We start from the raw sequence: 72,089 nt of genomic DNA, 5'->3' as shown, positions 1-72,089 counted from the left end.
ACAGAGCAGATTAGTTTCCCATTCCATAGTTTGTATGTAAAGTGTTCCATGACATTGGTTTCATTCCCCAGAATGTGTTAGCACTCTCCCCATTTCTGTCTTAGTTACCCCCTTTCCTTTTGTTTGAATTTTCTACCCCCTTTTTTTTTCCTGCCTTCTCTGAGGGAGCTCTGGTGGCACAGTGGTTAAAGCAATCGATTGCTAACGGAAAGGTCAGCGGTGAAACCACGAGCGGCTCTCCTAGAGAAAGATGTAGAGAAAGATGTGGCAGTCTGTTTCCATGGAGATTTACAGCTTTGGAAACCCTATGGGGTCACAGAGTCGGGATCAGTTCAGTGGCAGTGGATTTGGTTTTGGTTGTCCTGCCTTATTACCTTTGCTTTTGGGCAAATGTTGCCCTTTTGATCTCCTGTAATTGATTGTTCTAAGGAGAGGGTTCCTCTTTGGGTGGTGGTGTTTATTTTTATGGGCCTTTCTATGGTTTGGCTGAAAGGTGATCTCTGGGAATGGAGTCACTTCCGGGTCAGAAGGGTGTCTGCGGGTTCTTCTCATGGGTTCCTCCAGCGTTAGTCAGACGAGTTAGTCCTGGTCTTTTTTTGTGAATTTGATTATTGTTTTACAATTTTTCTCCCACTCTGTCGGCGTCCCTCTATTGTGATCCCAGCCAAAGTAGTCCGTGGTGGTAGTCGGGCACCATCTAGTTCTTCTGGTCTCGGGCTCAGGTAGGTTGTGGTTCATGCGGTCCATTAGCCCTTTGGACTAATTGCTCCTTTGAGTCTTTGGTTTTCTTCACTCTCCTTTGCACCAGATGGTAAGAGACCAACAGTTGTGTCTTGGATGGCCACTTGCAAGCTTTTAAAACCCTAGATACTACTCACCAAAGTGGGATGCAGAACTTTGTCTTTATAACTGTGTTGTGTCAGTTGACATAAAAGTCCCCTGAGACTATGGTCCTTCACCTTCAAGCCTAGGAACTTCGTCCCATGAGGTGTTTGATCATGTCTAAGAAGTTGCGCTGACTGTGGCCTTTGTGTGCTCTATTGTCTTATGAATATACGAGCAGCACCTACAGTTATGTATGTAGAAATATCTACCACCAAACTCATATCTGCAGGTGCAAGTTGTGGCAGGGGTGCAGGGGTACACCTTCCCACACCTCTTGGTGTCTGTTTGTAAATTAGTGTTTGTTTTAATAGTACTGTTACAGGATTGTCTATGCTGTGGTATTTACCATTGTTGCCCTTTGTTGTTATGTTCCTCCCAGTGTCCTCCCATGCCTTGGTCATGTTTTGCTGACATTCCCGATATTGTGTATTACCTTTCCCTTTACCAATATTAACACATGTCTTCTATCTATTTGGTAATTTTCCCTCCCTAGTCCTCCAGTCCCTGGTAACCATCAAAGATTTTTTTTTTCCTTATGTAAACTTTTTCTTGTTTCTTTGTAATAGTGGTCTCATACAATATTTGTCCTTTTGTGATTGGCTTATTTCACTCAGCATAATGTCCTCCAAATTCACCCATGTTGTAACGTGTTTTGTGGGTTAGACATTGCCTTTGGACGTCAGGTGGAGTTACCTTGGCTTTTGAACTAATTGGCTAGGCCACGAGATGGAGAAACCAAAGAAGCCTTGAGCCTGATTAAATCTAATAAATGTAATTAAATTTAATAAGTGATCACGCCCTCCTAGAAAGCGTGTTGAAAATTAAAACCAAAAAAAACCAAACGGGGGGCGGAGCCAAGATGGCGGACTAGGCAGACGCTACCTCGGATCCCTCTTACAACACAGACACGGAAAAACAAGTGAATCGATCACATACATAACAATCTACGAACCCTGAAAAACAAACACAGATTCAGAGACGGAGAACGAACTAATACGGGGAAGCAGCGATTATTTCCAGAGCCTGGAGCCAGCATACCAGTCAGGTAGGGCACAAGCACAGAGAGCGGCTCCACCCCCGTGAACTAAGCCCGGGAGGGGGATCAGCCGGTTCCATGGGCGGCGTGGGATGCAGCCGGTAGGAGAAGTCCCCGGGAGGCAGTGACTGGTCTTGGAGCAGAAAGAGCAGCGTCCGAGCCGGGGAACCGTCCCGCAGGGATTTGGACTGGACGCAGGTATGGCATAAACACGGAGAGTTGCTCCACCCCCCTGAACTAACCCCGGGAAGGGGACCAGCCGGGTCACGCGGGCGGCGTGGGACGCAGCCGGTAGGAGAAGTCCCTGGGAGGCAGCGACTGGTATTGGAGCGGGGAGAACAGCATCCCAGCCGGGACACTCGGTCACGGCACAAGCACAGGGACCTGCTCCACCCATCTGAACTAACCCCGGGAGGAGGCCCAACTGGTTCTCGGGGGCGGCACGGCTACGCGGCTGGAGGGACGAGAAGTCCCCGGGAGGCAACGACTGATTTTGGAGTCCAGAGTGCACCGTCCCAGTAGGGGAGCCTTGACGCTGGGCGTGGGGCTGGAAGCGGAGGATCTGACCGTGACTCCAGCGGACCAGACCACCTGGGGGCAATCTCCACACAGCCAGCACACATAGGCGACGGGCCCCTCGGGAGTCTCAGATATAATAGTCATTCCAAGCAAGACAAGCAACTCTGGCTATATTCTGAGGTGCTACTCTCCTATCTCTCTGATCCCTCCCGCACCCTCCCCAGGCGGCTTCATTAACATCTGAATAGCCTGAGCCAGAGTGAGAACTCTGATAGGGATCTGACTGCAGTTTTTTTTTTAGCAGATTTTCTGGAAAAACTAGTTTCCCAGTGATGGCTCGGAGACAACAATCCATATCAAACCACTTAAAGAAGCAGACCACGACAGCTTCTCCAACCCCCCAAACAAAAGAATCAAAATCTTTCCCAAATGAAGATACAATCTTGGAATTATCAGATACAGAATATAAAAAACTAATTTACAGAGTGCTTAATGATATCACAAATGAAATTAGGATAACTGCAGAAAAAGCCAAGGAACACACTGATAAAACTGTTGAAGAACTCAAAAAGATTATTCAAGAACATACTGGAAAAATTAATAAGTTGCAAGAATCCATAGAGAGACAACATGTAGAAATCCAAAAGATTAACAATAAAATAACAGAATTAGACAACGCACTAGGAAGTCAGAGGAGCAGACTCGAGCAATTAGAATGCAGACTGGGACATCTGGAGGACCAGGGAATCGACACCAACATAGCTGAAAAAAAATCAGATAAAAGAATTTAAAAAATGAAGAAACCCTAAGAATTATGTGGGACTCTATCAAGAAGGATAACCTGCGGGTGATTGGAGTCCCAGAACAGGGAGGGGGGACAGAAAACACAGAGAAAATAGTTGAAGAACTCCTGACAGAAAACTTCCCTGACATCATGAAAGACGAAAGGATATCTATCCAAGATGCTCATCGAACCCCATTTAAGATTGATACAAAAAGAAAAACACCAAGACATATTATCATCAAACTCACCAAAACCAAAGATAAACAGAAAATTTTAAAAGCAGCCAGGGAGAAAAGAAAGGTTTCCTTCAAGGGAGAATCAGTAAGAATATGTTCTGACTACTCAGCAGAAACCATGCAGGCAAGAAGGGAATGGGACGACATATACAGAACACTGAAGGAGAAAAACTGCCAGCCGAGGATCATATATCCAGCAAAACTCTCTCTGAAATATGAAGGCGAAATTAAGATATTTACAGACAAACACAAGTTTAGAGAATTTGCAAAAACCAAACCAAAGCTACAAGAAATACTAAAGGATATTGTTTGGTCAGAGAACCAATAATATCAGATATCAGCACAACACAAGGTCACAAAACAGAACGTCCTAATATCAACTCAAATAGGGAAATCACAAAAACAAATTAAGATTAATTAAAAAAAAAAATACACGTAACAGGGAATCATGGAAGTCAATAGGTAAAAGATCACAATAATCAAAAAGAGGGACTAAATACAGGAGGCATTGAACTGCCATATGGAGAGTGATACAAGGCAATATAGAACAATACAAGTTAGGTTTTTACTTAGAAAAACAGGGGTAAATAATAAGGTAACCACAAAAAGGTATAACAACTCTATAACTCAAGATAAAAACCAAGAAAAACGTAACGACTCAACTAACATAAAGTCAGGCACTATGAAAATGAGGATCTCACAATTTACTAAGAAAAACGTCTCAGCACAAAAAAGTATGTGGAAAAATGAAATTGTCAACAACACACATAAAAAGGCATCAAAAAGACAGCACTAAAAACTTATTTATCTATAATTACCCTGAATGTAAATGGACTAAATGCACCAATAAAGAGACAGAGAGTCACAGACTGGATAAAGAAACACGATCCATCTATATGCTGCCTACAAGAGACACACCTTAGACTTAGAGACACAAACAAACTAAAACTCAAAGGATGGAAAAAAGTATATCAAGCAAACAATAAGCAAAAAAGAAGAGGAGTAGCAATATTAATTTCTGACAAAATAGACTTTAGACTTAAATCCGCCACAAAGGATAAAGAAGGACACTATATAATGATAAAAGGGACAATTGATCAGGAAGACATAACCATATTAAATATTTATGCACCCAATGACAGGGCTGAAAGATACATAAATCAAATTTTAACAGAATTGAAAAGCGAGATAGATACCTCCACAATTATAGTAGGAGACTTCAACACACCACTTTCGGCGAAGGACAGGACATCCAGTAAGAAGCTCAACAGAGACACGGAAGATCTAATTACAACAATCAACCAACTTGACCTCATTGACTCATACAGAACTCTCCACCCAACTGCTGCAAAATATACTTTTTTTTCTAGCGCACATGGAACATTCTCTAGAATAGACCACATATTAGGTCATAAAACAAACCTTTGCAGAGTCCAAAACATCGAAATATTACAAAGCATCTTCTCAGACCACAAGGCAATAAAACTAGAGATCAATAACAGAAAAACTAGGGAAAAGAAATCAAATACTTGGAAAATGAACAACACCCTTCTGAAAAAAGACTGGATTATAGAAGACATTAAGGAGGGAATAAAGAAATTCATAGAAAGCAACGAGAATGAAAATACTTCCTATCAAAACCTCTGGGACACAGCAAAAGCAGTGCTCAGAGGCCAATTTATATCAATAAATGCACACATACAAAAAGAAGAAAGAGCCAAAATCAGAGAACTGTCCCGACAACTTGAACAAATAGAAAGTGAGCAACAAAAGAATCCATCAGGCACCAGAAGAAAACAAATAATAAAAATTAGAGCTGAACTAAATGAATTAGAGAACAGAAAAATAATTGAAAGCATTAACAAAGCCAAAAGCTGGTTCTTTGAAAAAATTAACAAAATTGATAAACCATTGGCTAGACTGACTAAAGAAATACAGGAAAGGAAACAAATAACCCGAATAAGAAATGAGAAGGACCACATCACAACAGAACCAAATGAAATTAAAAGAATCATTTCAGATTATTATGAAAAATTGTACTCTAACAAATTTGAAAACCTAGAAGAAATGGATGAATTCCTGGAAGAACACTACCTACCTAAACTAACACAATCAGAAGTAGAACAACTAAATAGACCCATAACAAAAAAAGAGATTGAAACGGTAATCAAAAAACTCCCAACAAAAAAAAGCCCTGGCCCGGACGGCTTCACTGCAGAGTTCTACCAAACTTTCAGAGAAGAGTTAACACCACTGCTACTAAAGGTATTCCAAAGCATAGAAAATGACGGAATACTACCCAACTCATTCTATGAAGCCACCATCTCCCTGATACCAAAACCAGGTAAAGACATTACAAAAAAAGAAAATTATAGACCTATATCCCTCATGAACATTGATGCAAAAATCCTCAACAAAATTCTAGCCAATAGAATCCAACAACACATCAAAAAAATAATTCACCCTGATCAAGTGGGATTTATACCAGCTATGCAAGGCTGGTTTAATATCAGAAAAACCATTAATGTAATCCATCACATAAATAAAACAAAAGACAAAAACCACATGATCTTATCAATTGATGCAGAAAAGGCATTTGACAAAGTCCAACACCCATTTATGATAAAAACTCTTACCAAAATAGGAATTGAAGGAAAATTCCTCAACATAATAAAGGGCATCTATGCAAAGCCAACAGCCAATATCACTCTAAATGGAGAGAACCTGAAAGCATTTCCCTTGAGAACGGGAACCAGACAAGGATGCCCTTTATCACCACTCTTATTCAACATCGTGTTGGAAGTCTTAGCCAGGGCAATTAGGCTAGACAAAGAAATAAAAGGTATCCGGATTGGCAAGGAAGAAGTAAAGTTATCACTATTTGCAGATGACATGATTATATACACAGAAAACCCTAAAGAATCCTCCAGAAAACTACTGAAACTAATAGAAGAGTTTGGCAGAGTCTCAGGTTATAAAATAAACATACAAAAATCACTTGGATTCCTCTACATCAACAAAAAGAACACCGAAGAGGAAATAACCAAATCAATACCATTCACAGTAGCCCCCAAGAAGATAAGATACTTAGGAATAAATCTTACCAAGGATGTAAAAGACCTATACAAAGAAAACTACAAAGCTCTACTACAAGAAATTCAAAAGGACATACTTAAGTGGAAAAACATACCCTGCTCATGGATAGGAAGACTTAACATAGTAAAAATGTCTATTCTACCAAAAGCCATCTATACATTTAACGCACTTCCGATCCAAATTCCAATGTCATATTTTAAGGGGATAGAGAAACAAATCACCAATTTCATATGGAAGGGAAAGAAGCCCCGGATAAGCAAAGCACTACTGAAAAAGAAGAAGAAAGTAGGAGGCCTCACCTTACCTGACTTCAGAACCTATTATACAGCCACAGTAGTCAAAACAGCCTGGTATTGGTACAACAACAGACACATAGACCAATGGAACAGAATTGAGAACCCAGACATAGATCCATCCACGTATGAGCAGCTGATATTTGACAAAGGACCAGTGTCAATTAACTGGGGAAAAGATAGCCTTTTTAACAAATGGTGCTGGCATAACTGGATATCCATTTGCAAAAAAATGAAACAGGACCCATACCTCACACCATGCACAAAAACTAACTCCAAGTGGATCAAAGACCTAAACATAAAGACTAAAACGATAAAGATCATGGAAGAAAAAATTGGGACAACCCTAGGAGCCCTAATACAAGGTATAAACAGAATACAAAACATTACCAAAAATGATGAAGAGAAACCCGATAACTGGGAGCTCCTAAAAATCAAACACCTATGCTCATCTAAAGACTTCTCCAAAAGAGTAAAAAGACCACCTACAGACTGGGAAAGAATTTTCAGCTATGACATCTCTGACCAGCGCTTGATCTCTAAAATCTACATGATTCTGTCAAAACTCAACCACAAAAAGACAAACAACCCAATCAAGAAGTGGGCAAAGGATATGAAGTGGGCACATTTCACTAAAGAAGATATTCAGGCAGCCAACAGATACATGAGAAAATGCTCTCGATCATTAGCCATTAGAGAAATGCAAATTAAAACTTCGATGAGATTCCATCTCACACCAGCAAGGCTGGCATTAATCCAAAAAACACAAAATAATAAATGTTGAAGAGGCTGCGGAGAGATTGGAGCTCTTATACACTGCTGATGGGAATGTAAAATGGTACAACCACTTTGGAAATCTATCTGGCGTTATCTTAAACAGTTAGAAATAGAACTACCATACAACCCAGAAATCCCACTCCTAGGAATATACCCTAGAGATACAAGAGCCTTCATACAAACAGATACATGCACACCCATGTTTATTGCAGCTCTGTTTACAATAGCAAAAAGTTGGAAGCAACCACGGTGTCCATCAACGGATGAATGGGTAAATAAATTGTGGTATATTCACACAATGGAATACTACGCATCGATAAAGAACAGTGACGAATCTCTGAAACATTTCATAACATGGAGGAACCTGGAAGGCATTATGCTGAGCGAAATGAGTCAGAGGCAAAAGGACAAATATTGTATAAGACCACTATTATAAGATCTTGAGAAATAATAAACCTGAGAAGAACACATACTTTTGTGGTTACGAGGAGGGGAGGGAGGGAGGGTGGGAGAGGGTTTTTATTGATTAATCAGTAGATAAGAACTGCTTTAGGTGAAGGGAAAGACAACACTCAATACATGGAAGGTCAGCTCAATTGGACTGGACCAAAAGCAAAGAAGTTTCCAGGATAAAATGAATGCTTCAAAGGTCAGCGGAGCAAGTGCGGGGGTCTGGGGAACATGGTTTGCGGGGACTTCTAAGTCAATTGGCAAAATAATTCTATTATGAAATCATTCTGCATCCCACTTTGAAATGTGGCATCTGGGGTCTTAAATGCTAACAAGCGGCCATCTAAGATGCAGCAATTGGTCTCAACCCACCTGGAGCAAAGGAAAATGAAGAACACCAAGATCACACGACAACTAAGAGCCCAAGAGACAGAAAGGGCCACATGAACCAGAGACCTACATCATCCTGAGACCAGAAGAACTAGTTGGTGCCCGGCCACAATCGATGACTGCCCTGACAGGGAGCACAGCAGAGGACCCCTGAGGGAGCAGGAGATCAGTGGGATACAGACCCCAAATTCTCATAAAAAGACCAAACTTAATGGTCTGACTGAGACTGGAGGAATCCCAGCGGCCATGCTCCCCAGACCTTCAGTTGACACAGGACAGGAACCATCCCTGAAGACAACTCATCAGAAATGAAAGGGACTGGTCAGCGGGTGGGAGAGAGACGCTGATGAAGAGTGAGCTAATTATATCAGGTGGACACTTGAGACTGTGTTGGCAACTCTTGTCTGGAGGGGGGATGGGAGGTTAGAGAGAGAGGGAAGCCGGCAAAATTGTCAAGAAAGGAGAGACTGAAAGGGCTGACTCAAGAGGGGGAGAGCAAGTGGGAGTAGGGAGTGAGATGTATGTAAACTTATATGTGACAGACTGATTGGATTTGTAAACGTTCACTTGAAGCTTAATAAAAGTTATTAAAAAAAAAAAAAAACCAAACCCATTGCCATTGAGTCAATTCCGATTCATAGTGACTCTATAAGACAGAGTAGAACTGCCCCATAGGGTTTCCAAGGAATTCCTGCTGGATTCAAACTGCCAGTCTTTTGGTTAGCAGCCAAAGTCTTAACCACTATACCACCAGGGTTTCCTTGAAAACCAAATAGAACCTTAAATTTACATATGCTTGTAAGTGGACTTACCACAACCATCTGTCACTGGCTTTGCCAGTGATTTGTGAATTCATCTGCTAGCTATTGTTGTTAGGTGCTGTCGAGCCCGTTTAACTCATAGTGACCCCATGTACAACAGAACCAAATACTGCCTGATCCCACGCCACATTCATAATCGCTGGTGTTTGAGCCCATCGTTGCAGCCACTGTGCCAATCAATCTCAATGAAGGTCTTCCTCTTTTTCACTGACCCTCTAGTTTGCCAAGCATGATGTCCTTCTCCAGGAACCAGTCCCTCTTGATAATATGTTCTAAGGAACATTCTAGCTATACTTCTTCTGAGACAGATTTGTTCATTTTTCTGGCAGACTGGGGTATATTAAATATTCTTTGCCAGCATAATAACCAAATGCATCAATTCTTCTTTGGTCATCCTTATTCATTGTCCAGCTTTCACGCGCATATGAAAAAAAAATTATGCATATGAGGCTATTGAAAATACCATGGCTTGGGTCCGGCACACCTTAATCCTCAAAATGACATCTTTGCTTTTGAACACTTTAAATAAAGGTCCTTTGTAGCAGATTTGCCCAGTGCAGTACATTGTTTGATTTCTCGACTGTTGCTTCCGTGGGCATTCATTGTGGATCCAAGTAAAATGAAACCATTGACAACTTCAATCTTTTCTCCCTTTATCATGATGTTACTTATTTGTCCAGCTGTAGTCTTTGATCTTCATCGGTAAGTGCTTCAAGTGTTTTCAGCGAGCAAGGTTGTGTCATCTGCATATTGCAAGTTGTTAGTGAGTCTTCCACCAATTCTGATGCTGCGTTCTTTTTCATATAGTCCAGCTTCTTGGATTATTTGTTCAGCATACAGATTGAATAAGTACAGTGAAATGATAAAACCCGGATGCACACTTATCCTGATTTTAAACCACACAGCATCCCCTTGTTCTGTGTGAACAACTGCCTCTTGGTCTATGTACACGTTCCTCATGAGCACAATTAAGTGTTTTGGAATTCCCATTCTTTGCACTGTTATGCATAATTTGTTATGATCCATAGAGTCAGATGCCATTGAATAGGCAGTAAACATCCTTCTGGTATTCTCTGCTTTCAGCCAAGATCTATCTGACATCAGCAATGATATCCCTCATTCCATTGAATCCAGCTTGAGTTTCTTCTAAATCCAGCTTAAATTTCTGGTACTTCCCTGTCAGTGTACTGCTGCAGCCATTTTTGAATTATCCTCAGCAAAATTTTACTTGTGTGTGAGATTAATGGTATTGTTCGATAATTTCCACATTCTGTTGGATCGCCTTTCTTTGGAATGGGCACAGATAGCTGTCCTCCAAATTTCTTGGCATAGATGAATGAGTGCTTCCAGCACTGCACCGATTTGACGAAACATCGTAAATGGTATTCCATCAATCCCGGGAGCCTTGTTTTTCGCCATTCCCTTCAGTGCAGCTTGGACTGCTTTCTTCAGTACCACAGATTCTTGAACATATGCTGCCTCTTGAAATGGCTGAATGTCAACTGGTTATTTTTGGTACAGTGACTGTGTATTCCTTCCATCTTCTTTTGATGCTTCCTGCATTGCTCAATATTTTGCTCATAGAATCCTTCAATATTCAACTAGAGGCTTGAATTTTCTTCAGTTCTTTCAGCTTGAGAAATGCCAGGCATGTTCTTCCTTTTTGGTTTTCTAACTCCACGTCTTTACACGTCTCATTATAATAATTTGCTTTGCCTTCTCGAGCTGCCCTTTGAAATCTTCTGTTCAGCTCTTTTACTTCATTTCTTCTATTTACTTTAGCTACTGTACATTCAAGAGCAAGTTTCAGAGTCTCCTCTGACATCCGTTTTAGTTCTTTTCTTTCTTTCCTGTCTTTTTAACGACCTTTTTCTTTCTTCATGTATGATGTCCTTGATGTCATGCCACAACTCATCTGGTCTTCAGTCCTCAGTGTTCAGTGCGTCAAATCTATTCTTTAGGTGTTCTCTAAATTCAGGTGGAATATACTCAAAGTCATACTTTAGCTTTCATGGACTTGTTTTAATTTTCTTCAGCTTCAGCTTGAACTCGCATGTGAACAATTGTTGGTCTGATCCGCAGTAGGCCCCTGACCTTTTCAGGCTGATAATATCGAGCTTTTCCATCATCTCTTTCCACAGATGTAGTCTATCTAACAAGGTCCATGTGTATAGTTGCCATTTATGTTGTTGAAAAAAGGTTTTTCCAGTGAATAGGTCATTGATCTTGTAAGATTCTATCATGTAATCTCTGGTGTCATTTCTGTCACCAAGGCTATATTTTCCAACTACTGATCCTTTGTCTTTGTTTCCAACTTTTGCATTCCAATCGCCAGTAATTATCAGTGCATCTTGATTGCATGTTTGATCAATTTCAGACTGCAGAAGCTGGTAAAAATCTTCAGTTTCTTCATCTTTTGCCTTACTGGTTAGTGTGTAAATTTGATTAATAGTTGTATTAACTGGTCTTCCTTGTAGGTGTATGGATATTATTCTACTGTAGGTGTAAGGATATTATTCTATCACTGACTGTATTATACTTCAAAATAGATCTTGAAATGTTCTTTTTGACAATGAATGTGACACTGTTCCTCTTCAACTTGTCATCTGCTCTCAGGGCACTAATAATAGTTCCGCCTGATCTTTATGTTGTCATTGTGCCTGGCACTACTCCAGCTAGGCCTCTCCACTGGTTGCGCTACTCTGTGGGAGTTGAGTGGGCGTAGAAGGTGATGGGTGAAACTTCAGTGGTGAAATCCAGCCTGGCTGCTCCTGCCTGTCTGAACACTCTGAATTGAGGCAATGTGCACAGGAGTACCAACCCTTTTTTCTAATTTGTTCAGAAGTTCCATATTGACTAGTAGTGGCCATATAATACTTGTTGATATTAACTCATTTAGCTCCCACAGCCCCCCTAAGAGGTAAGTACTGGTATGTACTAACAGAATCCCCCTTTATGGAGGAGGTAGTCAAAGCACCAAGAAATGAAGTAGTTTTTACCAAGGTTGAAGAGAAGTTACAGGCAGACCCCAGGATTCCAGCCCACGCTTTAATCTCAGGACATCCCCACTCGTGCAGGCGCTGAAGTGCGGGAGACTTCAGGACACCAAGTGCTTGAGAAATGAGTAGGCATCTGCCAAGCTGGGGATAAGATGACAGACTTGTTCTAGGACTTACATCAGGCCAGCATTGAGATTGTGGTACACGGAAGTCTAGGATTAAAAAAAAAAAAAAATTTTTTTTTTTTTTTGGATGTCCTACCCTTAATAGCTTTCATGTCACCCTCATCTATGGAGAAACTAGTGGTCTCCCCCATAGCACTGGAGACCACTAAGGAGAGAAGTAGACCTCTGTCCTTATGGGTGGTCTTACAGAGTGGTGGGCTTGGACTGGGGGCAGGGATGTCTTGGCTGAGTAAGCCTCGGGTAGGTTTTCTGGTGGAAGAAGTATTAGCAGGGCCCAGGCAGCAGCAGGTAGGCAGCTGCCTTGGGGGCCAGAGGGGGAAGGGCATGTGTGTGCCTGGAAATGCCACCTTCTCTCCAAGTCCTGCAGGAAGTTACTCTGTGAAAATAAATCAGAGTAAAGATGGCAGAGTTTGAGGGCTCTTCATCCAAAGCCTGATGAAGCCCAGTGCTCCACAGCACAAAACACCTCTTTGTTTGGCCAGAGTGCCCATGCCTCCAGACCTGCATTTTTATTCCCTGGACAGTCCTGGACACATAGCTAAAACGATCTCTACCGGCTGCCCCTCTCAGGTGACGCAGCCTTTCCTGAGAAGGTGTTCTTAAATTAAGCTGGTCCGGTTATTGTTCCCGTGCACCTGGGAGTTGTTCTGCCTCTCCTGGTATGTGTACAGAATTATTTAATGGGAGGAGACTATCCATATGTCCCCTATGGCCATGGTGTGCACACAGACCTTCCAGTTATTACTTCCCTAGCTGCCTACACTGAGAATGTTGGTCAGCCCTGTGCCAAAGACATTCTATGTTGCTCTTCCCTGCTACACCCTGGCTGTCAGATCCTTCTGTTTGGAGTACAAGGTAGCCATAGGGGACATATGGATAGTCTCCTCCCAATTAAATAATTCAGTACACACACCAGGACCATAGTATGGACAGCACCATTACACAGTGGAAATGATAGTTCTGCACCCACCTTGCATCTTAAATCCCTCTGTTTCTCCCCATCTCTCACCTAGACTAATGCAATAGTCTTCTGGTATGCCACCTGCTCTCTTTCTCCCATGATCTAATCACAGAGGAACCAAAAAACACCTCTCAAAGCCACCAGTTGTATGATGCGGTGCCCTTCATAAGACCCTTCAGTGGCTTTCTGTTTTACTTGGCCCTGCCCTCCTCCCCACGTCTACCTGGCCTCTGGCCCTCTTGCTCACTGCCTTGTGACCACACTGGCTGCCTTTCGCTCTTCTTACCTGCTTCAAGGCCTTCACCTAGTCTGTTTCTCTACCAGGCAAGCTATTCCTCAGCGCCTTTACCAACAACCATTCATCATTGTTATTGCCTAAAATGTCATTTCGCAGCAAATTTTCCGTTATTCCTCCCCTAACTCCAGTCTAAATCAGACCTCCTGTGTGCTCCCTATGGCACCCTGCACTTTTTTCTGTAGCATTTACAACTGTAGCAGATTTGCATCTGTTTAACGTCTGTCTCTTCCACTAGACCCTTAGCTCACCAGAGCACAGATCATGGGAGCAGAAATCCCTAAACCCCAAGCGTCCAGCATTGCACCCAGCACTGCACCCAGCATAAAGTCAGTGCCCAGTAAGCATAATACGTGGACACACCTGGCTCTGCTACTGACGAGCACAGGAACCTGGGATACATCACGTACAGATTCCCTCTGATTCTCAGTCTCACTTGTAGAATGAGCCAAGGAAGGACAGTTTAGCTCGTGTTCAGTTCTGGTATCATCTGTGAGTTGAGCCATGCTACAAGCCCTCTTGTAAATGAACAGTCCATTCATAGCCTTAATGGTGATTGGTCTGACCTGGGCCAAACTGAAGAGTCAGTGAAGACCTGCCATTCTTCACTCCCCTCCCATCTCCTGGCCCCTGTGTCCTTACCTGGCCCAGAGCCTCTCAGCTAATTGTTAGTAAAGCATCTGACAATCCCATTATCACTAAGTGTAAGTACCTGAGAGCAGGATGTCAGCACTGAGGCCTGCATGAGTTGATCAAGAAGAGGCTTTTTGTTCAGTCAGAAAGCCTTTTGAGTGCCTTCTTGGTGAGAAGCACTATGAGTCCAAGAAACACAATGATGGTGTATTAGGTTCCTAGTGTCGTCTTGAGTTAGAATCGACTTGACAACAAATAACAACAAGCCCAACAAGAGGGCTGCTGTCACAGAATACCATACACTAAGCGGCTTGTGGAGCCCTGGTGGCATAGAGGTTAAGAGCTACAGCTGCTAACAAAAAGGTCAGCAGTTTGAATCCACCAACCGCTCCTTGGAAACCCTATGGGGCCATTCTACTCTGTCCTTACAGTGGCTTATAAAGCAGAAATTTATTGTCTCACAGTTCTAGAAGCTGGAAGTCCAAATCAACATGTCGAGCAAGCCAATGTTCTCCAGAATCTCTGCGGCAAGGGCCTTTCCATCTCTCCTAGTTTCTTGTAGCCCCAGGTGTTTACATGGCCTTCTTCCTGTCTGTCTCTCTGTGTCTCTTTTATAACGGTAATACTCAGATTGGATTTGGACCCACCCTACTTCAGTACAACCTCATGTTAACTGCACAGACCCTAAATCCAAACAAGGTCACGTTCAAAGGTACCAGAGATTAGTTGGGACTGAATGTATCTTCTTGGGGAATACAATTCAATCTGTAACACTTAATAACATTTCTAAGACTCCCAGTGTGTGGCAGGCATTGTGGTTAAGCATATAACATGTATTCTCATTTAATCTGCAAAACCACCATTTGCCATATGGCCAATGTTGGAAGGAGACCAAGGCCCAGAAAGGCTCAGTAACCTGCCTAAGATTTTACAGCCCGGCTGAGGCAGAGCAGGGATCCATGTTTATCTCTCACTGATACCAAACAGTCACATGGCAAGGTGGTCATCTCTGTGCAGCGGTCCTGCACAGGACCTCAGGAGCCAAGGGAAGAGAGATCTGGTGCTGATAGCAAACCCATCAGAAAAGGTGTACCATGTTTAATTACTTCTCTTCAAACGCCTTCTGTAAATAGGATTTTAAATTTTCCACTTGCATCAAAGATTTTAAATAGTCACACAAAATTAAAAAGCAGTAGGGCAGATGAGAAGGCACAAACATAAAAGGAGAGAAAACTAAAACCAGAGAGATAGACGTTATGTCATAAACATCATGATGGGGTCAGGACTTTGAGCATAAAGGCAGCCAACCAGACTCGGGATCATTATGAAGAAAGGTAACCATGAAGAAATAATGAACGTATGCCCTGGGGTGAATTTTGGCAGGGTAGTTACAGTTCCTGATTAATGATCATTTCCGTGATGTGACAGCATAGGAGGCATACAAATATGTGCCTAGCTCGGTGCTAGGTACTGAGGATAGGAAGGTGGACAAGCTGTAGTCCCTGAAGTATTCTTCCCCTTTCCGGCTTCAGAGTTTGCTACCAGGAGAGGTGTTTAAATCAAGCTTCTCATTCACTCTAACTCCTTCAGACTGGGAGCTCCACGTAGTAAACAAACTCAGAAGGGTTGGATGGCCAAGTCTTCATACACTTCATTCTTTTTTTTTAGGTGTCAACCAGAATATGGCTCCCGACAGCAAACCGAAAGACAGTGTGGCCTTGTTCTTAGGAAAAATACTCTTTTCTCTTTTGGAGACTATGGTGTTTTCCTTAATCCCAAAGCCAAGGAAGAACGTTGCTGGTGAAATAGTCCTTGTAACAGGTGCTGGGAGTGGACTTGGAAGGCTGTTAGCCTTACAATTTGCCCAGCTTGGATCGGTGCTTGTTCTATGGGACATCAATAAAGAGGGGAATGAGCAGACATGCAGGATGGCTCGGGAAGCTGGGGCCATGAAAGCTTATGCTTATTCCTGTGACTGCAGTCGAAGGGAAGACGTGTACCGAGTGGCCGACCAGGTACATCTTCAGTATTAGCTATTTGGTACTAGTGGCAAGAATGCTAAGAAAATACTTGGACATGCATCAGTTTCTTTGTCCATTTGCCTTTCTTAGTGCCTATTCGCCTATCTCGAATTTCCCTTTAATTTAAAAAATATTGCGGGAAAGGGGGACAAAGTGTTTTGAGTCCTTACCTATGCAAGACACCGTGCTAAGCACCTTATCTATACCATATCATAACCCTGTGAAGTACAGCCCGTTATTATCCCCATTTTACAAGTAAGGAAACTGAGACATGGAGAAGAAGTTAAGTAGCTTACCTAAGAAACATAGCCTGCCCAGTGTCACAGAGCTAGTAAATGACTGAGCCAGGATTTGAACCCAGAGTTAGTCTGGTCTTAAACTCCGGCTATTTCACCACTCTACAGTGAGTTTCATTTCAATCTTTACTTCTTTCAAGTTGTCATGAGAAAATCTGAATTCATCCTAAAGGTGCGTAACAGCATTGGCACCTGAGGCGGTTACACAGACGCACATATAAAGAAACCTTACAGGGAAGCCGATGGCGCAGCTCTCCTGAGCTCCTGGAGGCACAGTCTGTGTGGCAGTTGCCCCCTTTCTCTCAGAAAGAGTTCTCTGTCCTCTACATTGGCATTTTTCCTCCATCCTACACTCTCCTGGGACCTTTATCGTGGCTCCCAGGATCCCCCGGTGAAAAGCCTGGCAAGAACAGACTTACCCACAGTGCACCACTCCTCCATAATCACCTGGCACCCCTTGCCACCTCCTACTCCACTTCCTAGTGGAAAGGTCTAGGAGATACGTTTTCTACCGTTTACTTAAGTTTGTACACCTGGCACCTCTGTTACCACCGTCTTCCAACACAGGCTGCCAGTACAGTCTGCAGAGATCAAAACCTGACAGAGTTGCCCTGGGGCCACCCTCAGAGTGTGGTTCTACCTGTGTTGCAACTGGCTCGGAACTTCAATCATTTCACTTCACGCCCTGATACCTGGTTTGTGGACTTACATGGACAGCAAACAGCTTTTGTGGCTGCTCTTGAGCAATGGCTTGTTGATATCTAAACACTGAAGGCTTTCAGGTATTGTATAAGCTAGCATGAGGTGCTCTATAAATACTTTCCTCCCATTTCTGTGATTTAGTTCTGTATGAGCTGATTTCATTTCAGAAATTGTCAAACAGGGCATAAACCAACCCCAGTACCCTCGAGTCGATTCCGACTCACAGCGACCCTATAGGACAGAGTAGAACTGCCCCATTGAACAGGGCATAGTACTAGTTTATTACCCAGCTTGTATCTCTTTTGGGCTTGGTGAGAAGTAACTGTACATCCTCTTCTGAACTCAGGGAAGGCAAATTACTCTCCACTGTTGTACGCCAACCATTTCCACTTCTCATTTTGGATAGCGGGAAAGTGCCAGAGAATTTTAAGAAGTATTCCATAGAGAAGGGATCAAGGAGACAATTTTCAGAACAGTTACAGCAGTGTTTCACCTCAGCCGACTCCCTTATAACTCTGAATAGTGTCTCTAAAGATCATAGCTTTGCACTAGTTCAGAGTTCCGCTTTGCTGCTCAGCACTGACTGACTAGTCAGCACAGAGAGCAGATTGACTAGAGCTATGTTGTCATTACTTATCCTTAATGTAGAACATGGAAGTATCCTAACTGTGTATTTAATGTCTGTGATCCCTTAGACAAGGCAAATTCAAATCAATTTTGCTTGACCTACCTCTAACTGACTGCATTGTTCCATTCCACAACAATAAAAAGAAGCATTAATGTTTTTGTACCATCTGTGAAAATGCCATATTAGTGATTTCTGATGTCCAAGGTCAAATTTCAAATGTAAACCGAGTGGTCCTTCAAAGTAGCTGACTTGTCACCATTGCCAATAAACAGTGGCAGGGAAATTCAGATCTGCCATCTTGTACAGGTTAGCATTAGACAGGGCCATGCATGAAAGCAAAGGGGTCCTTCTGTGGGTTCCTGTTTTCATAGCATGGATGCTCATAGAGAAATCCCTGCTTAGAGACAGGGGTTATATCCAAGTCTTGTGAGAGTTGTCATACAGGGTTGAATAGACAGTTGCCTTACTCTTACAAAGAGAATAGTGAATGCAAAAAAAAAAAAAAAAGTGAAAAGCTACAGTTTGCACCCTTCTCCTTGAAATATTATCCCTGAACCCTTCATGAAACAACAACAAGCTTATTTAAAGGGTGAGCATTTTATTGTACGATCATATATCAGTTAAACGTATACAGTAGTTAGATCACTTACAATTAAACCCAATCTTTTTTTTCCTTCATGTAGCAGAGATTGAATAGTCTTGGTGCCTTTCCATGGCTTAATTTAAAGGGGAAAAAAATAGACTTTAGCCCCTTCTCCCCCAAAAAGAAAGAAAATAAAAACCAAATACTGTATACACAAAAGAGATAAATCAAGAGGAAGGAAGATTATTCTCATGAAAAATCCCATGGCACACGCTTACTTCAGTGTATTTAAAGTACAGTGCTTAAAAGTATAATTTTTACGTACTACCAAGATAAAAGCCACAGGTAATAACGCCCTAGATGTTTACTTAGATGCCTACTTTGAAACGCTGAGCTTGGTATGAAAGTCTGGCCCTTGTGTTGTCAGATGACAAAGCATATGCTCATGTTTTAGTCACATGAGTAGTGGTGGCGGCTGCGTACAGAGTCCTGTCTACTTCTCTCTGTTGTAACTTCACCCCTGTCTCTCAGCGACAACATCAGCCCTAACGCTTGTACAGTCTTCTGCCAAAGCCCCTTTCTTCCTTTTGATTTTTCCCATAGGCAGGACTCACCTGCTTGGTTATAGCCTTGACGGCTGCTCAATTTGAATTTGACAAATATCTTAACCACTCTTCAAATCAGACTACAGCTTGTTAGATGGTTTCCAGTCTTTGATCTGAAACTGTAAGGAAAATGTGAGGTGCCCTTAAACTCTATTTCTTCTTAAATTTTTCCGGGGCTGCAGACCTCATTGGCTAATGGGCATGCCTAACACATGTACCTCCTGCTGCTGGGAGCCAGGCCTTCCACCGTAGCAGACGAGGAGGGCAGCACACCCTCTTGGCTTCAGTGATACTTCATCCCCTATACCCAATGTGCAGCGACACATCCTGGACCACACGGGCAGGCACGCACACACCTGTGCACACGCAAACGGGCACATGCACACATGTACACAGATGCATGCTTATGTGTACATGCATGCGTACATGGTGTACACACCATACATGCGTACACACAGGTGTGCATGCACACACACACACAACGCACGCAGACATGCATGCACACAAAACTAGAGCTAAAAGTAGTGCTACCGTGAGCCTCCTCTGGCAACAATGAGGCAGCCTCAGCAAGTGGCTCCTTCTGACTTGGGGATCAGCATCCCTGCTGTGTGACACAAATTATAGTAACGAAGTTCACACATGAAGCAGAGCCCAGCCACAGTGCCACCTCCTGTCCTCAGTCCTGGAAAATCCTCTGCCCAAATCCGACCTGAGAGCCAGAATTACACCCTGGAGATTTGGTATAAGGGAAGGGCTCCCGTGTCACACCCAGAATTTTTATTAAGTAAAAGTCACTGGGAGCCTCCTTTGTCCAATGTCACAACATCAAACCAGATTTGCTGATCCTCTCCTAACAGATATGACACCCAATAGTTTGAGGTGGAGAGAAGAAAACCAGCCAGGCTGATGAAACAGGACAGACAGGTTCTAAGATGTGCTGTGCTGTGGGTTTTACGCACATGTGAGAGCGTCATCCTCTGACTCCAGCCACTCCCTTCTCTGCCACTCCCTGGTGTGTGCTAGGTCTTGGTTTATACCACATTCAGGTATAATGAAGCTATTCTTAGGTCCCATCAGGCTGATTAAAATGATATGCTTCAGAGTACAGAACAATGTGGAGTCCCTGGGTGGTACAAACAGCTAAGTACTCAACTGCTAACTGAAGGTTGCCGGTTTGAACCCACCCAGAGGTGTGGCCATCTGCTTCCGAAAGGTCACAGCCTTGAAAATCCTATAGACTGCAGCACATAGGTTGCCATGAGTCAGAATTAACTCAATGGTTACTGGTTTATTTTGTTGTTGTTATTTTACAGAACAATACACAGTGTGTAGAACAAAGTTGTTAATCACTGAGTATATGCTACAGCTCAAATCGTAGAAGGATAACAGTGTGCTAGCATTAGAACCATATTAAGACCAGGGGAAGGAATGAGAAGAAGACATCAGAATTGGGTCTCTGGTGCACTGTAAACTCAACCAAAGAAATAAAACCTGCTTTTTGTGTGTGTGTGTGCTTTAAGTGAAAGTTTACAAATCAAGTCAGTCTCTCATTAAAAAAATTATATACACCTTGCTGTACACTCCTAGTTGTTAACATGCTTTGCTTTTAGAGTGCATCAATTCGGTCTGAGCTAACAAGGATAAAAAAAAGTATAAAGCTATGAGAAAATGGAACTTAGGTCATATAAGGAATTAGTGCCTCTGTGGTGTTGCTGTTGTTGTTCTATTCAGGTTAAAAAAGAAGTTGGTGATGTTTCCATCCTGATCAACAATGCTGGGATTGTAACAGGCAGAAAGTTCCTCGAGTGTCCAGATGAGCTTATGGAAAAGTCTCTTGATGTGAACTTCAAAGCACACTTATGGGTAACTAATTTTTCTTCTCATAATAAATATAAAATTACTCCAGCATTTACGAATACCTTCGTCTTGCTCTCTTAAGATACTAGTATCTCCCTCTAAGTAAAGCCCAGGCTCCTGTAGTTGAGACTTGTCCTGGTGTACCCAGTTGTCCTCTCCTGGTCCAACTTAACCTGTACTTTCTGAGAGCTCTGTTCAGGGACTCCTCCAAAGATGAGGACAGAATGGTGCCCACAGTCACGCAACCCTCTGTTAATTGCTGGGGTTACAGGCAACGATCCTTGGCACCTCATGTGTATGTAATTCTCAAAACAGCTCAGTGAGATAAAAGATCATGTACCTTTTCTCTAATGAGGAAACAGAGGAGTTAAGAGATTTGCTCAAGGGAGAACGAAGAAAACTAAAGATATGAGGGAAAGTTTAGTCCAAAGGACCAATGGACCACAACTACCACGGCCTCCACAATTCTGAATCCAGTACAATTAGATGGTGCCTGGCTACCACCACTGACTGCTGTAACAGGGATCACAGTAGAGGGCCCCAGACAGAGCTGGAGAAAAATGTAGAACAAAATCCTAATTCACAAAAAAAGACCAGACTTACTGGCCTGACAGAGATTGGAGAAACCCCGAGAATATGGCTTCTGGACACTCTTTTAGCTCAGTACTGAAGACACTCCTGAGGTTCACCCTTCATCCAAAGATTAGACAGGCTCATAAGATAAAATGAGACTAAAGGGGCACACCAGCACAGGGGCAAGGACTAGAAGGCAGGAGGGGACAGGAAAGGTGGTAATATGGAACCCAAGGTCAAGAAGGGAGTGTGTTGACATGTTGTGGGGTTGTTAACCAATGTTATAAAACAATATGTGTCCTATAGGGTCTCTATGAGGTGGACTCAAAAAAAAAAAAAAAAACGATTTGCTCATGGCACAAGTGACAGCCAGTAAGTGATAGCACTTACACATGACCTGGTAACCTTATAATTTGCCTCAACTGGCACACTTTTGGAAGTGAAAGCAGGCATTATTAATAAGCAAATATCAATCAGGCTTGTTTGTGCTTATACCCAAACCAAGACATAGGGTCACCTTAGTACCTCACTCGGGAAAAGTGCCACCCACACCAAGGGACCCAGCCTCTGACTTCCAAAGTGATATGCCCACATGTAGAAGTTGCATTTTCCGGGCTCCGCTGAGACAGTCCTGTCTGGCCTCCCTGTGCTGTGCCCGGGCCCTCCATCACCTGCCCCCATTCTGGGGCCCGATTTGTTCTGGCCCTTCTCGGGGCAAGGCACTCCTTCTGGGAGTAAGTGTTTGCTGGGAGTTTCTGAGAACCCACATCCACTTCACTCCTTTCCACAGAGACTTTCTGTCCAGCCCTCCTTTGGTGGCCTTCACATGCAATTTGTGGTTTGTAGAATGTCACCCGGTTTCACTAAAAATGCAGTGCTGACGGTGGGATTCTTGGCAATCTGTATGGTTTCCAGGAGAAAAATGGAAAGATTCAGAACTGTGGCCACATGCTCCAACAGGAACTTCTGTGATTAATTTATGCTCCCTTCTTCCAGACGCCTCTCTCCTTCATGCTTATACCCAATACAGGGTCAGGATAAAGATGAAGAGCACTGTTTCCTTCAAAGTCTCCTGTCCTCTGGTTTTGTGTTCTTTTCCAGCCTCTCTGCTTTTCCTCTTTCTCCTGCATGGTCTCCTCTTTCTCCCTGTCTTCCTTTAGTTCTTCTTGGATCTTGGTGTTTCCGTACCCCTCTCATTGCCTCTAGTCCCCAACTCTATCCATATGTTCTCGGAGCACCTGCTCTTTCCCAAGCTCAGAACTAGGTGCTTAATTGCTGGAGGGCTCAGGGGGCTCCATGATGACCATATTCCCAAGGGGCAGGTAGGTCCTGAAGGGAAGTGAATTGACTCATGACAGATCCAGACCTCACAGCTAGGTCTTCTTGCTCTACATCCAGGGCATTTTTTTATTCTTTAATGTTGTTTTAGTTTCCCACAGCTCTGTTAGTTTCTCTCAGAAACTCACTGTGATGCAGATGAACAAAAGATGTTTGGCCTTTCTAAGAGATCCCTTTTCTAACCTCCTTATCGTCTTCATGGAGTCCCTGGGTGATGCAAATGGTTAAGTACTTGGCTACTAACACCAAAGTTGTTGGTTCAAGTCCACCCACAAGCACCTCAGAAGAAGGGCCTGGCAATCTGCTTCCCAGCAATCAGCCACTGAAAACCCTACAGAGAAGTTCTCTCTGACACCCATGGGATCACCATGAGTCAGAGTTGACTCCATGCCAGCTGGTTTGATTTGGTTTTTAATCCTCTTCTATTTGAATAATTAGTTCTTTTTTGCAGAAGACATTGTCTCCAGAAGCCCATTTCCCTCCCTTTTACATTTTTTCTCCTCAGGAAGATTTTTCTCAGAGGTGAAGATGTTCTACAGAACTGAAAAATAATGTTCTTTTTCTAACAGATTTTCTGTTTTATGAAATGAAATAAAAATAAGAAACAGTTACTCAAAGAAGTAGAAATGAGTTTAAAACAAAGCTACCCTTTTAAATTGAAGCCAGCAGCAAGAAGTCCTCTGTACAGTATTCAGGAAGAATTTGAAATTCAAAAATAAGCAAAGGAGAAGAAAAGGCAATGCAAATCTTAAGAAAAAAATTAGATCCTTGGGCACTCTTGCTTTGTTTTTGATTGTGGCTGTCACAACTAAGATTTTCCTGACTTCAATCATGGTCTTAACATTTTGTTGTTAAAGGTCAAAGATGAGCAAAAAAATAAGACAAACTATTTTTAATATTGGAACTGCCACCAGAGAAATATTGATAAAAAAAAAATATTGATAGAACAGGTTAAATAGGTTAAAATGGTTCCTTTCCAGATGTTTAAATTTCCACATCCCATTGCCTTCAGGTATTTTTATGAGCTTAAGAGAAAATTTTTTTTAGTTATAAAGGTCATATAAACAGATGAAGAGAGTATATATCATGGTACTAAATGTTAAAAGTTTTATTTTGCAGACATACAAAGCCTTTCTACCTGCTATGATTGCTAACGACCATGGACATTTGGTTTGTATTTCAAGTTCAGCTGGGTTATTTGGAATATGTGGGCTGGCAGGTAAGAGAAATATCCTGCTTCACAATTGCAAAATTCTGTATAACCTTAACTTACGTAATGGCTCTGAATACTCAGCACAGCCCTGATAATAAAGGATAAGAAATTAAGAGTTACAAACAGTAAGTGGTTAAGAACGCCATCGAGAAGCCAAACTGCCAAGTGAATATACTTATGTTTCGTTGGATTGTGCACCTTGGGATCATTAGGAATCAGTCCAGCCCCCTGAGTTTAAAAAGAGAACATACAGATAAATATTTTTGCACAGGTGGTTGTCATAGTAACAGTCCTCAAAATTGCACGTGGCACTGTCATCAGGATGGAAAGGACAACCCTGCCTTCTTCTAACATTGTCATTCAATGGTCTCCCCCGCCATGAGTTTAGAGAAAGTTTCTCCACCCCAGGGGAAAAAAAAAAAAATTACCATTGAGTTCATTCCAACTGATAGCAACCCCATAGGACAGGGTAGAACTGCCCCGTAGGTTTCCAAGGAGTGGCTGGCGTATTTAAATTGCCGATGTCGTGGTTAGCAGCTGAGTTCTTAACCACTGTACCACCAGGGCTCCTTTTCCATGCCAGAACATCTAGAATGAACCTGTCCGCTAGTTCACTGGTTGGTTGATTGTAGGGCGGAGGGAGCGAAAGTGATAAACCGGCTCCTTGGGAAGGAGTCTTGACCTAGAGCTGCCTCTAGGAGGAGCAGAAAGCTTGCCTTTATCTGCCAGGGGTTCACTGGAGCCAAGGCCATATGTCCTGGCTTACGCAGACCCCTGACACTCAGCCATCAGAAACTGTAGCAACAACCCTCAGATACCAGATTGGACAGTGTGCTGATGAGACCCCCTCATAATGCTTTGGATCCAAGCATATTTCAGGATTCACGAAACTAGTCCTAAAAAAAAAACCAAAACAAAACCCATTGCCGTCAAGTCAATTCCGACTCCTAGTGACACTACAGGACAGAGTAGAACTGCCCCAGAGAGTTTCCAGGGAGTGCCTGGTGAGTTTGAACTGCAGACCTTTTGGTTAGCAGCCATAGCTCTTTACTGTGCCACCGGGGTTTCCACACTAGTCCTAGTACTGTCCATTTCATTTGCATGCATAGGTTTTTCAGCACCACCCGTCATCCAAAATAGCACTACTCTCTACCCATCTCCTCGTACCCTGGACTTCCTTTCCTCTGGCCTTCGTAGAGTCCATCGAATGTTATTGCTGTGTCTCTCTAACCTGTCTGATAAGTCACAGGCCTTTGAGATAATACAAGTATTTCTACAGCTCCTGTGAATCCTTTTTCTGGCCCAGTATCCCCATCTTCAGACACAAAACTCCCACCACCAACTCACTGTAGAAATAACTAGAAGCCTTTTGTGTTTCCCACCTCAGGTCATCTGAGATGCTAGTTTAGGATGTGGATTCCCTGGACCCTGGGCCATATCTGCTAATCAGAACCTCAGGGTTTAGGGGCTCCGTGAGCAGCATTGTTACCAAATGCCACAGAGAATCCTAAAAAATGCTCAGCGCTCCATTCCCCTTCCCTCCTTCTAGGCTCTTAGCCACTGCTTCCCTGCCCCAGGCCCCACACTCATAGCCTGGCTCCTGCCAGGTATAGCAGCTGGTCTACAACTTAGTTAATATGCCTCTTTTGACTATGTGAGACCAAAGAAAAGCCTAAGTTCACCCAAGCTCCATTTCTTCCACAAACTTCTCTGTTCAGAGAATTGAATATTCAGTTGTTTACTTGAAGCATGTGTGGCTTGTGATAGAAAGCTCAAAATGAACATAAATGCCACTTTTCACTGCCCTCTTCGTTTTCAAGGTATTTTAGAGGCTGAGGGTGAAGTTATCAAGGCGTTCGTTTCTTCTGCAAGTGGAAGGAGGGTTATAGTTAGAAGAATACTTGGTCTGAATCCCATGACCATGCTGACCTCTCTCACCTGTATCACTTTTAATTCCTTCTTTTGTATGTTTTTTGGCCCCAATTGGGATGCACATCTTACATCCATGTCACAACTAGTATAGTGTCTAACTTTCATTACCTTCTAAGCGAAGTCTGAGGGGCAGTGGTGAGTCAGTGGTAGAATTTTTGCCTTCCACGCGGGAGACGTGAGTTTGATTCCCAGTTAATGTACCTCATGCCCAGCCACTACCTGTCTGTCAGTGGAGGCTTGTGTTGCTGTGTTGCCGATCAGGTTTCAGAGGAGCTTCCAGGCTTAGACAAACTAGGAAGAAAGGCCTGGCAATCTACTTCCAAACATCAGCCAATGAAAGCCCTCTGGACCACACGTGATCTGATCCGCTAACCAATCATGGGGAATGGCACAGGATCAGGCAGTGTTTTGTTCTGTTGTTCATGGAGCTGCCATGAGTCGGGCCAACTCGAGGGCAACCAGCAACAACAGCAAGCAAAGTCTAGCAGTTCAGCCCATAGGAGACCCACCAGAGCCATTTTTTCTGGGCGTTCAGCTGGTCATTATCAGTTTAGTCTACTCGTACTCTTCCCATTCACTGTGCACCTCCTCCCACCGAGCTCCAAGAACTCTGAAATCATTGTCACATTCTCCGTTGGCATTAATGTAACAAGTAAGTCCTAATGTAATACTACGTAAAGGTTTTAGAATGTACGTTAGCATTGTTTGTCTGTTTCAGATTATTGTGCGAGTAAATTTGCTGCCACTGGGTTTGCCGAATCTGTGTTTGCAGAAACAATTGCCCAAAACCAAAAGGGGATCAAAACCACTATCGTGTACCCATTTTTTACAAACACTGGAATGTTTGATGGTTGTTCTACCGCGTAAGTATATCCTTTGATTTTGAAGAAACTGTTTTTTTTTTTTTAATGATTGGTTCTCAATTTGTTATTTAAAAAAAAATTTTTTTATTTTATTTGAAAGATAGTTTTCTAGGACTCAGGCTAATTTATAAATAGTTTCAGAATTTGTGTCTTTCCTAGTATGTGGTGGTATCTAAACTACTGAGTTTAATGCAAGAGACTCATCAAGGCAGTGTCCCCGAGAGGGGGGCCACCCTTTAGCTTGAATCTACTGGTTCAACTCCAGGACTCTCCAGGCCGCAGCCCCTCACTGCCACCCGGTCCCACACTGCCCTCCTCCTCCAACTACACGGAGGCTCGGAAGTCATTGAAGGGGCCTGTTACCCAGTTCTGAATCTCACGGAGATCACAAGCAGTTTGTTTTCAGCCACTTTGCCGCACAACACTTAGATCTGTGTGTTTAACGGGTTCACATATATGTATGTGTGCACCATGCCACTGTATGAGTTAGATCATCATTTTCCACTTCAGATTCTAGGTTATTACTTACCATGCTGCTAATAAGGGAGGAAACATGAGTGAAATTGGGAAAGAAAAGAAGCAAATAAGTGATAATATCTTACTACCTTTTTATCCCTAATTTTAGAAAAACTGTTTTTCTTAATTGGTAATTTGTGGGCACTTTTTTTTTTTTTTTTTTTTTCTTGTCTCTAGCTCTCCAAATCTGTTGCCTATTCTGGAACCAGAATATGTCGTCAGAAAAATAGTAGATGCTGTTCTGCAAAATCAGCTATATTTGTGTATACCAAAGACTTTATACTTCCTGCTTTTTTTAAAAAGGTAACACTATCAGCTTCCTTTTAGTATCTTCTATTACTTCTCTAATGTGCCAGTCTACAGCATATTCCAAAACCCCTGCTAAATGAATGAATTTTAAAAAGGAAACCTGTTAAGTCCTGTTGAGCCCTCCAGGAGCCTTTTGCTGTCATACTCTCAAATCTGCAACTCCACATTGCTCTCCAGGGCTCTAGCAAGTGGGGTTGGCCCTCCCCTGCCATCTTGGTATTGTGCTACTATCAAAAGAAGTGGGTTTACTGAGGGATCTATGGACAAAGGGAAGTGTTTTTTTAGGAAAAATGCCTTGTGTTGTGCTAATCACAAAACAAGCCTATTTGAGTAGATACTGTACCTGTGCTTCCTCAAGTACAGAAACCCTGGTAGAGTAGTGGTTAAGAGCTGTGGCTGCTAACCAAAAGGTCAGCAGTTTGAATTCACTAGGCACTCCTTGGAAACTCTATGAGGCAGTTCTGTTCTGTCCTATAGGGCTGCTATGAGTCGAAATCAACTCGACAGCAGCGGTTCTGATTTTGTTTTTTTTATTGGGGTTTTTGCTTTGCAAAGAAGCTCGTTCCACTATTGAAACAATCCCCTCTGTTGAGTTGAAATTTGTCTCGTTTTCATGTCTTCTCGTTGTTCTTTGTCTTGCCTTGCCCTCTGGCACTACACACGTAATTCCATTACTCTTGACAATGACAAAGGAGCCCTGGAGGTGGAATAGTTAAAGCGTTTCTGCTAACCAAAAGGTCTTCAGTTCAAAACCACCAGCTGCTCCGGGGGAAAAAGATGTGGCAATCTGCTTCCGTAAAGATTTACAGCCTTGTAAACCCTATGGGGTCACTATGAGTCAGAATCGACTCAATGGCAGCAGGTTTGGTTTTGACAATGACCAGTCCTCAGTTATTTGAACATAGGTATCATACCTCCACCACATGGCTAGCTACCATTGCCCTTGCTATGCATGGAAATTCCTTTTCTCTTCAGCTAGCCACGTCTGCTTTGTGTAGTGAGCCCAAGTCATTCATAAACCCTTTTGGTCGACCAGGGCTTCACCCTACCCAGGAGTGATCACTGGCTGACTGAGGCTGGGAGGGAGGGGCAAAGGTTCTTTGACAAGGATTTGAAAGCCTGGTCTGTGTTCCCGCTTTGACTAAGTCTGTGACACTGAGCACGCCATTTGTTCTCCAGCCTCCCATTCCACGCGCATAGCAGACCTCAATGTTTGTCATGGCCTGTAGGTCAGTGTGACGCCCTCTTTCCTGGGCACTGTGTGCATTCACTGGGCAGTGGGTCCTTGACAGTTAGATAGAGGCTTATAGCATAGGGATGCCATTTGTATAGTCCCTGGGTGGCTGCTAACTGGAAAGTTGGCAGTTCAGATCCACCCAGAGGCTCCTTGGAAGAAAGGCCTGGCAATCTACTTCTGAAAAATCAGCCACTGAAAACCCTATGGAGCGTAGTTCTACCCTGACACACAGGGTCGTCATGAGTCAGGGTCAGCACAACAGTAACTGGTGGTACTGATATTGCCAGTTGCTTAAGAACACGGGACTGAGTTTTCCTATTTTGAATAATTATGGAGGTTTTATTTCCTTCTGTGGGATGGTGGTTCTGTTGGCAACACCTGACTGAGGGCTGTGCAGTTCCTGAGGAGGCTTAAGCAAATATAGGACCCAGTGAAGAGCCTTGGTGAAGGGGATCCCACCACACACTCCACACACTGGGGTCCGATTCTCACTCCTCTGTCTTCACTCACTCCCCAGCTTTTAGAGAGTGTCCAGGGTGTCCCTGCACTGATCTCCATCCTGGCTCCGAGGTTACAGCAGTGAGCAAAAACAGATAGGAGTCGCTTCCCTTATGGAAATTATCTTCTTCCAGGGGAATGGGGGTGTCAGGAAACAAATTAAAAAGGTAAAGTAAAAGCAAAAGTGTGCTGACTGGTACTACGTGCTATGAAGCACAAAAAGGAAATCTGAGTGGGAGTGAAGGGGGGCAAGGTGAGGTTTAGTTTTAAATATGGTACTCAGGGGAGGTCTCTCAGCAAAGCTACCACCACATGGACATCCAGGGCAGTGTGCAGAGGCGTTGCCTTCCCCCACGCTGTGTCTGCTCCTACCTCTCCGTCCTTTGCAGTGGGGGTGTCAGGACCGATACGGGTCGTGTGCTGGGCTGTGATGGTGTGCGTGGGTGTCTCTCTGGGGTGTGCGGAGGAGAAGAGTATTCTGGGATCAGCCTTGCCAGAAGGGCTGAGGAGCCATGGCATGTAATCCTCACAGTAGTCCTGCAGAGAAGGATTTGTGCCCTCACGTACACTTGAGGAAACTATGGCTCATGCATTAAATAACTTGCCTGAGACGGCTTTGTAAATGGCAGACCTAGGATTTGAGCCAAGAGCAGTCAGCCAGCAAAGCCCAGGCCCACACCACATTATGCCACAATACTTTGAGCTTCTTGTTGACCATTCAGTAGCGCACAGAAGCTCTGGAACGTGAAACAGAGAGTGAATGGAGTAACATGACCAAAACAAGGAGAGAGAGGGGGCCTGAGAAGTGTCCTCTCCCACCGTGGGGGACCTCCCGGGGCCAGTGCAGTGATGCTGAGCTGGCGCAGGGCCAGGCCCGCATGAAGTGTACATGTGCGGGTGACCTCACGCAAGGTAATGGGGGACGCTGCTGCTCCGCTGAAAGGGGGAAGGTGCTTCATGAATGATACCTGGAGAGCTTACTCCTGTGTTCTCTTTAGTTTCTTGCCCCTCAGGACATTACTGATCTTAGCTAGATATCTGGACATTTTCCATGTAATGGATGGCGTCATGATGAAGAAAAACCTAAAGACCAACTCTACTTCTGACTGCAACACGACCTAATGCTTCTTTCAGCGAAGAACAGTAGTTGTGTCCAACAGTCGTATATATATCATCGGATTCCTTTGGAAATAATGTTGCTATCTGCTTTTTGGTTGAGATTTTTTTTTCCCCCCAATAAAAGGCAGCCCACTGTTGTCACTTCTGCTTGTAACAGATATGAGAGAGAGGAGTCGTTTTCAGGAGCTGCCCTCAGTGTTGGTCATTGGGGTGGTGACTCAAATGGTAGTGTGAGACCTCACAGGTCGTCCCAGATTTCTAAATAGCCAGGAGGACATTAGAAAAAGGGTAGTGGTCACTAACAGTGAATACCCTCCATGAACACCATATCGTTCTGATCAGAGCTTGCGCACATGGAGCTCCTGGATCGTTAGCACATGGAAAAAACATGGAAAGTGGCTTTTATTACTTACCCCAAGAAGCAGACAGCACACCAGAACAAATTTGGATCCATTTGTTAGTGTCCCCCTGAAACTAGAAGGCTGTCTGGGCAGAGATGACAGCTCTTCTGTATGTACCCCACTTTGCCACACAGGCAAAAGACTTAAAAGGGGGACTACCTTCTGCCAATCCCCGCAGGGGGAGAAATGAGGAAGACCATAGCTGGGCTCATCTGAAGGACTGCTTCCTCACAGGTTGGAGCTGGGCTGGCAGTGACCCTGGGGAGCAGAGGAGAGGGATGCCCACTCTCTGTAGGACACAGAGCTTGGGCTTTTCCATCACCTTGCTCTCAGCTTTAGCCCTTAGAACCTATACTACCTGCTATAGAAAGTGCAACCTCCCACACCATTCTTTCCAAAAAACATCATTGCTGTCAAGTCGATTCTGACTCATAGTGACCCTACAGGATGGAGTAGAACTGTCCCATAGGGTTTCCAAGGAGTGGCTGGTAGATTCCAACCACCAACCTTTTGGTTAGCAGTCGTAGACCTAACCACTGTGCCTCCAGGGCCCTGTTCTTTCCAAAGCACTACCCAAATGCAGACTTCTCAACTCCCTGGACATTCAGTCCAATGTCAGTCCAGCCAAAGGTGGCTGAGTGCCATCTATCGGGGAGCCCTACTGGACAGTCCCTGAAGGACCCCGTAGGCAAAGTACCCCAGTAGACAAAACTGCAGTAAGATGGCCTTTTTCCCCGGAAGGGATCAAAGAATGGCTGCTTCTTACTCTGAACATAAAACTCAGCTGAGTTAGATGTATTGCTACCTATTGATCCAAAAAACATACCCATACGGTTAGTTTAAAGTCTCTGGTATTTCAGGTTGGGCTTCATGTTGAGGCATTTTTCCACAGACTGGGAAATTCTGAGCCCTTGTAATCTCTGTGTTCACTTGTGATCTATTGTACTCTTAGTTTAATCAGCTGGCAAACTGCCTTCATGCTTTGGAGAATCACCATAAAAGCAAGGCTAAGGAAAAAATATGTTAATTGCCATATCCCTGGACTGCCTTCCCAGGCCGGTGGGGGCACCTGCCTGATAGAGAAACAGGGGCCTTATCCCTTGCCCCTTGTTTGTTCGGAGACAAGGAAGGGATGAGAAGTGTCTTGGAAGAAAGACCCTGTCAGAGTCAAAAGAAGAAAGAGTTTGAATATTTGGGGACTAAGTGTGCCCTTAGAGAGGCAGGGACCCAGGAATGTGGAGTATGGGCTCCACTGAAAGACTGATTTAACTTGAGCAGCCAGTGTGATCCTGACATCTCCGTCCCTGCACATCCTTTCCACCTAGAAAGCTGAAAAATATAAACTTGTTTTATGATAACACTGAGAGCTAAGCACTTTGCACGCATTATTTCATTAAACGAGAATATCATATCATTACTCAAAGAATATTAAAGGTATTTGGTCTATGCCAAATAATCAAAGGCATTTCCTTTCACAGTGACATCCTACTCCACTGTAGATGGGTCCTGAGAGGATCAAAAGGCCCTGGCAGACTCACCAATCAAGGTTCCAAGTCCTTGGTTAGCAAGGTTAATTAAGAGAGAGGCACGGTATTGCTCCTGTATTACAAGTCCAGAAGTGTATATTCCAGGAGACTGTCTGGTAGAAAAATAAAGACAGAGACTCCTAGGGGATTTCAAAGAACAAAGGTCTGGCGGGATAGTGTGTGTCCACCACATCTTAACAGCATTAACAGCAATTATTTCTAATTGGAGTGCATCTTGGCTGGGCGACTATAAAGGCCTGAGATTCAATTGTGGTTTTACAATACCCGTAAAATTGTCTAAACAAATTCAGATGTACTTAGGGCGCTCCTAATGAGAGGAGACCACATGTAAATTAGAGGATTCTGTAGGGCAGTGAGTAACAAGGTGATTTAATGCCACTGGGGAGCGAGCACTCTCCGCCTGTGCCCAGGCCAGTGTCCATCCGAAAAGGGATCCTAATGAGCCATGATCAGGAACCTGACGCCTCAGGGTGAGGGCACAGCCCAGGACTGGACACCCTGTTCTCTGGACATATTAGTCCCAATGCTGCCCGGGAGCTGAGGAGGACTCCAGTGACTAAGTTTGAGTAAAAAGGTGTGACCATGTACTTTTTTTTTCTGGGGGAGGGCGTGTTGGTTTTATATTTTTAGCCAAAATAGAAAAAGGTAAGCCAGGCCACATTGGCCTCCTTGCCTCTCAGTGCCCTAACACAGTTTGTCAAGTAATATCAGAGGCAGAGCACAAATTCCAACCTCTGAGAGTCAGCACTGCAGAGAAGCATGACCAAGAATATGGGTCCCAGGACAAACACTGCCATGTGAGGCAGGAAATCGCCTGCAGAGGAACTGGGAAGAGACAATGGGGCAGTCTGGGCACACTTACCCTTTACAGATGAGTGACCCATCTTGGGTTGACCTGGGCACCCTCAGGGCTTGCCTCCTCTCTTAGCTGCTAAAAGAGCCCCCTTTGCTATTGGCGAACAGGCTAGAATTCAGCTCTTGAGGGGGCCTTGGATTCCCTATTTTTTGTTTTTGTTTTCCCTCCATAAGCTTGCTATCAAACTGGAAACCAAACCAATGACAAGTGCATCAGCCTTTGGTGCTCATTCCTGGGGGAGGCTGCTTGTGAAGCGGTAATGGAGAAGGCTTTGCCATCTGTATCCAGATAGTGTACATGCACTTGGGCGTCCTCATCGTGTATCAGCAGAGTGATACATGTGGTGTAAGGTGACACATCCCAGGCCATTAATAATAATTAGTCATTGTATCAGAGCTTAGAACGCCATTGATTTCCCTCACCTTTGTCTTTGTCATTGTATTTTACAAATGTTAATGTTGTAATTGGGGCCCTGGTGGCACAATGGTTAAGAGCTTGGCTGTAACCAAAAGGTCAGCAGTTTGAATCCACCAGCTGCTCCTTGGAAAACCTATGGGGCAGTTCTATTCTGTCGTACAGGGTAGCTATGAGTCGGGATCAACTTGACAGCGGTGGATTTAATGTTGCAATTACACTGGTGCTCCACTTGCAATCCAGGAGTCCTGTAGTCCCCTTTGGTGTGTCACTGACCAGCTCCTCTTCATTCCCCATGGAGGCCTTTCTGACCTTTATTCTCAAGCCCGCCACAGTATTGTCACCACCTCTCTCAAGGGTGACTTCTCATACTTCATCAAGAAGATTGAAGTGGAAATTGGCATAACATAGTTTATAAAGGAAATGTTCTACATCCTACTTTGGTGAATAGCATCTAGGGTCTTAAAAGTTTGTGAGTGGCCATCTAAGATGCTCCACTGGTCCCACACTGTCTGGAGCAAGGGATAATGAAGAAAACCAAAGACACAAGGGAAAGATTAGTCCAAAAGACCACACCCTCCACCAGACTGAGTCCAGCACAACTAGATGGTGCCTGGCTACCTCCACTGACTGCTCTCACAGGGATCACAATAGAGGGCCCCAGACAGAGCTGGAGAAAAATGTAGAACAAAATTCTAACTCACAAATAAAAGACCAGAGTTACTGGTCTGACACAGACTGGAGAAACCCTGAGAGTATAGCTCCTGGACACCCTTTTAATTCAGTACTGAAGTCACTCCTGAGGTTCACCCTTCAGCCAAAGATTAGATAGGCCCATAAAATAAAACTGAAGGGGCACATCAGCCTAGGGGCAAGGACAAGAAGGCAGGAGGGGACAGGAATCTGGTAATGGGGAACCTAAGGTCGAGAAAGGGAGAGGGTTGACATGTCATGGGGTTGGCAACCAATGCCACAAAACAGTATGTGTATGAATTGTTTAATGAGAAACCAATTTGCTCTGTAAACCTTCATCTAAAGCACAATAAAAGAAAAAGAAAAAAAGATGGAAGCTGAAGAGTATAAACTCCCTCAGCTACCCAAACCAACACCTTCAAAGACATTTATTTCCACATCCATCTCCCTTCTCTTCCTGAGCCTCAGAAGAAGTTAGCCTGCTCAAGACTGATCACTTGGCCTGTGGCCTCCATTCAGCCCCTTCATTGTGGTTCCGTCTCCCATATCTCAAACTCTCAACCACTAGCTTCTCTCTTGCGTCCTATAAACATACTAACGACTATGCTAAACTTCAATAAAAATAAACTTTACAAAAACCTCCATCTCATTATTGTAGCAACTTCCCTTCCTCTCCATAAGTAACATTTAAAAAGCAGGCTGAATTACACACAACGATCAAAATGATGGTGAAACCCAAGTGTCCATCAACAGGAATGGATACACCAAATGTACTACATACAAGCAATAGAATATTATGCAGCCATAAAGAAAATGAAGTCCTGATACGTGCTACAACATGAATGAACCTGGAAAACATTATGCCAAGTAAAATCTCAATCACAAAAGGACAAACATTGTATGCTCCCGCTTACATGTAATATCTAGAACAGGCAAAAGCATAGAGACCAAATTTATTAGTGGTTCCCAGGACCTGGGGCAAGGGGGGAATGGTGAGTTTAAAAAAAGTGAGAGCTTGAATCAATAAAATTAAATTAAAAAATGCAGGCTGGAGTAATTTGTCCGTGTCCTCACCTCATGCGTGCCTCAGAGCCACTGGGCTTCCACTTTAATCATATAACAGTGGTTTTCATGAGACAATCACTAGAATTTCATTCCTCATCTGACTTTACTTTTCATGACTGGTACTGTTTATCTCCCATCCTTGTTCTAGGTGACTGGTACTGTTTATCTCCCATCCTTGGTCTAGGCTATGGTAGTTCTGGTCCATTAGTCCTTTGGACTAATCTTTCCCTAGTGTCTTTAGTTTTCTTCATGCTCCCTTGCTCCCAACGCGGTGAGACCAGTGGAGTATCTTAGATAACCATTCGCTGGCTTTTAAGATCCCAGATGCTACTCACGAAAGTAGAATGTTTGCCTCTGTACTGCTCCTCAAGGCTGCATCCTGGGACTTCCCAATTCACTGAATCTCCTTGAGTGCTCTCAGCCATGTCCACTACCCTTCCTCCAATGACCTCCAAGTCCTCCAATCCAGAAGCCTGGGTTAAAGCTCTACTTTTACTTTACTTCACCCCTCCTCACATCAAATTTGTGGTCACGCCAGCCAGTCTGACCTCTCAATCACCATTGATGTCTTCCTCACCATCCCTACTGCTGCTGCTGTATCCCTGGCTCTGGTCATTGGTTCCCTGCCACTGCATACATAGCTGGTCCTTCTGCATGAAGCTGTGCTCACGCTACTAATGAGGAGCAAGTTCAGCTGGGGTAACTGAAAACCACAGTGTAGTGGTGGCCTGTGTGTATTGTATAGTGAGTGAGAGATTTACTTCAAGGAATTGGCTCACACAATTGCAGAGTGCTGGCAAGTCCAAAATCCGTAATTCAGGTGATAGGCTGGAAAGTCCTGCAGGCTTACATCCCAAGATCAGTAGGTCAACCAATGAGAAGAGTGAGGGAAGATTTCTGCCAATGGGAGCTGTGGGGAACATGGTCTCTGGGAACATCTAGTTCGATTGTCATAACAGTTTATAAAGAAAATGTTCAACATTCTACTTTCGTGAGTAGCATCTGGGATCTTAAAAGCCAGCGAATGGTTATCTAAGATACTCCACTGGTCTCACCGCGTTGGGAGCAAGGGAGCATGAAGAAAACTAAAGACACTAGGGAAAGATTAGTCCAAAGGACTAATGGACCAGAACTACCATAGCCTCCACCAGACTGAGTCCAGTACAACTAGATGGGGCCCAGCTACCACCACTGACTGCTCTGACACGGATCACAATACAGGGTCCCAGACAGAGCTAGAGAAAAATGTAGAACAAAATTCTAACTCAGAAAAAAAAAAAAAGACCAGACTTACTGGCCTGACAGAGACTGGAGAAACCCCAGGAGTATGGTCCCTGGACACCCTTTTAGCTCACTAATGAAGTCACTCCTGGGGCTCACCCTTCAGCTGAAGATTAGACAGGCCCATAAAACAAAACAAAAGGGGCACACCAGCCCAGGGGCAACAACTAGAAGGCAGGAGGGGACAGGAAAGCTAGTAACAGGGAACCTAAGGTTGAGAAGGGGGGATGTTGACATGTGGGGTTGGTAACCAATATCACAAAACGATATATGTACTAACTGCTCAGTGAGAAGCTAGTTTGTTCTGTAAACCTGCATCTAAAGTACAAAGCTGGACAGTGAATAAGGAAGACCAAAGAAGAACTGATGCCTTTGAATTACGGTGTTGGCGAAGAATATTGAATGTACCATGTACTGCCAGAAAAGTGAACAAATCTGGCTTGGAAGAAGTACAGCCAGAATGCTCCTTAGAAGCAAAGATGGCAAGAGGCAAGACTTTGCCTCACGTACTTTGGACATGTCAGGAGGAGGGACCAGCCCCTGGAGAAATACGTCATGCTTGGTAAAGTAGAGGGTTAGCAAAAAAAGACGCAAACTCTCAATAAGATGGATTGACACAGTGGCTGCAACAATGGGCTCAAATGTGGTAGCAATTGCGAGGATGGTACCGGACCAAGCAGTGTTTAATTCTGTTGTGCATGAAGTCTCTATGAGTTGAAGCCAACTCAAGGGCACCTAACAACAATAACTAATCCAAGGTTTGGTACATACTTTTAATGCTTAATAAACATCAGTCTCTACTGTGTCCTCTATCTAAACTCTAACCTTGAGCTTCTAGTTCATGGCCATGTGTCTGGTTCCACTTGAAATATCTTTCTATTCACACTTCCATTCACATTATAGTCACGCTTTTAATCTATTGTTAAGATATTTTGATATTTCACTCTGGGAAGTGGAAATACTTAGAGCAATGGATTTTTAGAGAAAATATTATTTTAATTCTCTGTAATCTAAAAGGGTTTGCCTAACTCCTTTTATGGTATATGAAAAAAGAGAGATCTCAGAAGTAGATCACCAGGTTCTTCTTCCTAGTCCGCCTTAGCCTGGAAGCTCTGCTGAAACCTGTTCACTATGGGTGACCCTGCTGGTATTTGAAATAAAGGTGACATAGCTTCCAGCATCACAGCAACACACAAGTGAGCACAGTACGACAAACTGACATGCAAGTGATGGGAAGTAAAGGGCACATGTAGGAAAAGCTGTATCACAGGAGAAACACTTGTGAAGTTTACAACCCTGAGAGACAGACCCAGTAAAAGGCTGAAATTTAATCAGTTTATATAGAATGCTAGCCATCCCCCAACACCTTATCACCACACCAACAGGGCTGCAGTATAACAGTGGATTACTGCATAAAGAGCTGCAAGACACAGGCTGTCTCTGAAGAGAAGTACTTAGGGAAGCCCAAAGTCAACAGGGGAGACACAAACAAGAGCTCTAGAAGAATTTGGAGCACATAGCCTAACTCCTAACTAGATTAATATAAATCCTCACACCAAAGGCCTATTTATCTTAGTCCCTATTACCTAATAAAGCATGCTTGGCTTCTAACAGAAAATTACAAGGCATACAAAAAGGCAAGAAAAAACACAGTCTGAAGAGACAAGCAATCATTAGACCCAGGTTTAAGTTTGACACAGATGTTGTAATTATCAGATAGGGAATTCAAAATAACTATGATTAATATGTTAAGGGCTCTATTAGAAAATGTAGATAACATGCACAAACAGGTAAGTAATGTAAACAGAGAGATGGAGACTCTAAAAATCAAAAGGAAATGCTAGATATAAAAACACTAATAGAAAAGAAGGGTGCCTTTGATGGACTTATCAGTAGGCTGGACAAAGCTGAGGAAAGAATCAATGAGCTAAAAGATATGTCAATAGAAACTTCCCAAACTGAAGTGTGAAAATAAAATAAATAGAAAATATACAAGAACTGCAGGACAAATTTGAAAGGTGTAACATATACATAATTGAAATACCAGAAGGAAAAGAGAATAGAGCAGAAAAAATATTTGAAGTTACAATGGCTGAAACTTTCCAAATTAATGACAGAAACCAAACTACTGATCCAGGAGGCTTAGGGAACAAAAACCAGGATAAATACCAAAACAAAACAAAACAAAAATTTTAATCCACAAACACCTATTGTTGTTGCTGTTAGTGTTGTTATTAGCTTCCATCAAGTCATCTCCGATTTATGGTGACCTTATGTACATTTTTTTATGTACAACAGAGCAAAACATCGCTCAGTCCTATGCCATGTTTAATATCATTGGTATGTTTGAGTCTATGGTTGAAGCTATTGTGTCAATCCATCTCATTGAGAATTTTCCTTGTTTGTCTGATCCTCTCCTTTACCAGCTATGATGTCTCTTTCTAGCAATTGCTCTTTCTAAATGATGTGTCCAAAGTAAGGAAGACAGAATCTCACCATCCTCCCTTTTAAGGAGCATTTCTTCTAAGACTGTTTTATTCATTCTATTGGCAATCCTAGTATATTCAATATTCTCTGCTACCACCATAATTTGAATGCATCAATTCTTCTTCTGCCTTCCTTTATCGTTTGGTTTTTTGCGTGTGTAGGAAACCCTGGTGGCATAGTGGTTAAGTGCTACGGCTGCTAACCAAAGGGTCAGCAGTTCGAATCCACCAGGCGCTCCTTGGAAACTCTATGGGTCAGTTCTACTCTGTCCTATAGGGTCGCTATGAGTCGGAATCGACTTGATGGCACTGGTTTATATATATACATATATATTTTAAAGTCCCTAGGTGCAAAAAAAAAAATTTTTTTTTTTAGGTGCAGCAAATGGTTAATGTGCTAGACTGCTAACCAAAAGGTTAAAGGCTGGAGTCCACCCAGAGGCATCTTGAAAGAAAGGCCTGGAGATCTACTTCTGAAAAATCAGCCACTGAAAGCCCTATGGAGCACAGTTCTACTCGGACACACATGGGGTCACCATGAGTCAGAGTTGACTCAGTGGCAACTAGTTGGTTGGTTGGTTAAACTTTAAAATCCCTGAATATGATTGGAAACCATGAGATCTGCTCAAAATGTTGTCCAAAGTTGGGAAAGGGAGTGTGGACAGAACTCAGGAGTAAGAAAAATGAAGCTGTTTCCTGACTGTGCCTCACAGAGTACAGCCCATCGAATACCACTGAATTAATTGCTTAAAGATGGTAGAGATGGACACATAAACAACTGATTGCTGTAAGGGGTTATAGGTATTTGGGGCTCTGAGGTCCTGGAGGTCCTTGAAATTTGGTCTGAGGGTGCAGGAGGGGTCTTGACGTTATCCTGATTTCTAATGTTGGTCAGTGTCATGGATTGAATTGTGCCCCCTAAGAATATCTGTCAGCTTGGCTAGGTCATGATACCCTTGTATGATTGTCTGCTATTTTATCTTCTGATGTGATTTCCTTGTGTGTCGTAAATCCTATCACTATGCTGTAATAAGATGGACTAGCGGCAGTTATACTGATGAGGTCTACAAAATTAGGTAGTGTCTTAAGCCAATCTCTTTTGAGACATAAAAGAGAGAAGCTAGCAGAGAGACAGGAGGACCTCATACTACCACAAAAGCGGTATCTGGAGCAGAGCGCATCCTTTGGACCTGAGGTTCCTGCGCTGAGATGCATCCAGACCAAGGGAAGACTGATGACGAGGGTCTTCCTCCAGAGCCAACAGAGAAAGCCTTCCCCTGGAGTTGGCATCTTGAATTCAGACTTCTAGCCTACTGGACTGTGAGAGAATAAATTTCTCTTTGTTAAAGCCATCAACTTATGGTATTTCTGTTATAGCAGTTCTAGATGACTAATACAGTCAATCATATCATTGTTTACATTTTCATTTCTCTGAGTTTTTGAGCATTTCTAGTATGCTTACTAGCCTTTTGTTTACTCCTCTTCTGTAAATTGCTAGTTCATAGACATTACCTCCTTATCTACTACGATCATTGATTTACAGTTCCTGTATATGCTAGTTGAGTCTCAAATGCACCTCAGAAGAAAGGCCTGGCAATCTACTTCAGAAAAATCAGCCACTGAAAACCCTATGCAGCAAAGCTCTACTCTGAGACAACTTGATGGCAACCAGACTGTCACCTGCTAGATATTAATTGCTTATCTATATTATACATTGCAAATTTCTTCTTCTATCCTATCATCTTATTAACTGTCATTTTGATGTAATCAAGTCATCAATTTCGTTTTTCAATTTATAGATCTTTTTTAAAGTTTTGTTTAATGAGTTCCTCCCTGCCCCTGGGTCACAATGATACTTTTCATCTATTAACTTATATTTTCATGTTTCACATTTAGGTCGTTAATCCATCTGGAGCCCACATTTGTCTGATGTTAAGTAGTAACGCAGTTTTGTACGCTGAATCTATCTCTCTGTTCTTCATTAATTTGTTGTGCTGCCTTCATCATCTTTGAAGTTCCCGTGTGTACTAGTGTCTGTCTCTGAGCTCCCTAATTTGTTCAGTTGGTCTTGTCTTCCCTTGCTCCAATACTAGCCTTTTTTTTTTTTTAACTATGATTTAATGACTTGTAGAAAAGGCCTTACTATATCTTTTTAAGATTGACTTAGCTACTTGTGGACCTTAATTTCTCTGTATAATTTCTGTAAAAATTATATAAAATTTCCTTTAGAAATCTAACAATTTTGTGTGTGTGTGTTGAGTTGCATTTATAGGTGGTTTTGAGGAGATTTGACACTCTCATAATATTAAATCACCTCATCACCCCACTCAAAAGCGTAGAATGTCTTTTTATTCATTTGAATCATTTTAATGTCTTTTCACAGTTTTCAGTCGTTCTCCATAGTGGTCTTATGCATTCTTGGTTGACTCACAGATAACATTATCATTTTTGTTGTTATTGTGAGTGCAATGTTGTTTTTAGTGAGTTTTTTTCAAGTTCGTTACTACTACTGTAGAGAAATGCTGTTAATTTTTATAGTCTGATGCATCTGGGAAACTTACTGCCTCACACTACTTCTGAGAGTTTGTCTGCTGAATCTGTAGATGATTGTATGATGATTGTGTCATCTGTGTCACTTTCTTCCAATATTCACCTCTCTTATTTCTTTCTCTTTCCTTTTAGTGTTGGTTAGAATCACCAGAAGGAGCCCTTGTGGTGCAATGGTTAAGCGCTCAGCTACAAACTGAAAGGTAGGCAGTTTAAACCTACCCAGCAGCTCCACAGGAGAAAAGAACTGGCGATCTGCTCCCGTAAAGATTACAGCCTAGGAAATCCTATAGGGCAGTTCTGTTCTGTCATGTAGGGTCACTAGGAGTCAGAATAGATTCTATGGCAAACAAGAGGAAGAAGAATTATCTGTAGTTGTAATAGTGGTCACCCCTATCTTGCTTCTGATTTTAAAAGGGAATGCTATAAAGCTTCTTCAATAAGTCTAAGTACAGTTTTATACTTTAAGTATACTTGGTATAATTGAGTGTAAAGCAAACAGGTGCAACACTAGAAGCACTCACTCGTCTAGGCTAAGAAATTTGGAAGACAGCTATGTGGCCAACGTACTGGAAGAGATCCATATTTGTACCCATTCCAAGGAAAGATGATCCAAAAGAATGTGGAAAATATCAAATAATATCATTAATATCACATTCAAGTAAAATTTTGCTGAAGATAATTCAAAAACAGTTGCAGCAGTACATCAACAGAGAAATGCCAGAAATTCAAGCTGGATTCAGAAGAGGACCTACAACGAGGGATATCATTGTTAATGTCAGATGGATCCTGGCTGAAAGCAGAGAACACCAGAAAGATGTTTACCTATGTTTTATTGACTATGGAAAGGCATTTGACTGTGTGGATCATAACAAATTACGGATAAGATTGCGAAGAATGGGAATTCCAGAACACTTAATTGTGCTCATGAGGAACTTGTACATAGACCAAGAGGCAATCATTTGAACAGAACAAGGAGATACTGCATGGTTTAAAATTAAGAAGGGTGTGTGTCAGGGTTGTATCCTTTCACCACAGTTCTTCAATTTCTATGCCTGAGAAAATAATCCAAGAAGCTGGACTGTAGGAAGAAGAATGGGTCATCAGTATTGGAGGAAGACTTATTAACAACCTGTGATATGCAGATGACACAACTTTGCTTGCTAAAAGCAAAGAGGACTTGAAGAACTTACTAATGAAGACCAAAGACTACAGCCTTCAATATGGATTATGCCTCAGCATAAAAAAAAAAAAAAAATCCTCACAGCTGGACCAATAGGTAACATCATGATAAATGGAGAAAAGATTGAAACTGTCAAGGATTTCATTTTACCTGGATCCACAATCAACACCCATCGAAGCAGCAGTCAAGAAATCAAATGATGTATTGCATTGGGTAAGTCTGCTGTAAATGACTTCTTCAAAGGGTTGAAAAGCAAAGTTGTCACTTTGAAGACTAAGATGAAGGTGTCACAACCCATGGTATTCTCAATCACCTCATACGCATGTAAAAGCTGGACAATGAATAAGGAAGACCGAAGAAGAATTGACGCCTTTGATTTATGGTGTTGGCAAAGAATATTGAATCTATCATGGATGCCAGAGGAACAAACAAAGCTGTCTTGGAGGAAGTACATCCAGAATGCTCCTTAGAAGTGAGGATGGCGAGACTTCATCTCATGTACTTTGCACATGTGATCAGGAGGAACCAGTCCCTGGAGAAGGACATCATGCTTGGCAAAGAAGAGAGTTAGCAAAAGAGAGGAAGACCCTCAACAAAATGTATTGACACAGTGACTGCAACAGTGGGCTCAAATACAGCAACGACTGTGAGGATGGGGCGGGACCTGGCAGTGTTTCACTCTGTTGTACGTAGGGTTGCTATGAGTCAGAACAGACTCAACAACATCTGAAAACAAGTATAAAGTTTACTACAGGTATTCAAATGTTATCAAACTAAGAGTGTTCCCTTCTATTTCTAATATTCCCAGAGCTTCTTTTATTAAGATTGTAAGTGTTAAACATTATCAAAAATTTATTCTGCATCAGTTGAAATATTATTTTCCTCCTTTAATCTATTAATGCTGTAAGTTGTACATTTTCTGCTGTTGAACAATTCTTACATTCCTGAAAGAAACCATAATTGTTTGTGATGTATTATTATATTTTTATAAAGTGAAGGATTTGGTTACTATGTTCATAACTTAAATAGGCCTATGATTTTTATTTCTTTTATTATTATTTTCTGCATTTAAAACCAACATTACACTAGCTCGTAAAATGCGCTAGGATCTTTTTCTGTTTTCTAATACAACTTGTTCTACTCTGTCCTGTAGGGTCGCTATGAGTCAGAATCGACTCGATGGCACTGGGTTTTTGTTGGGTTAATACAACTTGTATAAAATAGGAATTAGCTGTTCCTTGAAAGTTTGATAAGCTCATTCCTAAAACTGCAATGGGTTTGCAGGTTTTGAGAGAAGTGATCTTTGATCACCACTTTCATTTATTTAATTGTTATTGGTTGATTTAAGTTCTCTATTTCCTCTGTTTTGAGATTTTATATTTTTCTAGGAAATATATATAACTATTTCATACAGATTTTCAAGCATCATATAGCTAATTATAATACTTCTTATCATCTTATTTCTACAATTGTTTTCTTCTGTACTTCTTCTATACCATATTAACTTTGTTAGAAGTTGAGTCTTCTGTTTTTCTTTTAATATTTACGTAAATTTTTCTGTAGAAAAAAATAGAGCTTGGAATAAAGAACAGAAGCTGCTTTTTAATAGAGATATTCACTTTTGAGACTCCCAAACCAAGAAGCTTGGACCAAGCAGGCCGGCTTGTTCGCGGGAAAGATAGAAACTGCGCCATGAAAGATTTGAAAGGAGGTGTGAGATGCGGAAATTAGGAAACTAGAGGGTGAACCTTGCAGCAGCAGCATATGCAGCTTCTGAGGGTGAGCCCAGCATTCTGTCTCTGACAGCCACCACGCAGCACGTCACCTGAAAGCTAAGAGCAAAGGCCACAAACTGAAGCCACCATGGCTGACTTTGACCTGAATCCTATCTGAAGAAATGGGAAGTTGTTAAAACTCAGGAGGCTTCACACACACACACACACACACACACACACTGCTGAATTCTTATTGTTGCTAGCTACTATTGAAGTGGCCCCAGACTCATGGTGACCTCATGTACAACAGAACGAAATGCTGTCTGGTCCTGCCCTTTCCCTGTCTTAGGCTGGGTTCTCTAGAGAAGTGAAACCTACATATATACACATATGTATGTGTGTGTGTGTGTGTGTGTATAGAGAGAGAGATATCTCAAGGCAGGGGCTCACATGGTTGTAGAGATTGGCAAGTCCCAAGTCCATGGGTCAGGTGTCAGGCTGGAGGCTTCTCCTGATTCACATAGCTGCAAGGGCTGATGAATCCAAGATCTGCAGGTCAGACAACAGGCCACTGGCTCATGGACTGAGGAGGCTGATGAGTCCAAGACTAGTGGGCAATACTGCAGGCTGCTGGCTCAAGACCCAAGAACCAGAGGTCAGATGACAATGAGCTGGATGCAGGACCCAGAGCAAGCAAGCAAGCTTGCCAGAATGTCCATTTATATATTGGATGCAGGCCACACCCCCAAGGAAACACTCCTAAAAACTGATTGGCTGATCATATCAGATCACATCATGGAAAATAACTACATCATTACATAACTACCAAACTACATCATTACATAACTGCCAAACCACTGAGAATCATGACCAAACCAAGGTAACACACAATCTTAACCATCACAATCCCCATAATTACTTGTGGATTGGACAGTAGTGATCCGTAGTGTTGCCACTGGCTGATTTTTGGAAGTAGATCATTAGACATTTCTTCCTACTCCATTTTGGTCTGTAAGCTCTGCTGAAACCTGTATTCTAGCCTATCTTAACTAATCACAAGATGTTGAACGACAGCATTTGCTTTTGTAATTTTGCCTCAGCAATTTCCCCCTTTAAGCATGCACTCTTCCTCCTGGCCTGATGCCTATCTGTTTGTGTTACCTGCCTTCACATGCAGGCATTCAAAATTGCAGACCTGGTCTAATATGTCTGTTAATATTGTCCCTTAGCAATCATTATGGACTCATCAACTAGGAATGTAAGGTTCCCTGTCCATAGACCCTCTACCTCCTCCAGGTCATGGGCTTACTAACCCAGTGCATACTATCTGCTTACACCTGATCAGTGATAGCATCAACTTCTTTCACCCATTTAAGGCAGATTCAGCCCCTTTTGTGGAAAATATCATCTGGAATCAGAGGTTGCTTCTTGTTCTTAAAGATTACTTTTAACTGTGATGAGACTTGTTTAAATCTATTGCATTAGAAATGTTTCAAAAAATCTTATGAGATTGAGAAGTTTTTGTAACAATTGATAAAAGCCTTAAAAATAAGATATCACATTTCATAACATGGAGTAACCTGGAAGGCATTATGCTGAGTGAAATTAATCAGTTGCAAAAGGACAAATATTGTATAAGACCACTATTATGAGAACTTGAGAAATAGTTTAAACTGAGAAGAAAACATTCTTTTGTGGTTACGAGAGGGGGGAGGGAGGGAAGGTGGGAGAGGGGTATTCCCTAATTAGATAGTAGACAAGAGCTACTTTAGGTGATGGGAAAGACAACACACAATACAGGGGAGGTCAGCACAACTGGACTAAACCAAAAGCAGTTTCCTGAATAAACTGAATGTTTGACTGCTGTGTAGCAGGGGCAGGGGATTGGGGACCATGGTTTCAGGGGACAGCTAAGTCAATTGGCATAATAAAATCTATTAAGAAAACATTCTGCATCTCACTTTGAAGAGTTGCATCTGGGGTCTTAAATGCTAGCAAGCAGCCATCTAAGACGCATCAATTGGTCTCAACCCACCTGGATCAAAGGAGAATGAAGAACACCAAGAACATAAGGCAATTACGAGCCCAAGAGACAGAAAGGGCCACATGAACCAGAGACCACATCATCCTGAGACCAGAAGAACTAGATGGTGCCCAGCTACAACTGATGACTGCCCTGACATCGAACACATCAGAAAACCCCTAAGGGAGCAGGAGAGCAGTGGGATGCAGACCCCAAATCCTCATAAAAAGACCAGACTTAATGATCTGACTGAGACTACAAGAACCCCTGTGGTCATGGCCCCCAGACCCTCTGTTGGCCCAGGACAGGAACCATTCCCGAAGTCAACTCTTCAGACACGGATTGGGCTGGACAATGGGTTGGAGAGCGATGCTGGTGAGGAGTGAGCTTCTTGGATCAGGTGGACACTTGAGACTATGTTGTCAACTCCTGCCTGGAGGGGAGATGAGAGGGTGGAGGGGGTTAGAAGCTTGCGAAATTGACATGAAAAGAGAGAGTAGAGGGAGAGAGCGGGCTGTCTCTTTAGGGTGGAGAGTATATGGGAGTATGTAGCAAGGTGTATGTAAGTTTTTGTGTGGGAGACTGACTTGATTTGTAAGCTTTCATTTAAAGCATAATAAAAAATATTTGAAAAATAAGATATCAAAATTGTATATAATCACAACTATGTAAAATAAAGTTTAAAACCATTTGAAGAAAATAACCTTATGGAAATTCACCAAAAAATGTCCTTAGGTGTTTACTTCAATGGGTAATATAACTAGAGGTTTTTTGTTTTTTTTTTTTTAATCTTTCCAATTGTCTGTAATTAGGATGTAGTAGGCACTGTTGGCCCCCCACCCAGGTCTCCTTAACCCATTGATAAACCCACTTCAGCTGTGCAAGTGATTGTACACAGCTCACACCTGTGACCTTCTCCCAAGACTTGTCTTTGCCTAACTAGAGCCACCCACACCCACCCTGATGACTAATGTCTGATTGATTCAGGATCAAGGGAAGAACTCTGCAATGCAATTAAGTCCAGAGTCTCCCTTCCACCCCCACAGATCAGACCAAGGCAAGGCTTTACTTGCCCACACCCTTGCTTAACTCTTTTCCCTCCACTTAAATGAAGTAGAAATGACAATTTTTTCCATGAGGAAGGCATCAAAAGCAGGGACAGATTATCCAATAAGCAAGGTACACACAAATCAAGTCAATCTCTCGTACAAAAATTTATATACACCTTACTATATACTCCTATTGCTCTCCCCCTAATGAGAAAGCACACTCCTTCTCTCCACCCTCTATTTCTGTGTCCATTCAGCCAGCCATAATTTTCAACACCATTATGAAAGAGAATCAGCAGTAGTTTTCATTTGTGTTGGATGGACAAATATACATTCACGATTCTTGCTCAAGAGCTGTGTTAATTATCTCCTCTATTACAGTATAGGCCAAAGGGACCTGAACAAATTGGATATTCCACAAAACACATCATTCCACTCTTCTGATACCATCATGTTAATAGAACCTGATAAGCAATAAATGGCAAGTATACTGGATGCCTTGATAATCGAAGTGAAAGCCAGAGAGTGGGAGAAAAGGCCTACAAAGATTAAGGGGCATTACACATTTTTTATGTTTTTTGTAGTCCAGTAGTACGGAGTATGCCATGAAATCCCTTCCAGAGTCTAAGGGACAAGTCACTACACCTAGAAACTCCTGCTTTTAAGAAAGAAAAACAATGCTCAGTAGCCTAATTCAAGTTTTAGAAGCAGCATGTTCTGAATTGAAGGATACTGTGCCCATTCATTTATTGAGAAACGTGGGAGGTATTTTGTAAATGAAGTTAACATCTACAATCAATTGATTTTAAGTAAAGGAAGTTACTCTGAACAATATGGTTGGTCCTCACCCAATCAGTTAAAGAAAGGCCTTAAGAGCAAACACTAAGGTCTCCCAGAGAAGGAATTCTGCCTCAAGACCATAGCAGCAACCCCTGCCGAGAGTTTCCAGCCCACCAGCCAGCCAGTCCTACAGATTTCAAACTTCCAGCCCCCACAATCACGTGAGCCAATTCCTTAAAATAAATTTGTATCTGTATCTATGTATACATCTATGTATATTGTTGTTGTTGGGTGCCATCGAGTTAGTTCTGATTCATAGTGATGTGACAGAGTAGAACTGCTCCTAGGTTCTAATTTTTAGAGTACCAGATCACCTGGCCTTTCCCCCACAAAGCCACTGACTGGATTCAAACTGCCAACCTTATGGATAACTGCTGAATGCAGCTCCTATATCCACATGTGTCTGTCAGTTTGTCATACTGTGGTTGCTTGTGAATTGCTGTGATGCTGGAAGCTATGCCACCAGTATTTCAAATGGCAGCAGGATCAGTCATGATGGACAGGTTTCAGCAGAGCTTCCAGACTCAGACAGACTAGAAAGAAGGACCTGGCAGTCTACTTCTGAAAAAACTGGCCAATGAAATCCTTATGAATAGCAGTGGAACATTGCCTGGTGTACTGTTGGAAGACAGGCCCCTCAGGCTGGAAGACACTCAAAATATGGCTCGGGAAGAGCTGCCTCCTCAAAGTTGGGTTGACCTTAATGACATGGGTGGAGTCAAGCCTTCAGGACCTTCATTTGTTGATGTGGCATGACTCCATTAATAATCCGAATGTGGAATGCATGAAGTATGAATCTAGGAAAATAGAAAGTTATCAAAATGAAGTGGAATGCATGAAGATTGATATCCTAGGCATTAGTGAGCTGAAACAGACTGGTATGGGCCATCTCGAATCAGAAAATCGTATGACCTACTATGCCAGGAATGACAAACTGGAGAGGAATGGCATTGCATTCATTGTCAAAAAGAACGTTTAAAGATCTATCCTGGAGGGAGGGCCAAGATGGCGGAGTAGTCAGATGCTTCCTGTGGTCCCTCTTACAACAAAGACTCAAAAAAACAAGTGAATCAATTGTAGGAGCCCTGAACATCAAAGACAAAGTTGAGGAATTGGACTGAGTAGAAGGGAAGAAGACACGCTTCAGAAGCATGAGAAGTTGCCAGACCTGACCTGGTGGGTACCAGCCCACTGCAGGCCAGATTTCCTGGGGCGAGAGCAGTGAAGCAAGCAGTACCATTCAGGATGATTTCTTTACATTGGGAGAGATTGAGTGACAGAGAGTCCACTCACAGCACCAGAATCAGTGAAAGCAGCACACAATCAGCAAAAGATAAGTACTTGTGTCTTATCTACCACGCAGAGCAAAAAACACAACTTTGGGGAAAAAGTTTCTCCCATTTACCTGACTCCTCCCCACTCTCCACCAGGTCCCGAGTTGGCTTCAGTGATAGCCGCTTTCCGTGGGCGAGAAGTAAGACCTGTCATATGCCCTGAGCCATTCTCCCAGCCTTTGAGAAGGAACAAATTAGCAAACAGGGGAAAAAATAATCTGCCAGCTCCCCTAAGCTGGGAACTCAGGGCAGAAACAGCTCCTTTGCCTAGGCACAGACATAAGGGGTCCATGGACTTTGAATGCCTTTCACCCCTGCATAAACCTGTGTGAGCTCATTTCAACAGTGTAGGCCCTCATTAGCCCAGTACAGCAGGGTATATACCTGAAGTCTAACTTCAACTGTTTCAACTATGTGGTGGAGAGGCAAGTTCGTAACATTTGACATCGCTCTGCTGATTAAGCAGAGTCTTCACCTACCCACATCAGGGGCCTGAGGACTAGTAGCTCCACTCATGCCACCTAGCCACCCATGACAGGGGTCCAAGGCTACGTGGTGCCTCCCAGCCCTTACAACCAACAGCATTGGATGCCCATAGTCTGGCTGCAAAACCCACATACCTACGTGCTCTAAGGAACAGGGACATACTTTCCTCACGTGCTCCCAGCACAGTTGTCAGCCCCCTGCCTTGCTCAGCTCATAACCCCCGACTGAAGCAAGATACCTGTGCCTACACCAATCACCCCTGCTCATCTAAGGCTGTAGGTGCGAGCCTGCACAACGCACTTGGTGACCAACTACCTGGGCTCCTGAGCTGAAGGCATATGAGAAAAGTAAATGGGCTCCTGGGCTTATATACCTAGTAGCAGCTCTAACCACCTGGTGACAGGACATTAGAGCTTCAAAGGCGCCAATAATCAAACTAGTTCACTCGAGCAGTCTATCTGGGTATATCAAAACAAAACAAAACAACAAGTTAAGACACGGTAAGCAAACATAAAATAAATAAATAAATAACCTATTGATGGCTCAGAGACAACTGTCAATATCAAATCACATAAAGATGCAGACCATGATGACTTCAGCAAGCTCCCAAAACAAAGAATCAAGAAATCTTCCAGACGAAGATGATTTCTTGGAACTACCAGAGGTAGAATACAAAAGATTAATATACAGAACTCATCAAGAAATGAGGAAGGAGATCAGGCAAAAAGGAGAACAAGCCAAGCAGCACACAGACAAAGCATTAGAGGAACTTAAGAAGATTAGAGAAGAGCATAATGACAAATTTAATAGGCTGCAAGAATCCATAGAAAGACAGCAAACAGAAATTCAGAAGATTAACAATAAAATTTCAGAATTAGACAACTCAATAGAAAGCCATAGGAGCAGAATTGAAGAAATGGAAGTCAGAATTAGTGAGATTAAAGATAAAGCAATTGACACCAACATATTGGAGGAAAATCAAAGACTTTAAAAAAATGAAGAAACCCTAATTATTATGTAGACTCTATCAAAAGGAATAACCTACGAGTGACTGGATTACCAGGATGGGGGGGGGGGCAGGCTTAACAGAAAATATGGAAAGAATTGTTGAAGATTTCTTGGCAGAAAACTCCCCTGATATCATGAAAGATAAGAAGATATCTATTCAAGATGAACATCAAACTCCTCTCAAGGTAGATCCCAAAAGAAAGTCACCAAAGCATATTATAATCAAACTTGCCAAAACCAAAGATAATAAGAGAATTTTCAGAGTGGCAAGGGGTAAATGAAAAGTCACCTACAAAGGACAGTCAATAAGAATAAGCTCGGCAGAAATCACGCAGGCAAGAAGGCAATGGGATGACATATATAAAGCCTTGAAGGAAAAAAATTGTCAGCCAAGAATTACATATCCAGCAAAACTCTCTCTCAAATATGATAGCAAAATTAGGACATTTCCAGATACACAGAAGTTTAGGGAATTTGGAAAAAAAACAAACCAAAATTACATGAAATCCTAAAGGGAGCACTCTGGCTAGAAAATCAATAACATCAGATAACAACCCAAGACTAGAACACAGGACACAGCAACCAGATACCAACTGAGATAGGGAAAGGAAAAAAAAATCAAAGCTAAAACACTCAAAACTGGGAAACACACACATCATTATGTAAAAGATGACAACATTAAAACAACAACAACAAAAAAAAAAGGACTGAAAATGTAGTCATAGATCCTTCATACGGAGAGGAAGTCAAGGTGATATAAAGAAATAAAAGATTGGTTTAAACTTAGAAAAATAGGGATAAATGTTAAGGTAACCACATTTCAAAATAAAAAACATAAAGACTCAGCAAATACAAAAGCAACAACAATGAAAAAGAGGAAAGGAAAATACATAAAGGAAAACAACTCAGCACAGAAAATTAAATGGAAAAAAGAAACTGTCAGCAACACACAAAAAAAATACATCAAAATGAGAGCACTAAACTCATACCTATCAATAATTATGTTGAATGTAAATGGACTAAATGCACCAATGAAGAGAGAGTGGCAGAATGGATAAAAGAACACCATCCATCTATATGCTGCCTACAAGAGACACACCTTAGACTTAAAGACACAAAAACTCAGAGGATGGAAAAAAATATATCAAACAAACAACAATCAAAAAAGAGCAGGAGTGGCAATATTAATCTGTGACAAAATAGATTTTAAAGTCAAATCCACCACAAAGGAAAAGGAAGGACACTACGTAATGATTAAAGGGTCAATACACCAGGAGGATACAACCATAATAAATATTTATGCACCCAATGACAGGGCTCCAAAATACATAAAACAAACTCTAACTGCATTTAAAAGAGAGACAGACAGCTGCACAGTAATAGTAGACTTCAACACACTACTTTCAGTAAAGGACAAAACATCCAGAAAGAAGCTCAGTAAAGACATGGAAGATCTAAATGCCACAAATCAACCAATCTGAACTTATAGACATACACAGAACACTCCACCCGACAGCAGCCAAGTATACCTTCTTTTCAACCCACATGGAACATTCTCCAGAGTAGACCACATATTAGGCCATAAAGCGAGCCTTAACAGAATCCAAAACATCAAAATATTACAAAGCATCTTTTCTTATCATAAAGCCATAAAAGTAAAAATCAATAATAAAAAAAGCAAGGAAAAAAAATCAAACACATGAAAACTGAACAACACCTTGCTCAAAAGCTACTGAGTTGTAGAAGAAATTAATTAAGGATGGAATAAAGAAATTCATAGAATCCAATGAGAATGAAAACATTTCTTACGAGAACCTTTGGGACACAGCAAAAGCAGTGCACAGAGGTCACTTTATATCGATAAATGCACACATACAAAAAGAAGAAAGGGCCAAAATCAAAGAATTATCCCTACAATGCAGAGAGCAGCAAAAGAAGCCCTCAGGCACCAGAAGAAAGCAAATAATAAAAATTAGAGCAGAGTTAAACGAAATACAGAACAGAAAAACAACTGAATTAGCAAGACCAAAAGCTTGTTCTTTGAAAAGATTAACAATATCAATAAACCACTGGCCAAACTGACAAAAGAAAAACAGGAAAGGAAGCAAATAATCCAAATAAGAAATGAGATGGGCAATATCACAACAGACCCAACTGAAATTAAAAGAATCATAACAGAATACTATGAAAAATTGCACTCTAACAAATTAAAAAACCTAGAGGAAATGAGCAAATTTCTAGAAACTCACTACCTACATAAACTAACACAAACAGAGGTAGAACAACTAAATAAATCTATGACAAAAGAAGAGATTGAAAAGGTAATTTAAAAACTCCCAGCAAAAAAAAAAAAAAAGCCCTGGCCCTCATGGGGTCACTGGAGAATTCTACCAAACTTTCAGAGAAGAGTTAACACTACTACTACTAAAGGTATTTCAGAGCATAGAAAAGGACAGAATACTCCCGAACTCATTCTATGAAGCCAGCATAACCCTGATACCAAAACCAGGTAAAAAAAAAAAAAAAAAAAGACACCATAAAAAAAGAAAATTACAAACCAATATCCCTTATGAATTTAGATGCAAAAATCCTCAACAAAATTCTAGCCAGTAGAATTCAGCAACATATCAAAAAAATAAGTCACCGTGACCAAGTGGAATCCATATCCAGGTATGCAGGGATGGTTTAACATTAGAAAAACAATCAATGTAATCCATCCCATAAATAAAAGACAATAACCACGTGATCTTATCAATTGATACAGAAAAGGCATTTGACAAAGTCCCAACACCTATTCATGATGAAAACTCTTAGCAAAATAGGGATAGAAGGGAAATTCCTCAAGGTAATTAAGGGCATTTATACAAAGCCTACAGCCAACATCACCCTAAATGGAGACAGTCTGAAAGCATTCCACTTGAGAATGGAAACCAGACAAGGATGTCCTTTATCACCACTTTTATTCTACATTGTGCTGGAGGTCCTAGCCAGACAATTAGGCTAGAAAAAGAAATAAAGGGCATCCAAATTGGTAATGAAAAAGTAAAAGTATCTCTATTTGCAGATGACATGATCTAATACACAGAAAACCCTAAAGAATCCACAAGAAAACTACTGGAAGTAATAGAATGAGTTCAGCAAAGTACCAGGATACAAGATAAACATACAAAAATCAGTTGGATTCCTCTGCACCAACAGAGAACTTCGAAGAGGATATCACCAAATCAATACCATTTACAATAGCCCCCAAGAAGATAAAATACTTAGGAATAAATCTAACCAGAGATGTAAAAGACCTATACAAAGAAAACTACAAGACGCTACTGCAAGAAAACAAAAGAGACCTGCATAAATGGAAAAACATACCTTGCTCATGGACGGGAAGACTGAGCATTGTAAAAATGTCTATTCTACCCAAAGCAATCTATAGATACAATGCAATTCCGATCCAAATGACCAAGGGCATTTTTTAATGAGATGGAGAAACAAATCACCAACTTCATATGGAAGGAAAAGAGGCCCCAGATAAGTAAAGCATTACTGAAAAAGAACAAAGTGGGAGGCCTTACACTACCTGATTTTAGAACGTATTATACTGCCACAGTAGTCAAGACAGCCTGGTACTGGTACAAAAATAGATACATAGACCAACGGAACAGGATTGAGAATCCAGATGTAAATTCATCCGCTTATAACTGCTGGTATTTGACAAAGGCCCAAAGTCCTTTAATTGGGGAAAAGACAGTCTCTTTAACAAATGCTGCTGGCATAACTGGATATCCATCTGCAAAAAAATGAAACAAGACCCATACCTCACAGCATGTACAAAAACTAACTCAAAATGGACCAAAGACCTAAAAGTAAAATCTAAAACAATGAAGGCCATGGAGGAAAAAATATAGACAACGCTAGGAGCCCTAATAAGTGGCATAAACAGTATACAAAACATTACTAACAATGTACAAACACCAGAAGAGAAACTAGGTAACTGGGTAAAAGAAAAAAACACTTATGCTCATCCAAAGACTTCACCAAAAGAGTAAAAAGACAACCTACAGACTGGAAAAAAAAAAACTGGGCTATGACAATCAGCACCCAATCTCTAAAATCTGCAAGATACTACAAAGCCTCAACAACAAAAAAGACAAATAACCCAATTAAAAAATGGGCAAAGGATATGAACAGGCACTCACCAAAGAAGACATTCAGACAGCTAACAGATACAATGAGGAAATGCTCATCATCATTAGCCATAGGAAAATGCAAATCAAAAGTACAGTGAGATCCCATCTCACCCCAACAAGGCTGGCATTAATCCAAAAAACACAAAATAATAAATGTTGGAGAGGTTGTGGAGCGACTGGAACTCTTATACACTGCTGGTGGGAATGTAAAATGGTACAACCACTTTGGAAATAGATTTGATACTTCCTTAAAAAGCCTAAAATAGAAGTACCGTACGATCCAGCAATCCTACTCTTTGGAATATATCCTAGAGAAATAACAGCCCTCACACAAATAGATATATGCAAATCCGTGTTCACTGCAACACTGTTTACAACAGCAAAAACATGGAAACAACCAAGCTGACACATAACCTTAACTATTACAGCCTTGCACCTTGGTGTTCATTACTGCCAGATGTACATCATTAATGCACGAAATAGACAGATGGTAGTTTTTTTTTCTATTGTTGTTAATGTGAAATTTCAGATAAAGAGGTAGTCAATAAGTGAGGAGTTGTTTTTAGGAGCCGTTGAGTCGGTTCTGACCCATAGCAACCCTATGTACAACAGAAGGAAACATTGCCTGGTCCTCCTCCATCCACACAATCATGGTTATGCTTGAGCCCATTGTTGCAGCCACTGTGTCACCCCATCTCGTCGAGGGTCTTGCTCTTTTTTGATGACACTCTAAACAAGGAAAATTTAAAAAAAAAAAAAAAAAAACCTTTGCTGTCGAGTCGATTCTGACTCATAGTGACCCTATAGGACAGAGCAGAACTGCCGTGTAAGGTTTTCAAGGAGCGCCTGGTTGATTCGAACTGCCAGCCTTTTGATTAGCAGCCTCTCTGAGGCTGGGTTCTCTAGAGAAGCAAAACCAGTAAAGCATATAAATACATATAGAGATTTATATCAAGGAAATGGCTCATGAGATTGTAGAAGCTGGAACATCCCAAGTCCCTGGATCAGGATAGAGGTTTCTCTCGATTCATGTAGCCACAGGAGCTAGCAAACCCAAGGTCAACAGGTCGAAAAGCAGGACTCTTGCTCACAGGCTGTGAATATCAACGAACCCCAAGATTAGCAGGCAAGACCTAAAGACTTCTCCTGATTCACATAGCAGCAGGGGCTGATGAACACAAGATCAGCAGGTCAGAGAGCAGGGCTCTGCTCACAGGCTGTGAAGATCAACAGATCTCAAGACTGGCAGATAAGCTGAGAGCTCAAGTCCCAAAAACCAGAGGTCAGACGAACAGGAGGTAGCCGCAGGATCCAGAGCAAGCAAAAAGCCAGAAAGCCCTTTATATTTGGATGCAGGCCACACTTCCAAGGAAACTCTCTTTCAACTGACTGGCTACTCATAGCAGACCCCATCATGGAAGTACTCACATATAAACACTGAGAATCATGCCCCAGCCAAGTCCACACACAATCTTAACCATCACAAAGCTGTAACTCCTAACCACTGTACTACCAGGGTTTCCGTATACAATATATATACATACATTATATGTATATTTTTTCATATATGTGTGTGTGTCCACCACCCATCTGTCACTTTCTTGAACTGTGGTGGGTTCTGTGTTGCTATTGTGCTGGAAGCTATTCCACTGGTATTTCAAACGCCAGAAGGCTCACCCAAGATGGACAGGTTTCAACGGAGCTTCCAGACTAGCACAGACTAGAAAGAAAGGTCTGGCAATCTACTTCCAAGAATTAGCCAATGAAAACCCTATGGATCACAACAGAACATCATCCAACTTGGAATATTACTCAGCCAGTAAGAGAAATGAAGTCTTGTTACATGCTACAACACAGATGGAACTTGAACATGTTACGGTAAGTGAAATAAGTCAATCACAAAAGAAGAAATATTGTACGGCCTCACTGACATAAAAAGATAAGAATAGGCAAATGTATAGAGACCAAGGTTCATTAGTGGTTACCAGGGCAGGAGGGGGGATGGGGAGTTATTGCTTAGGGACAATTGAGTTTCAGTTTACAGTGATGAAAAAATCACATTGATTAGGGTTAGGGTTGCACAGCTGATTAATGTGATTGCTATCAATAAGTTGTACACCTGTAAAAAATTGAATTCACAAAAGTTATGTAACAGATATTGCCATTGCTGCTGTAATAGAAATAGCAGAGGGCAAGTTTTGGCAAACAGAAATTTATTTTCTCACAGTCTACGAGGCTACAAGTCTGAAATCAGAATGCCAGTTCAAGGGGAAGGCTTTCTCTCTCTCAGCTCTGGAGTAAAGTCATTGTCATCAATCCTCCGCTGGTCTGAGAGCTTCTTAGCACAGGAACCCAGAGTCCAACAGACACACTCCACTCCCGGCTCCTCTTTCCTCGTAGTAGGAGGTCCCCATCCTCTCTGCTCGCTTCTCTCTTTTAAGTCTCCAAAGAGATTGACTGAAGATACAACCTAATTCTGTAGATTGTGACCCGCCTCATTAACATAACTGCCTCTAATCCTACCTCATTAACATCATAGAGGTGAGGATTTACAACACATAGGATATTACATCAGATTACAGAATGAAGGACAATCACACAATACTAGAAATTATGGCCTAACCAACTTTACACATTTTGAGGAAACACAGTTCAATCCATAACAGATATATTTACAACAACAACAAAAAAAGAAGTAACTGCTGAAGCTGCTTATCTACAACCAAGCATCTCATGGGATTTGGTTCCTTGGTTTGGAGGTTTAGAGCCATGATTCCATGGAACATCCCAGTTATTTGACCTAATATCACATTTAGTGCTTCTGTTCTATCTCCTAGTTCATTGCATAGTGCCTAGAGTCTTAAAAGCTTGCAAGCAGCCCATCTAAGTTACAACAATTGGTCTCTATTCACCTGAAGCAACAGAAGAAGAAGTAGAGTCAGGAATTGGAGGAGGAAATGGAAAGTGCGGATAATTGCCTCCACGAACAACTGCCTCCTTTGCCACAAGACCAAAATAGTTTATAACCCACCAATAGTTTATAGGTCTTTTTATTTTTTTAAGGTGCCCAGCTATCATTACTGAACATTTGAGTGAAGATTCTGTAGAATTCTGATCAAAAGGTGGAAAACATAGAACAGAAATTCACATTCTTATGGACTCTAGACTTTCTGGAGCCATGGAGGTTGAATGAACCCCTGAAAGTACTGCCCTGAGATAATCTTTAAACTTTAAACGAAAAATATCCCTTGAAACCAATACCAAGACCAAACCCATTGCAGTCAAGTTGATTCTGACTCATAGCAACCCTACAGGACAGAATAGAACTGCCCTACAGGTGTCCAAGGAGTCACTGGTGGACTCCAACTGCTGACTTTTTGGTTAGTAGCTGAGCTCTTTTCTTCAAACCAAACAATAATTTAGCTTAATTAGCCAAGAATGTCTGCTCTTAGTTATGCTCTTTTAAGAACTATCTATATGAGGTCAAAATGACAACAGCAACTCAAGATTAAATAAGAAACTTAAGGAGCAGTGAGTTTATATTAATAGGGGAGGAACCATTCAGAAAAGGAGGGTGAGAATGGTTACGCAACTTGAAGAATGTGATCAATGTCACTGAATTGGATGTAGAAATTGTTGAATTGGTGTATTTTTGCTATATATATTGTCAGCAATATATGGTTGTTATGAGTCGATGGCACTAGGTTTTTTTTTTTATTGTCAGCAACAACAAATATAAATTGTATATATGTGCGTGTTTAAAAAAAATAAAAAGGCCTCTTAAACCGTTACCAAACTAGCTATATCCTAACTACAACATCTGAATATTCAGTGTTGGCTCTCAACTCTGCGGGCCTGTGACTGCTTCGGAATTGTCTACCCAAGATTCACGCACATGAGCTCATGCCCAGCTGATCTCTTTAGAACATGACTCCCAAAGCACAGCTAAATCTAAAAGTAAAGAACCCAAAAAACAACTTCTTATTCACCAATGAACAACATAATGTATTTTCGAAAAAATATGTTTATTATGAGCAAATTTTTAAAGAATGACAGACAAAGGGGCTACATATGAGCTGCATTGGCTGGGAGTCAAACCTCAGTCTCCTGCATGAAAAGTGAGAATTCTACCACTGAATTGACTTACCAAAAACCAAAACAACCAAACCCAGTGCTGTCGAGTCAATTCCAACTCATAGTGACCCTATAGGACAGAGTAGAACTGCCCCATAGGGATTCCAAGGCTGTAAACCTTTACAGGAGCAGGCTGTCACATCTTTCTCCTGGTGGGTTCAAACCACCGACCTTTTAGTTAGTAGCCGAGTGCTTTAACCACTGTACCACCATGGCTAGTGTTAACTCTATGGGGCATCCCCAGACTCCATCCCACAGGCTGGGTTTGGCGCACTTTCTGTGAGCCCCCCAACACCTAATACATAGCTCTAATATTAAAATAAGTATATTGTGGCATGATACGGTTATGTTTCTGTCCATCTCCTCCAAGTAAGTTTTGAGCTCTTTAAAGGCAACGGCCACGTCTTATGCGTCTTTGCATCCTTTGGGCTTAGCAGTTTCTGTTGTATAGCACGCACTGAATGAATCCTTGCTGAATGAATGAATGAATGAAGAAATGGATGCCTTGGTCTTGATAAAATAATACAGGAGTTACCTGCCTAGAGTAAGAGGCCTAGGATGAAGTTAGAATTTTGGGAAGAGGCAGATATTTGGAACTGAGGTTGGGAGTCACCAAGAGATGCATAGAATTGAATTTTGCAAATAAAGTAAAATCAAGGAATGAAATATTGACTTAACCTGGCAATCCATTCTATGTGAAAGGTACTGTAAGTGCTGTAGGGCTTTAGTCAGTTAGCTAAGACCCAAAGGTGAGTTAGTAACTTGTATTATCAGCCATTTACACCTTAGTGTAAAAAAAAAAAAAAAAAAACTCCGAAGTTAGGAGAAGGCTGCCATCTACTGAGGAAATGTGGCAGAACACGAAAGTGAAAGCACCTGAGATTTCTCATTTTAAAATTGTGCCCAGAAATTGTCCTGTCTAATTTCATGCTCAGTCCACTGCATCTTTTATCAAGTATATAAAATCGTTTTTAAAGTATTAATGTTTATGAAAACCTATATCCCCTCAATTAGCATTTCATGACAATTTTTAAATACATCACACTTTGTTCCCATTTTCCTCAAAATTTGTCGTTTTTTTCTAAATGTCTTTAAGTAAAATTTAAAAAATGAAAATCACTGGATAACACAGCCTCAGACTCCAAACTGTTCATTAGGAAACAAAAAACTACCACTTGTTAATAAATTCAGGGAAAAAATCATTTTTGGCACAAGACCAGGGCCAGATGTGTTCATATTATTTAATAAAAATGCAAACACTGTGCAATTCAGTGCACACCTGGAGCCTTTGGCAAAAGGCAGCATTGGACAGATGTGGACAACCAGACGAACCCTCCTGACCTGCCCACTGCTCAGACTGTCGCCCATCTGAACAGAAAACAGAAAGGACGACCTCAAACCCGCCCTTTCATCCCTGTGGGCATTGTGTGGGCAATTCTCTGTACGTTGTATAAGGTACTTTCTCAAGCTTCTTCCTTGTATACCAGAGACTGTAAGAGTGATTATTCAGATAGGGGGCTGAACCAAACATACTTTGCAATATCTATGGGACTGGTTCTGAGACTTTACTGCTGAGATGCCTTGAGAGTCCAAGTCTAAGCAGTAGCACTTAATGAGAACCGTCTATATGCCAGGCACTGGTATTTTTACCCTACATATGGTGTGTCATTTAATAAAAAACAATAATACGAGGTAGCTTTTATATCAAGTTTAATGCTGAAGAAATCGAAACTCAAAGAAACCAAAGAAAATTATCCAAGGCCACATCTCTAGCAAGTAGTTGAAATTAAAAGTCCGATATTTTTTACTCTAATACCTATTTTTTCCCCACTCTACCAGGCTGCTTCGTAAGGAAAAACTAGACAATCTAAAGAAGACAAATTGTTGTGGGCAGAACCAAAGGAAAAGCTAATTCTTAGATTAGGAATATAGAGTTGAGTGTATCCCCATTAGTTTGAATTTCTTGGCAATATCTGCAAGGTAGTGTTTTCAATTTCCTCAAATGCATGTGAAAGCTGGACAATGAATAAAGAAGACCGAAGAAGAATTGATGGCTTTGAATTATTGACTATACCATGGCCTGTCAGAAGAATGAAAGAAATCTGTCTTGGTAGAAGTACAGTCAAAAGACTTCATCGCATGTACTTTGGAGATGTTATCAGGAGGGACCAGTCCCTGGAGAAGGTCATCATGCTTGGTAAAGTAGAGGGTCAGCGATAAAAGCAAGACCCTCAACGAGATGGATTGACACAGTGGCTGCAACAACGGGCTCAAACACAGCGACACTGTGAGGACGGCGCAGGACAGTGTTTCTTCCACCTGGTGTATACAGTGTCGCTGAGAGTCAGAACTGATCTGATGGCACCAAACAGCAACAGTGTTTCTCAAAGGGTTTGCACTGAAATATTAATCCCCAACAATGACCCGTTTAAAAAAAAAAAATGCTTCATGTTGTATTGGGATCGGGAAATGCTGCATCCTGCATCCATCTTGAAGAGTCAAAATATTCATTAGTATGTTAACAGCTCTGAGTGGAAAAACACGTTGTTTAAATGGGTTTATCCCAAGGTTTTCCACATAATATTTCTTGGCACATCTGACATCCCAGGGAACACCAGTTAGAAATAATTGTCCTGGCAAGGGAGGAGCCACTTGTGGGTTTTAAGCAGGGGAGTGATATGGTTAGATTGGCATTTTTGACACAAGGTCCTGGCAACTGGGGGGTTGGAGCGAGGAGAGACTGAATTTGAAGGGCGGCAAGGCGACTAGTTGAGAGGGACTGAAAGCAGTGGCGTCACTAGGATTGGCGTCACCCAGTGTGGTAACTCGCGGTGTCACCTCCGCCCCCACCCCCCGCATGGATCTCCTCCGGTACCAGGCCATACAGAATTTTTGGTAGTGTTGTTTGTACTAAAGTTACTCGTAAATCATGATTCCTGTATGTCACCGAATGCAACGACAATGGTCGTGACATATTGTTGTGACATAAACACCTAAAATTTCACCTTTAAATTACAGCACAGCCTCAATGTATTTACATTTACAGAGTTTCATGTAGTTAAAGGGAAAATTTGGTAAGAAAACAATAGAATTCAAAGTAAAAACAAGTAAAAGCTACATCAGAACTATGCTCGTTTTAACATTAAACTTTACCGTTACATGAGATACGTTAATGGACTAAGTGTGCATAGCCAATAATGACCGAAATAATGTAGAAGATGGAGACTAATGCATATGGAAATATAGTCATAAATGAAATAACTCCATAAAAATAGGAACAAATACACAAGCATTTCGTACTTAGTGAACATCTCCACTAAGTCAGAACTTCCCGTTCCTGTCTTCAAAGCTGTGAATTTCTGATGACTTCATCGAAATATATGCCTTTTGCCAACTCACTTTTGAATATGTCACTATTTTTTAAACCGTAATTCAAAATTAAACCCTGAAAATTTCATTAAAGTCAGGTATATATATATTTGCAAGACAGTGATGTTTTCAAAGAAAATTTTTAAAAGACTAAAATATTTTTTTAACTGGATTTAAGATTTAAGTTATATTTCTTAACATGTATCAAGAAACAACGTTTTCCCCACTTCGTGTTTTCAATGATTTCTCTAGTTATTGGAGTTATAAAAAAAAAAAAATTGTTATATAAATGTATTATCAATTTTAATTATAGAATAATATGTGATAAATGCAGTTGTAAATTGCATAAATGATTATATGAATGCTAACAACAAAACCGTTTTGTAAAAATCCTTCTACATTGAATTACAACATTGCTAGTTATGACATTATTAGCAACTGAGCAGAAGCCTTTTTTTCCTTTTCTCCTTCTTTTCCTTTAATTACTACTTCATTCTCAAAAAGTTATTGATATAGGTTCACAAGTACTAATTACCACAATATGGTAGCGAAAACACCAGAAAATTTGACAGAATCAGGGACTATAAAAACACGGGCCGCAACAAAACAGCAGGTAACAGCGGGCGCTCGCAGCGCCGGCCGCCGAAACCACTCGATTCAAAGGGTCGTTGTAACTGGGTAACAATGATAGCTCTTACCCGTGCACACGACAAAGCGCAAAACTAAACTAAAGTGTTAGCCTTGGAAGTATATTGATACATGTAAGCTGGGCTTATGAAAAAAATTTTTATTGCTATAACTACAGGAATACTTTTATTTTTAAAAAAAATGATAAATTTCTACAGAAACACTGCACAAAAAATTTTATAGACTTATTTTGGTGTCACCGCCTGTGACAGTGTCACCCGGTGTGGTTGGCACCCCTCTAGTGACACCACTGACTGAAAGAGGGCTACCTGGGGGACGATGGGGAGGGAAAGAGGGACAAGATGGACTGATAATTTAGGAAGCAGAATCAATACGACCTGGAGATTGATTAGACGTGGGAAAGAAATAAATAATGAACAACCTACAAATTTCTAGTCTGGTGATTCCTTGATGTTGTCACCATACAAGATAGAGAAGTTGATTTAACTTTTTAAACCCGGATTTTTTATCCCCAGCTCTCTCTCTCTCTGTTTTGGAGATCTAGTTATATTTCTCGTCGCTAGCGTTCTACAGAACACCCTTTGGGAAACACTGTCACAGGAGTGTCATGCATCAGAAAGGCAAGTGGCCCAGGGAATCTTCATATCATCCAACTTCTATGGGAAAAATCTAAAGAAACTTTTATGGGGATAAACAAAATTTGCTGTGCAAATCGACAGTGTAAGCATAATTTAAAGGGACATATGTATCTAATCCCACCACCCATCTGTCATTTTGTTGTACTGTGGTGGCTTGCATGTTGCTGTGATGCTGGAAGATATGCCAACAGTATTTGAAATACTAGCAGGGCCACCCATGGTGGACAGGTTTCAGCAGAGCTTCTAGACTAAGACTAGGAAGAAAGGCCTGGTGATCTGCTTCCAAAAATTTGACAGTGAAAACCCTATGGATCACAACAGAATATTGCTCGATATAGTGTGAAAAAATGAGCCCCCTAGGTAGAAAAGCACTTACAATACAGTGGCCACAGTAATGGACTCTAGCACACCAACAATTGTGAAGATAATGTGGGATCTGGCAGTCCTTCCTTCTGTTTTACGCAGTGTCACCATGAGTTGGAGCTGACTTGATGGCAACTAACAACTTATATCGAATTTAAGAGAAAACCTAATTTACTCCTTTTTGTGCCACTGTAAGATCTTGTGCAAAGGCTTGGCAAACGAGAGCCGTCAGGCCAAACCCAACTCATCATCTGTTTTTATAAATGAAGTTTTATCGGAACACTGCCATGCTCGTTTGTTTACATATTGTCTGCTTTAGTGCAACAATGGCAGAGCTGAGGAGTTGCAGCAGAGATAGTATAACCTACAGAAGCTAAAATGTTTATTACCTGGCCCTTAATACAAAAAGTTTGCCAAACTCCATCTAGTGAACTGTTAAAAAAAAAAAAAAAAAAATTAACTGTTAAGCACAAGTAAATGTTTGTTTGAAAAAAAAAAAACTTCTAGGTAATTGATTCATTGGAAACCATGAATATGAACAGGAATAAACTGGCAACCCAAGTTTCCTTAGGCTATACCAGCTGATAAGTACAAAAGAATCACAACAAAGAAACCCCAAAATGTAGTTCTCTGGGTCAGCCTCCCACCACACTTGCAAAAATCTGGGCCCTCGAGCCCCAGTGCATCCCTACCAAGGTTCATGTACTTGCCCTTTTGGTGGTGTCCTCCTGGTATCCCTAGTTCTTCCATCACCTCTGTTGACACTGCCTCCCATATCCCTGGCTCCCACTCTTCCAAGTGGGCTGCTCCAGCCAGCACAAATGCTTCACGGCATCCTTATCAATTAGAAATACTTTCAGCAGCAAAGAGTAGAAATTCATACTTCAGTCTTTAAAAAAAAGGTGTTGATTTATTCATTCAAAAAGAAATGTACATGACTCCAAAAACACAAGAGACAAAAGACAAAATAGTTGAGTGGGATTTCATAAAAAGTCAAAACTTTTGTGCTTCAAAGGACTTTATCAAGAAAGTGAAGAGACAACCTACAGAGTAGGAGAAAATACTTGGGAATCATATATTGAATAAGGGTTTAATAATCTGGGGTATCTGCCTTAGTTGTCTGGTGCTGCTATAACAGAAATACCACAAGCAGATGGTTTTAACAGACAAGTTTATTCTCTCACAGTTTAGGAGGCTAGAAGTCTGAATTCAGGGTACCACCTTCAGGAAAAGGCTTTCTCTTTCCGTTGGCCCTGGGGAAAGGTTCTTGTCATCAGTCTTCCACTGGGTCTGGGAGTTTCTCAGCTGGGCCCAAAAGACAAGCTCCTCTCTGGCGCTACTTTCTTGGTGGCATTAGGTCCCCCTCCTCTCAAAAGAGATTGACTCAATATATAACCTAATCCTTTAGATTGAATCCTGCCTCGTTAACATAACTGTTTCTAATCCTGCCTCATTAACATCATAGAGGTAAAGATTTACAACACATAGGTTAATCATATCAGATGACAAAATGGTGGGCAACCACACAATACTGAGAATCATGGCCTAGCCAAGCTGACACACATTTTGTGGGGACACAATTAAATCCATAACAACATCCAGAATATATAGACAAAAATCCTAATAAAAAAATGGACAAAGGTCTGGAATAGACATTTCTCCAAAGAAGATGTACAAATGTCCAGGAAGCACATGGAAAGATATTCGACATCATTAGTCACCCCACACACACATACCTGGGATGACTATGATCAGAAATATGTGGAAAATAACAGAAATATTGGGGAGAATGTGGAGAAATTGAAACTCTTGTGCATTGCCAAACCAAAAAAAACCAAACCCAGTGCCTTCGAGTCAATTCCGACTCATAGCAACTCCATAGGACAGAATAGAACTGCCTCATAGAGTTTCCAAGGAGCGCCTGGAGGATTCGAACTGCCGACCCTTTGGTTAGCAGCCATAGCACTTAACCACTACGCCACCAGGGTTTCCAAATGTAAAATGGTGCAGCTGCTATAGAAAAGTTTGGTAGGTCCTCAAAAAGTTAAACATAGAATTACCATTTGGCCCAGAATATCTACTCTGAGGTTAAAAAAAAAAAAAAAAACCCGGTGCCATCAAGTCAATTTCAACTCGTAGCAACCCTATAGGATAGAGTAGAACAGCCTCATAGAGTTTCCAAGGAGCACCTGGAGGATTCAAACTGCCAACTCTTTGGTTAGCAGTTGTAACACTTACCCACTATGCCACCAGGATACCAAAAAACTTGAAAGCAGAGACTCAAGCAGATACTTTTACACCATGTTCATAGCAGCATTACTCACAATAATCAAAAGGTGGAAACAACCTAAGTGACCATCAACAGATGAAGGGATAAACAAAATGTGATGTATGCATAAAATGGAATATCATTCAGTCCTGAAGAAAAATCGAGTTCTAATACATGCTATGACATGGACGAATGTTGAAAATACTATGCTAAGTGAAATGAGCCAGGAACAAAATGACAGATATTATATGATCCCACTTACACGAAATATCTAAACAGGCAAATGCATAGTGACAAAATTTGTTAGTGATTGGTTACCAGGGGCCAAGGGGAAAGGGAATGGAAAGTTAATGCTGAAGAAGTACTGAATTCCTGTTTGGGGTGATGAAAAACATTTGGAAAGGAATAGTGATGGCAGCACAATTATTAAGTAATAAATGTCACTGAATTATACAATTAAAAAGGATAAAAGTGGCAAAATTCTTGTTATATATATTTTATCACAATTTTTTTAAAGTCTGGTAGTAGGTGTCCAGGGCTGGTTTCAAGCAGGAAGGATAAAGTAGAAGGAAAAACAAAGGGCTGGAGGAGGCATTTCGGCCAAAACTGTCCTTTTGCAAAAACTTTCCTGGGAGTCCAACCTAATAGCCTCCACTTACATCTCATTGCCCAGACCTAGTTCGCACGGCAACCTCTTCCTAAAAGGGAGTCCAGAAGGGTGAGTGTGTTCATTTTCCAGCCCCTGTCATAAAAGAAAGCAAGGGAAAATGTTGGCAATGGCTTTTGGAGAGCCCAACTTCAGTCTCTGACTCAGTGTCTTTGCTTTGTTCCATTGTCCAAAGTGCTTCAGCGGTTGCTTGGGCAAGTGAAGACAATGCCTCCACTCTCCTTGGTTCCCCCACATCATGGGGACTCAACACAGTCCTGTTGGCTGTGTTCATCAGCTCACAGAGATTTGGGGGCTGTGGCCTTTGTGTGTCACACAGACTGGGGCTGGAAGGTAGCATCAAAGGAACAATCTGAGTGTTATTACCTGCCTATTACCTACCTTGGAGCCCTGGTGGTGTACTGGTTAAGAACTCAGCTGCTAATCAAAGGTTGGCAGTTCAAATCCACCAGGAGCTCCCTGGAAACTTGGAAACCTTATGAGGCAGTTCTATTCTGTGCTATAGGATGCTGAGTGGGAAGTGACTCGACCACACCTAACAACAACAACAACATACCCACCTTACTATAATCTCCCCTCCCTTCTTATTCCAAAGCTTGTCATTGAAAGAAATTTGTATGGTACCTGACATCTTAAAGAAAATTCTTCCCCACGTCTTCCCCAGCATTACATGTGAGTTGATCTCTGGGGGAGAGGGTCTTCCAGGTATCTTCAGACATGGCTGCATTTATAGGTTGTGTATAGCATGGGGTCCCACTCTGGGATCCTCACAAATCCAAAAAGGGGAGTGAGGGAAATGAATGGAATAGGGTTTCAGAAGCACTCAGTGCTCAGGACTTAGATGGAACTACTTGCCATAAGCTTAAAGTCTATATTTAAATTAAGAATATTTTGTTTATTTACAAAGTAGACCAGAAAGTCTTAGAAACATAAAAACAAGGTTATTTTCATAATTTTGGGTGCATGGATGGATGGTTGGCTGCTGGCTATTATTTTTTATTAAGGCATATGTTAGGAAATAATACTAAATATGTCGTGTTTATCAAGCATTCTTTAAAAAAATGTTTTAAATCCATCAGACAGAGTTTGTCTTCTCCAAATTACAGAAGCTCTACTCAACTGGGAAACCCTAGTGCTGTAGTGGTTAAGTGTTCATCTACTAACCAAAATGTTGGCAATTTGGCAAGGAGTATATAAATTTTTGTAGGAGAGACTGACTTGATTTGTGAACTTTCACTTAAAGCAAAACAAAAATTAAAAAAAAAAAAAAGGTTGGCAGTTTGAATCCACCAGGTGCTCCTTGGAAGCCCTATGAGGCAGCTCTACTCTGTCCTATAGGGTCACCATGAGTTGGAATCGGCTCAACGGCAATAGGTTTGGTTTTTGGGTTTTGTACTCAACTGAAATGTTTCACAAAATGAGTATTCACCCTTTTACTGATTACATTGCATTGGTCATGTGTGACATTAACTGGAAATCTATCCATCATTATGACATAATAATCAATTTTGGTATAGAATATCCAAAGCCAATTCATGTGCTTTATCTCATTTGACTTCCACAATTTTTAAGTCTCTCTATTTCCTCCAGGTTGGCTCAGCCACCTCAGAAACTTGGAGACTTTAATTACAGGCAGATTTTAAGAAGCACTGGTAAAGGGGCCCATTGCAACCCAAAAATATTTTTACAATCTGCTTCTTAATGTTGGACATTTTTTCAGAAGAAATATACCTTTCATTTCAGAATTAGAAATAAGACTAAATAAAATTTCCATGGAATAGGTAATTTTTTATTCAATTTCACGCAAAGGTGTGGAGGCAGTATAGTGACTAAGACCTCAGGCTCTGCAGATATAGGTCAATGATCCAATGAGGGCTCAGCTATTATTAGCTATGTTTTCTCATCTGTAGAATGAAATTGGAAAAATAGTTATCTCTACATCATGTGGGTTTTTCTCCCAAGGATTAAATAATTTTTACAAAGCACTGAGTAAAAAAAAATTTTTTTTTTTTTTTCTGAGTAAACCTGGCAGATGGAAGGACTCATTGAAAATTGTTGTTGGACTGATGGACCAAGGAGAGATGTACAACAAGTTTTCTGAAGGAAAAAGTGGACATATTCTACCAATTCTACCAAGAAGATAAGAATACCAAAAGAAGAGGGAAGTTCCTTTGGTACATAATGGACAAAGAGCTCAAAATTCCCAATTTTGCACATTGTCCCAAATGGACCCACCAAGAGCCTACAGACTCACTTGGGGAGGCAGTGCGGCAGTACACCATGAGATGGCAGCATGGAGCTGCTACCGTTTTCACCCTTGGGTGGCATTACAGATTCATCTTTCCAAGGAGGAATTGAGTTCACAACAATGGCAATAAGAACTATCCCAGTGATACTCCCCCAATTACCTTATCTAAGCCCTGGTATTCCTGAAATCCACTTTCCCTCACTACACCTCTCCGTCTTGCTCTTCTTGGGAATGTAGAGTGACTTTTGAATCTGATTTACTGCAAAGAGTTGTTCTATACCCAAAGCAAAGAGCTGCAGGGTCCACTCTTCGGTTGGTTAAAAATGTGGTTAAGACAAAACAAAACAGCCCTCATCATGCTTACCAGCACCTCCGGAGACAGGCAAAGCACGTTTTGACAAGATTGGTTGAAAAACAAAGATGCCACAGAAATCCAGTTTGCTTTTTTGGAGAAAAGTCAAGTGTTAGTCCATCAATATCTTTTAAGACCAACTTTCAGAGGCTGCATTGAATTGTAAATGGGTTCATACGAATAAAGTATATTTCATTCAAAAACCCAAAAGTCTTCATGAATTTTCATTGTTGATCTGAAGAAACTAGGCGTTTTGTTCTATAGCGACGAATGGGAATAACATTGAAATGATCCAGCATAGATTAAAATATTATAAGGACCCTCATTCTGAATCCACTCATTTTCAATTGGAATTAGTAAATCATTCAAAAAGAAGCTAACAAATATACAGAATGTCCCCAAATGCTAATTTATGTTTGGTTCTTAGATTTAGTCCACAGATATGAAAAAATCTATATCCAAATAACTTTCTAGAAACTACACTTGTGCACAAGCTGTAAAAAACAAGGTATTCTTGCTTAGGTCGGCATTCCCTTAGACTTGAAAATTTCCTGATCTGCATTTTTATGGAGCTCTTTTAAAGCAAGCCTGGTATTGCAGTTAAGGTTACACCCCTTTTTTCCGGAGGTGTGCCCCACTTTAATGCAGATCAAATTTGAACCCATATTAATTACAAAATTATGTTTTTTTAAATAATGACACAATTACATTGAGTTAAAACAGAAATGTCCACTATTTGAGATATATAATCTCATCTTAAAGTGGATATCACTACTAATTAACTTTATCAAGAATATCAACACGCTACATCTTGTTCCTCCTGACATGAAGCACTGAGACAGACACAATAGAACTTAGCACTCCTGACACGAAAACAACTTGAATCCAATCACAAGAACATCACAGAGAAGCCCAAATTGAGGGACAGTCTACGAATAAATGTGCTGTATTCTTCAAAAATGCCAGTCACAAGAGGCAAAAAAGGACAAGAAACTGATCCAAATTAAAGAAAACTAAAGAGACATGAAAACTAAACGCAACGTGTGATCCTAGAGAGAACTGTGGGCCAGAACAAAAGGATTCTATAAAGGACAATGCTAGGACAACTGGTAGAATTTGAATAAAGTCTGATATTAGGTAATAGTATTGGATCAACATAAAGTTTCCTGATTTTGATAATTGTACATGGTTATATAAGTGAACGTCCTTGTTCTTAAGTATTTAAGGGTAAAAAACAATGTACACTCTTGGTTCAAATATATATATAAACCTGTTGCTGTCAAGTCAATTCCGACTCATAGCGACCCTATAGGACACAGTAGAACTGCCCCATAGAGTTTCCAAGGAGTGGCTGGTGGATTTGAACTGCTGACCTTTTGGTTAGCAGCCATAGCTCTTAACCACTGCACCACCAGGGCTCGCGCTCCCCTCCCTCCCCCGTCCCCCCCTCCCTCCCCCGTCCCTCCCTCCCTCCCTCTCTCTCTCCCTCCTTCCCTCTCTCTCTCTCCCCCTCCCTCCCTCCCTCTCTCTCTCTCCCTCTACCCCTCCCCCTCCCCCCTCTCTTTCTCTCTCCATGTGGAGAAGACAGAGAGGAAGACAGAGAGAATGTGAAAATGTAATAAAATGTTAACAACTGGAG

The 72,089-nt window shown here is 41.6% G+C and overlaps 1 protein-coding gene across 1 annotated transcript; it reads left to right on the top strand.

Annotated features, from left to right (window-relative positions):
• The first annotated feature begins 16,042 nt into the window (after positions 1-16,042).
• Positions 16,043-30,715, top strand: SDR16C5 (short chain dehydrogenase/reductase family 16C member 5). The gene is made up of 6 exons (XM_003420012.3): positions 16,043-16,375; positions 20,927-21,058; positions 24,083-24,182; positions 26,827-26,971; positions 27,665-27,790; positions 30,530-30,715. The coding sequence occupies exons 1-6, from the start codon at positions 16,043-16,045 to the stop codon at positions 30,651-30,653; spliced, it is 960 nt and encodes a 319-aa protein (XP_003420060.1). The 3' UTR covers positions 30,654-30,715.
• Positions 30,716-72,089: the final 41,374 nt, after the last annotated feature.

The sequence above is a fragment of the Loxodonta africana genome, chromosome 18 (genome assembly GCF_030014295.1).
Source record: "Loxodonta africana isolate mLoxAfr1 chromosome 18, mLoxAfr1.hap2, whole genome shotgun sequence".
Classification (NCBI taxonomy): domain Eukaryota; kingdom Metazoa; phylum Chordata; class Mammalia; order Proboscidea; family Elephantidae; genus Loxodonta; species Loxodonta africana.
The sequence above is the reverse complement of the archived record's forward strand: the minus strand, read 5'-3'. Positions and strand labels throughout refer to the sequence as shown.

Coding starts and splice junctions, on each gene's coding strand:
- SDR16C5 (XM_003420012.3), top strand. CDS start 16,043: ATGGCTCCCGACAGCAAACCGAAAGACAGTGTGGCCTTGTTCTTAGGA. Junction 21,059..24,082: donor ACTTCAAAGCACACTTATGG/GTAACTAATTTT, acceptor TTTATTTTGCAG/ACATACAAAGCCTTTCTACC. Junction 26,972..27,664: donor TTTGATGGTTGTTCTACCGC/GTAAGTATATCC, acceptor TCTTGTCTCTAG/CTCTCCAAATCTGTTGCCTA.